We start from the raw sequence: 72,089 nt of genomic DNA on the forward strand, positions 1-72,089 counted from the left end.
AATCCTTATCTCCTAGGCCAGAAAGCAATACTCTCGCCTGTATCTAACGAGGGCTGGGATTAGATTTTGGAGCCTGGTTTATTGAAGGTGGAGACTAAGACCGTAAAGGGGAGTGCCGAGAAAGATATAACCTTTAACAATTATATCCCCAATTACGAATGGCTTATGGACCCAACTTATTTAGCCACCTGTGGCTTTAGCGTAGAGAAGGGTCGAGGTGGGTAGCCGGATGAGTGTCTTGTTGTGCATTGCTTTTATTTATGCTTTGCTAACCACCCATTCGGCCTTTTGCAGAAGAAGCAATGTCTCAGCTTACCCCAACCAATAAACCAAGCGGCTCCACCTCCGCCTACCGCCAGATGATAAATAAGAAAAATCAAATCTTCAAGAAAGAACAACTTGAGCATGTAAGTCTCATACATCCGGCTCATTTCCTTTGAATTTGGGAAACACACATTTTACCAAGTGTTTGATTTTCTTACAGGAGGGTTCAATCAAGCCCCCAGTTCTTCTTGGGTTAAATCTGAAGCCCCCCAAGCGGCCTCTTGGTGAAGAGGGGCAGACCCCACCCAAGCGGCCCTGGAAGACTGTTGCGCATAAGCCCTCCGCCAGCAACTCCGAGTCTCACCCTTCAACAGGCAGAAAATCGTCGGCTGCTATGGCTGCCCTAAAGCAGGCGGCTGACTCCAAGTCTTCAAAGGAGACGCCTGCTGTTGGGACCGACTCTCCTGGCAAGCGCCGCGACAAACAGGTCTAGGACCTGGTTGTCATCTCAAGTATCTGATACATGGTCAAATTCCATGCGGCCTCCCAATATCTTAGGAGGTTTGGACTCATTGATGCCGGATGTGTATTCACTAACACCCAAATTTATTCATTACGCAGAATCCCCCTAAGTTTTGGATCTTCGGCAAATTGCCAAAGACATGATCCGGAACGTCACCGTTGAGCAACGGGACTCCATCAAGGGGGTTGGCACCATGAACTTCGATGCCACACTGGCTCTTCTCACTGAGGTGAAAATATTTATAAGTTAGAACTTAGAACTTTTGTGATTTTATGTCTCGGCCGTCTGTTTACTAATGGCCTCATCTCTTCTGACCGGATGCAGGCTATGCTACGAGTGAATGGGCTCAAGAAGCCTTTCAACGAGAAGACCATGGAGGTAAGGGCTGCCAACCTTAGGGCCGCTTCCAATCTTGACCAGGCGCTGTATGATGTTAATAAAATTGAGTTACTAACTCAGGATATCCTGTATTCGCAGGCGGCAGCCAATTTGCAAGTCAAGAAAGATTTGGAGGCGGCCCAGAAGAAGGTGACTGAGCTTAAGGGGAGCTGAAGATAACCCAGGCGGAGCTTGGCAAGCTACAAGACATCGACAGGGACACAGACAGTCTCCGTCGACAGGTCGAGAAATTACAGAAAAAGCTTGCCAACCAAGAGGAGCAGCTCAGGTCCAAGTACCAGGCGCGTGCTAATGAAAAGAAGTGCCAGCTCATTCAGGAGAATGAGAACGGCCGTGTCACTCAAATGAAGATGGCATGGAAAGCTCTCTTTCCTAATGACGATTACTCCATTTGGGAGTATCGTTATGAGCAGGCAACTGAAGCCTTAGATCAACAGCAGCAGCAGGCGGATGAAGGGGCCTTGGGTGACGAGACTGGGGGCTAGGACAATGAACCGGCTAAGAACCATCCGACCAATGATGAAGATATGGCGGATGAGAATGAAGCGCAGTCCTCCCCCAATGCTGATTAAGCTTAAGTTTTTCTGTGGCCGGATGGCCATTCTGAATACATTTTCGGCCTGCATGCCGTGTATCTCTTGTTACTTTACCGACTATGGAGTCGGGTTACTTAATAATTTTCTTTTCCCTTTCTCTCACCGGCTCTATAGTTGGTTAACAATTTAACTTTAATTTTGGCTGACCAAGGGGTCAGTTTTTCAATGATGAGTCATCCGACCATTAGGTCGGTTTTAACACTTGTGTTTTAAATTTGAAATTTGGGCTTTGAATGGTATACCGGATGTTCTTGCCCCTAGGCGGCTGTGCGCTTGGGTTTACAAGTTAGTTGATTGACTTCGGAAATTTTGTGATACCTAAAAAGGGTATGACTGATTTCTAAGTCGATTAATCACTAAGGTGATTGCCCCAAGCCAAGCGCGCAGCTGGCCACTTGAGCAGCCAGTACTAAATGCAAACGGTCATTTGACCTTTTTGCCATAATCGGATGACTGTTCATGCTACAAATATTACAAGTTGCATGAACTAGGAGGCCAGGTTTGCATTGGTCCGCCTGCTATTCTTTTACTACAATATCAGGCGGTCCTATATTTTCCAGGCGGCCCTATGTGCCTAGCCCATTTCAAATGGGTTTCTGAGGCTTGGTTATCCTACTCAGGCCAATTTTAAAATTGGCCGTCTGTGTAGGTTGATGGCCTTACTTTAGTTATCTAATTATACTTAATGTCCGTTTGCCCCTATTTAGAGGACTTGTATAATTTCGAGAAGTAATCTAAGTTAGAGCTCCAGTTGATTGCCGGCTGATGTGTCGAACATCCGGTTTTCGTTGTCTTGGTCGTTCTTTAGATTACCCTGGTCAGACGGCTATGAGTTGACCAATCAGGTCGTTCAATTTTTGTCGTCTGTATATACTGGTAGAGCAACCGATAGAATTCCCTCTGCGACGATAACACCCGGAGGGGCGTCGTCGGACGCCATATTTCACATTGGAGCAGGGGAATTTATAAAATGTGTAACCATCCGGCCACTGGCCTCATGTCTCTTTCAAAAGACGGTTATATAGCCACTAAAACTTTTTGTGCTTAGTTTATTATCTGGCCATTGGCCTCACGTTATTTGGACGTTAGTGTTTAACTTCCAATTTTAATCTTAATTTATTAGGCGGAGGTGTACCGTCTGTATATCAAACAGGCGGCACACATGATAGGGCACATGTATACAAAGGAATAGATAACATAATTTGGAAACAGAAAGCAGCTTTTTCATTGATAGGCTTTCTATTTACAAAAATTTACAACACTTAGAAGTATTACTTTTTGAGATTGTCTACATTCCAAGTTCTGGGTAGCCGCCTACCGTCTGGTGTCTCCAGGCGGTAGGTGTCGTCTCTGACTTCCTCATAGATTCGGTAGGGGCCTTCCCAATTAGGAGTCAGCTTTCCAAGCTCATTCGCCCTACTGGTTGCCTCCATTTTGCGTAACACAAAGTCCCCAACTTTCAAAGGGCGCTTGTGTACTTTCTTGTTGTAGGCACGAGTCATTCCCAGACGGTAAATCTCATGACGCAAGGCGGCATTGCCCCTACGCTCCGGGAGTGAGTCCAATACTAGCCGCATGGCCTCCCAGTTTGCCTCTTCATCGTATAGCATGACTCGTAGAGTCGGCTCATAATGCTCGATGGGCATGAAGGCTTCAGCACCGTAAACCATGAGAAATGGGGTTTCGCCGGTTGCTCCCTTTGCAGTTGTCCGGATGGCCCATAGGACATGAATTAATTCTTCTGCCCATAAACCTCCGGCTCTTTCAATTTTCTTTTTAATGCCGTCTGAGATAAGTTTGTTGAAGGCTTTAAATTGGCCGTTTGCTTGGGGTCGGCCGACTGATGCAAAAGAATTTGAGATCCCTTGATCTCCCAACTAAATTTTGAGCTGAGGCGTCTCAAAATGAGGGCCATTATCAAACACCATAGGCATGGTACCCCAAACCGGGTGATAATGTTCTTCCATATGAAAGAAATGACATCCTTGGTCTTGATGTTTTTGAACGCCTCCGCCTCCACCCACTTGGTGAAGTAATCCACAACCACTAAGATATAGCGCTTTCCACCTGGAGCAGGCGTGTAAGGACCCAGAATGTCCATGCCCCATTTAGCAAACGGGACTGGGCTGTGGATTTTCGCCAAGTCAGTAGCCGGACGATGGATTAGCTTGCCAAATTTTTGAAACTTGTCGCATTTTTAACCATCTCCATGGTGTCTGACTCCAGATTAGGCTAGAAGTAATGCCGCCTGGCTCTGACGGCTAAGGATCTGCCGCCTACGTGAGAGGCGCAGTATCCCGCACGCAAATATTCGAGAACTTCCCTCCCTTTCTCGGGGGTAACACACTTCAGTAGAGGCTTCAAGAAACCTACCTTGAAGAGTTCTCCGTTTCTTAACTCAAAGTTTGCAGCTCGCTTCTTCATGACGGCCGCGTCTTGCGGTGAATCAGGAAGCGTGCCGTCTGTCAGATATGCCCGGATGCCTTCCATCCAGGTGGGGCTTCGGTCAAGAATTCCAATGGGTTCCTCATATATACTTATTGACCGAGGCGTATCACAGCAGGCGGAGGATGCCAGTTTGGACAACGCATCCGCCTGATTGTTCTCATATCTGAGCACTTGATTTAGGTGGAATTCTTCAAGTGTCCCAGTCTCTTCTTTGACCGCCTAAAGATACTTGATCATAGCCGGATGGGTGGCTTCATACTCACCTTGGTACTGGCTAACGACCAATTGCGAATTAGAGTAGGCGTCAATTTTGGTTGCTCCTGCCGCCTTGCACATGCGGATGCCGGCTAGCAGAACTTCATATTACGCCTTATTGTTTGAGGCCTGGAACTTGAACTGTAGTGCATACTCAAATTTGTCCCCCTCAAGGGACTCAAAAATAATTCCTACACCACAACCGTTCATAGTGGAGCTCCCGTCCACGTACACTTTCCAAACCTGATCAGTATTGTTCGGTGGAACCGTTCTTGTCATTTTGACAATGAAGTCGGCGAATGCCTGACCTTCACTGCCTTTCTTGGTTCATAAGTGATTTCTAGACTTTGAATTTCAATAGCCCATTTAAGCATCCTATCGGATGACTCCAAAGTTGACATAGGCCGCTTGAGGGGTTGATCTGTGTATATCACAATCGGATGCGCCAAGAAGTATGGTTTCAACTTCTTGACTGCCATGTAAAGGGTGAGGCCAAAATTTTCAACCATGGGGTACCGGAGCTCAGCATTTCTGAGTACATGGCTAATGAAATAGACCGGGAGCTAGATGCCGTCTCTTTCAGCAAGGAGGACGACATTAAGGGCATGGTCTGAGATGGCTAAGTACATGTATAACGTTTCTTTGGGTAGAGGGCTAACTAGCCTTGGAAAAGAGTGCAAGTGTTCTTTTAACTTTTGAAAGGCCGCCTCAGCATCATCCCCTTATTCAAATCTGGTCTTCTTCCTGAATGCTTGGAAGAAATAAAGGCATTTGTCACCTGACCGGCTGAGAAATCTTCCCAATGCTGCCAGGCAACCAGTTAGTTTCTGAACTTCCTTGACAGTGCGGGGTGACTTCATGTCAACTACCGCCTGTATCTTCTCGGGGTTAGCCTCTATCCCTCTTTGATTAATCAGGAATTCGAGAAACTTCCCAGACTCAACACCAAAGACGCATTTCTTGGGATTTAACATAACCTTATGCCGCCTGAGTGTGGTGAAGGTTTCTCGGAGATCAGCAAGGTGATCTGTCTGGAGCTTGGATTTGACTATCATATCATCAATGTACGCCTCTACGTTCCTTCCGATTTGATTAATGAAGACTGTATTAATCATTCGTTGGAAAGTAGTAGGCGTATTCTTCAAACCAAACGACATCACAGTATAGCAAAATAGCCCTTGATCAGTGACGAAGGTCGTCTTCTCTTGATCTTTTTTCCACAAGGGTATCCGATGGAAGCCAGAATAAGCATCCATGAAACTCATCAAGGCATGGCCGGCTGTAGAGTCGACAAGACTGTCGATCTTTGGGAGCGGATAACTGTCCTTTGGACATGCCTTGTTGAGATCTGTGTAATCAACACACATGCGCCAGGTTCCATTCGGCTTCTTTACAAGCACAACATTCGCCACCCAATCAGGGAAGTTACATGGCCGTATGAACCCAGCGTCTAGCAGCTTTTTAACTTCGACAGCTGCTGCCTGACTTCTTTTCTCGCCATGATTTCTTTTCTTTTGCCGAATGGGCTTCTTTTTTGGATCCACGATGAGTTTGTGGACAGTGAGATCCGGGCTGATGCCTGGCATCTCTTCCACCTTAAAGGCAAAGATGTCTTAGAATTCTTTCAGCAGGAGGTGCAAGCTTGCACCTAGCCTTTCAAAGGCACCCGTCCCCACCTTAACAGTTCGTTCTGGATGGATGTCGTCCAGAGGAATATCAACATGCTCACCATCTGGCTGGGGACGGAGATCATCTGACCATTCCCCGGTCAGTGATTGCTATTTCTTCTCTTTCTTCACCTCCACCAGTTGTTCAATTTTCCTTTTCTTTGCGGCTGCTGGAGGGGGTGAATCAGGGTCATTGACATCGTCAAGGTCTATTGGCTCCTTCGATTGACTGGCTGCAGCAGCAGTCGGCTTGACGTCTGAGAGATAACACTCCCTTGCCGTCTTCTGATCCCTGTTAAGGGAGCCAACAGAGCCATCATCCTTTATGTACTTAAGAAGCATGAGAGCTGGGATGATGACGGCCTTGCACTCGTTCAGAGTGGGTTGGCCAAGAATAATTTTGTAGGCGGTTAGCTCTTTAACCACCAGGAACCAGACGACCATGTGTCGCCTTTTCCCTTTCTCCCCCAGCCAGATGGGTATATCAATTTGTCCGACTAGGTGCACGACCCCTCCACCAAAGCCAACTAATGGATGGGAGACGTCGCGCAGATTGTCCAGCTTGTAATTAAGTCTGGACATACACTTTTAGCTGATGAGATCAGAGGAGCTACCCATGTCTATTAGGATCCGGCCAACCAGCTGGTTGGCGACCTTGCATTCAATTACGACTGGGTCGTCATGCGGTCGGCGCACTTTACCCCGGTCCTTCTCAGTGATGAGGACGTCCGGGAATGTTCCACTCGAGGACGCCTGTCCATCATCAACTGAATGGATCATCCTCTTCAGATGATCCTTGGTGCCCCGAATGGTCGGGCCACCGCTTGCGAATCCGCCTGCTATAGTGTAGACTAGATCCTTATCGGTATCAAAGCTACTAGTAGGCTGGACAATTTTTGACGACTGCCCCGGATTTGTCTTAGAAGTCGCTTTAGACTTCAAGACATAGGACTTCAGCAAGCCCTTGTCAGCCAGACGGTCCAACGTCTGCTTGAGACTATAGCAGTCGTTGGTGTCATGGCCCACTTCCTGATGGAAGTTGCAGAATTTATTCTTGTTCCGCGACTGAACGGAACTCTTCATAGGATTCGGTTTCTCAATGGTCAGCCAGTCCTTCACCTCTGTAAAGATGGTGTAACATTCTATTGAATTCATACCGTGAAATATACGGTTTGAATTCTTTCTTTTTCTTCTTGGACGGATGGTCAGGTTCCTCAACCGCCCAAACTTCTTTTCTCTTTTTGCTCCCTTCAGCTTTCTAAGCCGGCTAACTAGACCGACTCTCTTTTTGTTTGTCGGACTTCTTAGAGTCCGACTGATGGCTGGACGAGAAGAGGTCGGTGGCTTAAATAAAGCTCTCTGCCTCTATCAACGCCTCTTGAAGGGTGAAAACCCTCTTTCAGACAAGGTCGAACTTAAAGGTCGACCCGTCCTTCAATCCCTTGAAGAAGTCTGTATAGGCTACCTCGTCAAACAACCCTTGGATTTGAATTCTCACCGGGTTGAACCGCCTAACATAGGAGCAAAGTCCTTCTTTATCTCCCTACCGGATGGTGCTCAAGTCGAGACTTGTTTTCTTGGCAGGGATGTTCATTAAGAAGTTGGAGGCAAACAGGAAGGCAAGCTTCCTGAAGCTGTCAATGCATCCGGTTGGCAAGTTGCCAAACCATTGTTGGGCGATGCCCTTCAATGTAGCCGGGAAGCACCGGCACCACATAGCATCCTCCAACCCCTGCATGTGCATGAGGTTGGAGTAGGCCATGAGGTGGTCCTCCGGGTTAGTGGTATCGTCATAAGCACCCACCAACACATTCTTAACCTTGGCCGGCTGTGCGGCCTCGGTTATCTCCTTGGTGAACGCAGAAGTTTGTTCACCAAGTTTGAGCAGACGGAGTCGGTAGTCCAAAGGTTGGACATTGTATGCCGCTTGACCCCCAAAGAGGGTCAGTTGCATGAAGTGAGGAGAATACGGACCGTAGACCATGGGGGGTACGTACGGTGCATTCCCGATCATCTGAGGGCTAAAATGGACGGTATTACCGCCTGTATGGCTCTCATGCAAAGATTAAGTATTCCTCGCAGATGTATTCTTGAAGCTGGTTGGAAAGCTCGAGGTAGAGGCTGACTCAGACAGCTGTCGACTCCGATTTAGCTCGATGACATGCCGAGCGTCGGTGTAAGTCTTCTTGGTGCCATCCGGCTCAACAGCACGGATGACCTTCCTTGTGCCCGTCTGGGTCAGATGGATCTTCGACCAGTCAATGGCAGGCACAGCCTTATCCTTGGGGTGTGGAATAGGTTTCCTGTCTTTGACTGACTTCTTCCTCGCAGTTCGAGGAGACTTCTTGGCCGACTGACCCTTGCTAGAGCCAGCCGTTTTATTTTCGATCAGGTCCTTGGTCTTACCCTTGAAACTCGTCATGAATTTCATGAGCTCATCTCTGGTGACTGGAGCCTAACCTCTTGTCGACTGGAGCCTACTTGTACCGGCATGGTTTTCACCTCGTTCCAGAGTGTCTCTGGGGCGGATGCGCTTAGTGATGAGTAAGCCATCTTTGGCAATGTAAAGACCTCCGGCTGGTTAGCCTTGGGGTCAGGAGGCGGTATAGACTCTTGAACCATCCTTGAGGTACTCTCCCCACAAACAACGCCAAATGTTTTTGGTGTTTTTGTCCCTCACGAGAGTTACAGCTCGACGACTGATCCGACCGCGCCTATACCTTTAAAACAACAGAGACTCCGGGTGTTTGGAGCTCCACCTCCGACGATCAAGTTAGTACTTAAATATGAGTGGGAGAAGGTGCGGAAAATGAAATGAGATCTTCTCGGATTCCGAGATCAGAAGATTTCTCTGATGTGAGAGAATGTAGGGTAGGTGTAATAAATGATTGAATGTGTCCCCAAAATGGGGGAATATCTCCCTATTTATAGAGTCGTTGGGAATTATGCCTTTACGTAGGTCATGTGACCTAGATTTGGTGGGCTGCCCCCGTTTTGGCGGCTTTTTGGGGAATTGGGCCTTTGAAGGCCGCCATTTCCTTCTCTTGACAGTGGATTCCATGTGTCATCTTGCTAGTGGCCCGATTTAGACCAATACTGGGCGGACACGTGTCCTGCTTTCATTAGGCCACGTGGTGGTGTAATTTTACCCAAAACACTAGGTATAGAAAATCTGATTTTCTTAGTTAATTATTGGTGAATAATTGGTATTTAATTAATTAATTATTTTATATTATTTACACAATTATTTTTATTCCTTAAACTGAGCAAAAATCTTCCTAAATACTACTAAGGGAATCCGAAAATCTGAGCTATGGAAAGCTCAAGATTTTCGGCCCTCTTGTATTATTTTGGGGGAAATTATTTTGGTAAATTGTATTTTTAATTATCTCCCAAAAATCTATTATTTTCCTTAATTATATTTTTCCATCTTCTTAATATTTTATCATCATATTTTCTTACCTTTATTCCTCTTGATTATTTCCCAAGTAATCTTCCTTGCCATATTATTTTTCATGACAAATATACCTTCCATATTTTATTATACACAATCACCTTAATATCAAAACTTTCCATATTTCTTTCATTCACTTCTCCAAGTAATTCCATAAACCCTACTTGCCATAATTTTTCCCACATTCTCTTGCATGAGCTAGCCTATAAATACCCCTCCATACTTCTCACATTCTTCACACCAATTCTCTTCTTTTCTTCTCCTCTTTTTACACAAATCATCCCATTTATCTTTGAAGCCAATTTTTGGGCACTTCTGGTCAGTTTTTAGGGTATTGACATTTCACAAAAGATTGTTCCTCTCAAAAAATCCTTGAGGTTAGGCTCAAGAATCACCCAATTCAGAGTTATATCGAAGGAGTTACAGCCTCTGCTAGTTCTGCCTATTCTTTCCAACGCAAATCCAATTCTTCTATTTTCCTTGGTTTCTTCTCTTTTCTTCTTTTCTCTTATTCAATTATTATTATTATTATTATTATTATTATTATTATTATGGGGGATTTATAAAAATTATTATGAGTAGTTTAATTATATAAAATCAGATTTTAATGATGTTTATGAAAATTAATTTAAAAGGTTCATGTACATATAGTTGGGGGTTTTTAATTTAATTATTGTGATTTTTGTTAACCTTATATTGATTAAGGTTATATTTATTTGTAGGGTGTGTTCGATCAAGATTCTTGAGGTTCCTTTTGTGTGTTTTTGCTAAGCAAGGATCAAGGTACGTTAGGTGGCTAGATACCTTGAAAGTGATTGGTTTGAATGAGCATGTTTGAATGATTTTATGATGATTGAATTAAATTGAATTGAATTATGATTTATGAAATAAAAGCATGTTTAAACAAATTGGATTTGATAAATAAATTGGAGTATTGATTTTATATCATGTTTTAAATAATTAAAATTATTATTCATGTTTAAAAGGTTTGATTTTGAAAGCATGTGGAATTAAATAAAAAGGAGTTTGAATTATTATTATTAAAAGTTAGAATTATTGGATTGAAAGAGGATTTATTGAATTATTATTATTAATGCTTTACAAGCATGTTGGTAATCCCACTATGCGGATTTGGTTTATTGATAAGGCCTTGGACTTTGTATGACCGGGTCTTTCCTCAAGAATAGCCTTGTAATATAAGGAGACTAGCTTGGGGGGTGTGCACACTTGGGTGAGGAATTGGTTCTAAAGGATTGGATTTTAAAGAGGAATTGGTTTATTGAATTGACTATTGATATTAATTATTGAAATTGGTTTTGGAATTTTGAGTTGGAATTATTGGTTAAATTACTGGAAAGGATGGAATTGATTTCAAAAGTATGTTTGCTAATAAATTGATTTTAATTATCTTACACTTATCGTACTTAGCATATTTTGCTAATCCGTATTTCTTGTTTTGTTTTGGTTCGCCCTATTTACCTTAATGGTAAGCAGTGTTGACTAATTTCAGGTGGAGTCAATAATTGAGCGTATGGAGTCTCGAGAATGGTTTCGCCTAGATTAGGAAATGTTGGTTTTTATGTTTATCTCTGAGTACTCATGACAATGGTTACTATTTATAGTCTATGATTAATAAGAGAAGACTATTGAAGTTTTCCGCTGCAAAGTATTGGTTTTGTTTAGTAAGTTTGAGTAGCCTTGTGTAATCACGCGGCAGTAATACGCCTAAGTCTATCTCTACGGTATAATTATATGTATTATACTAGTATTTCCGTAGAGGGAGATTTGGGGGTGTTACATGGATAGTTCTCTCAGATTATCCGTTGCAGGGTGAAATGTTGTACTCATCTTCAATGTCGTACCAAAGTTTTCCTGGATGCTTTTCCAGAATTTCGAAAGAAACCTAGAATCCCTATTAGAAACGATATCCTTAGGAACTCCATGTAGCCTCACAACATTCTTAATGTAAGCCTTCACAAGTTGTTCCATTTTCCAGGTCTCCTTCATTGGTATAAACATTGCTGATTTGGTAAGTCTATCCACTACAACCAAGATGGTATCATTCCTATTCCTAGATTTAGGTAAGGTAGTGACAAAATCCATCGAGATACAATCCCACTTCTAAGCCGGGATCTCGAGTGATTGCATCGTTCCCTAAGGTCTCTTATGCTCTATTTTAACTTTCTGACAAGTTAGGCACTTAGCTACAAATTTTGCTACTTCTTTCTTCATCTTGGGCCACCAATACACCTTTTTCAAGTCTTTGTAAATCTTATCCCCTCCTGGATGTATTGAATATGGTGTATTATGTCCCTCTTCCATCAACTTTTTCTTTAACTCCTCACATTTATGTGGTGCCTACCACCTCCCTTTAAATCAAATACTTCCATCATCATGGATTTTGAAATAAGTCGCTTTTCCTTATTTAATCTTTTCCCTTATGCAATCTAATTTCACATCCCCTACTTGATTATCCTTAATCTCATCAAATATCTTTGGTTTGATACTCAAATTATTAAGCATCCCTTCCAACGTTCCATGTGGCACTACCTCGAGGTTTAACTTACTCATTTCTGTACATAGTTCGTCTGCCACAACCAAAGCTTTTAGTCCATGAGTTGCTTTGTGACTTAAAGCATCTGCAACTACATTTGCTTTACCCTCGTGTTATTGGATATCTAGTTCATAGTCATTGAAGAATTCTATCCACCTACGTTGTCTCATGTTTAAGATTGATTGTGTGAAAAAGTATTTCAAACTCTTATGGTCTGTGAATATTCTACATTCCATTCCATATAAATAGCGTCTCCATATCTTCAATGCAAACACTACAACAGCAAGTTCTAAATCATGAGTAGGGTAATTAACCTTATGTTTATTCAATTGTCTTGATGCATATGCAATCACTTTTCAATGTTGCATCAACACACATCCAAGCCCATTCTTCGATGCATCACCATATACATCATAAGAACCACTTCTATCAGGCAAGGTCAACACAGGTGCCGTTGTCAAACTCTTTTTCAAAGCTTGAAACGCTTCCTCACACTTATCACACCAAATGAACTTAGATCTTTCTTCTTCAACGGAGTCATAGGTTAGCTATTTTCGAGAAATCCTTCACGAATTGCCTATAATATCCTGCTAAACCAAGAAAAATTCAAAAATGCTACACATTCTAAGGATACAAATTCCTCGACACATTCTTAGGTGTAGGCCACTCTTTTACTGCTTCAATCTTTGCAGGATCTACCTCCACTCCATCCTTGGATACAAAATGTCTAAAAAATGCCACCATCTCTAACCAAAACTCTATAAACATCCAAATGTGTCTCCCCAAAACCAAACCCAGTGATGAATACCTTTCACGTCATTTGATTATCGAACAAGGTGAAAGTGTGGAAAATCTAGTGATGTGGTTGTTTTTATTAAAATATCTTTCTTTCTGTTTTCGAAAATATTTCTTTTTCTTACTCTATTTATAAAATAGCCAGTCCGATTTAGTTTGGTCCATGATAAAGGTCCAATAATAGTGTAGTTGGATTGGGCACGAAAAGAGTTTTCCAATGATATATTATAAGCCCAATTCTGATAAATAATGAGGAAGTTATGGATTAAATTAGATTTGGCCCAAAATGATTTTACATGTGGCCCGATGATCTAGAGGAGGGCTCATTAATTATTATTCCTAAAGTTATTAGGATTGATTATAATCTTCTAGAATATTTTGAAGGTTCTTTTAAATTCTAATGGAATTAGGATTGATAATTATATTTTAAAGAGTTTTATTTTGAATAAAATATGTGATTTGGCACAAATATGATTTTAATCTACTTAACGCGAAATTAGCTGCTTAATCGTATTAAGAAGATGATTACGCGTACAAAACGCGTTTTAATTTATACTTAGCGCGAGACGACAAATCTGTAGCCTGGCGCTAACATCCGTCGCCTGGCGCTAATCCTGTCGCCTGGCGCTGATGTCTGTCGCCTGGCGACAGATGCTAGTTTTATTCCGAATAGGACTTGATTTGTTTCCGGACTAGTTTTATATAAATAGGGGTCGTATTTCCCCATTTTCAACCAACAACCAACAATCACCAATCATCTATTCTCTTCTCTCTCTTTAAGCTAGAAGCTTATTCTCTCTCTATTCTTTTTCTAAACCTTCCCCTCCTACAAAATTCCACATTCACGAGTTCTAGACACACCTAGCCAAGTTCGAAGTTGTCTTCGCCTTAGACGTGAAAGGTTTATAATTTCTGAGGATTTGGTCCAAATCCTATTTCAATTATTTAATTATTGTTTGTTTATTATTTTCCTTGAAGTTACTAACGCGTGTATTTTGTTATTAGAAATAGATACGAGGCATCCAAGTAAGTAATTTAATTGTTATTCTTTATAGAAATCATGCTTTAATTATTTTGATTCCTAGTATCATGTTAGGATGTCTTTATGATTCATAGTATGATGTTTAGGGTAATTACTAACATTTCTAATATCATGTATGTTTCAAGTATCATGTTTAGGTTGCTTCCTATTCTTTCTTATATCATGTTAGTATCATGTTAGGGATAAAGCTTTGATCTTTAATGCTTAGTGACATGCTAGGATTTGTTATTAATCTTGTTAGTATCATGCCTAGGATCTTGCTAATATTATTATGCTTTGAGATTGAGAATATTATTATTATGATGATGATTGTTATTATTATGTTGCTTGATATATATTGTTTTTATTGCTTGATCGCGCCCTCTCTTGCAGGTTTAAAGGGAATTTATACTTGTAATCACGCTTAATAAGATAATTAATAATCTTATTTAGGCTAATATGATTATAATTCAAGTGATCTCCAATAATAGCTTTGTTTGTGAATTAAATTCAACCAACATAGATAAACAAGTTTAGGGTTAATCTATTGATTGCATGTTAGTCAGAAAGCGCACATGAATACAAGAAGAATAAAGTAGAGGCCTATTTAGGGCAGGTTCAATCTCTTTTAGGTTGGATTTGTACCTTCATCCCCGAACTTCCAGTTATGGTTCCAGACCTATTGGAGTTAGCAATCTCCTGGATCGTTAAGGGGTGTAACCTTCACCCTGTGAACGGTTTACAAGTTCCTAAAAACTTGTTGGCGACTCTTTTACTCTAGCTTCATTCCCTTTGGACGCCACCTTGCTTAAGTGTATGATAACAGTGGGGCTCAAGTGTGGGATGCTTGAAATATTCCCTACAGTTTTTTGGTGACTCCGCTGGGGAGGATTTCTATTTTAATTCCTAAAATTTATTTTGGCAATAATTTAGAATAAGTGGATGAGACTCGAAAAGTTCTAAGTATTTCATGTGCGTAATTTTGATTACCATTATTGGCATATGCATAAAAAGGTTCGCATTGGAAAGACCATCCGTAATGCGTTAAAAACATTGGATCTTACACGTAGGAAATTTGGGAAATATCTTTCACAACTAAAATCGAAATAACGCTGCGAAAACTGGAAAATTCAAGAACAGAAAGCTGCTGAGGCATGTAGAAACTAGCGCTGAGAAAACAGCGCCATCGCCAAGCGATGGCTCTGTCGCCTGGCGACAGTAATTGTCGTCTGGCTACAGTGCCATAGGCTGGCGACAGGCACTGTTGTCTCGCACCGAGTTCTTCCAATTCCGAGCCAGAAATCTACCTTCTTGTTTCGACCAGTTCTAGTACTGTTTACTCGGTTTTACTTCCTAATTGAGTTTTTTCCCTTTTTTCCAAAACCCATATGTGTTCTACATATGGCCATAACCCTCTGGGAATTCACACTCCATCTACCCAATCGAACGCTCCTGGCAATGAAGGGTACATCCGAGTTTGTTGAATTCACCAAACCGTGGAAGGGAGTTTAACTCGCGGGGTCCTATCCACTCGCGCCAACCCTTCCAAAGGTAAGGATTCCGCGCGGTGCATTCGGACTCATAACCATGGACCCTCTTTGACTAACGCATATCCTTGAACTTTAGAGAACTAGAGCCATGGTTAGGTTGCAAACTCATTGCATCATATTGTGACTATTTGACTACTTGTGCATTATTTGCTTGTGCATAGCCTATATGTGTTTACACTAACCGTTTGTTTGACTTGTGAATGAGTCTAAATGAAATAATTAATGACTAAAGGACTTTGCTAAATTAATTAATTAATTAATTAATATAAACGATTAAAGTCTAAATAAATTGATCGAACTTGACTTAGTACGACTTTAGGCTTGTCCCTTTGAAGTAAAAATACTGAAAATAGTCCCAAACCAATGTTCCAGCAATGGCGCGGAGGTTTGGACCGTAGCGCCACGCGCTAGTGATTAGCGCCAAGCATCAATGTTGTCGTCTGGCGCTGTTCCTTAGCGTTTGGCGACAGTCTTGTTGCTCCGGCGACAGTCCATGTTTTTGCTCGAGTCTTCACAACGAGTCTAATTAATCAATTACTTAATCAGTTTATTAATGACAGTAGTCATATTTAGTCCTTAATTGAGTTTAAGCACGTAGTCACATGGTCATGACACGAGTCAAACCTGTCATCTACACTCACTAGTCTTAGCACACGCTTTGTGTATATGTCATTATGACCATGTCTTAGGTTCATGCATGAGTCGTTATTTCCGTCATTCTCCCATATTTCTCTTTCACCCATATCATTCTTCTTTTCCTTCCATGTTCTCTTCCCATCTATTGCATGTTGAATAGAGCTTGAATAAAAAAAAATAAAAAAGAAAAAAAAAATTACCCCTAACTTCCCTTTCCGCAACACTAGATTGAGGAGAGAAGAATGTTGAACCAAGACAACACGTTTTATTAAAGTATCACTCTTTGATAGAAGAGAAAGGGTCGTAATAATGGCTAGTGAAGAAGAAGTTTTCTTAAGTAATACCGGGGAAAATTTGTCAAGTCTAGAAGAGGACGTTCATGAACTATGCAATACTGTTGTCATGCTTATGGGTGCAATAGAAGGACTAGCAAACCGGATAATGGTTATTGAACAAGGTTCTCATTGTCAAGACCGAAAGGACAAAAAGGAGGGTCACTATTTTCCTCTTCCTCTCGCCTAGGATTTAATGAAAAACTCAATACTCCTAAGCCAAGGGCAAAACGGACCATTGATGAATACACACCAATAGGAATAACTTATAGCGAAGCTTTCAACTACCTCCAAGGCCAAGGTCTTATTCACCCTATTGGTCCAATTCCAGATCCAGTACCTGAGAGACGGTCTTCCAATTGGGACCTAAAATCCTATTGCCAATATCATAGAGGCCATGGTCACACCACTGAAGAATATTTCGCCCTCAAGGATCGTATTCAAGACCTCATTGATTCAAATTTCCTTCATGTTCCTCCAATCAACAAGAAGGCCAAGATTAGTAGCAATAACAACAGTGGCTGGAAAAGAAAGAGGAACGACCATCCTTCTTCTTCCGAAAACACCTACTCTAGTAACAATGTTGGTACCTTTGACCTCAATGAGGTCTTAGCCATGGATAATCAAGGACCTAGAAAGCAACTAAGAAAGGAATTCACTCCTATTGGGATTAGCTATGATACTGCTTTCGATCGACTCCATGCCAAGGGACTCATTACTTCCATTGGACCTATTCAAGATCCCCCACCCGAGAAGAGGTTGCCTAGTTGGGATCCAAATGTACACTGCAAGTACCATCAAGGTAGGGGTCATACTACTGAGAGCTGTTAGAAGCTAAAAGAGGTCATCCAATATCTAATTGATAATAACAAGCTTCCCACACCTCTAAATGGCAAGAGGACTGGGTGATAATAAAACAAAAGACACGAGGCGAGCTTCAACGACAAGATTTCGTGACCTCTGTTTTCTATTTTCTTTTATTTTTTCTTGCCCCAATAAGTCTACCATAGGTACCTTTTTATTTTCCTTAGATTTTATTCTGTATAATTTTTACCCTACACTTTTTAAATAAAATGAGCATTTATTTTCTTGCATATGATTATCGCATTGCATTGCAAAAAAAAAAAAAAAAAAATCCACGCCGAACTAAGCACAAGGTATACTAATGATTAGAGGCGCCCCTTGTAGCCATATTATATTACCTTTCACCTTCAAATGTACAATCCTTTCTCGATAAACCACTTTGAGCCTCGTCTAACGATAGACCTTTCTTTCTTCAACCCACATCTATCTAACCTTGAAATAGGATGGTGTGCAACTTATGCAATTTTCAAAGAACAAAAGTTTGAGTAATTTCAAAAAAAATTAAAATAAGCAAAAACAATAAAAGTGTGCATAAGGGCAAGTGTTCCAATGTCTTTGATATGACTATATCTTTGATATGAACACGTCTCAGATTGCGTCTCTTATCGAGTGCTCGGTACCGTGCCTGAGAAACATGAATGCCAAGTGAGTGATAGACCGCATGATCGGGATTGCCCACACTTGTCAAAATAAAAAATGCAAAAAGCAAAAAAGAGAGAGAAAAATATAAATAATAGAGAGTTCAAAAGTGAGGAAATCTCAAGCATGCGAATATAAAGATTTCAAATGCAAGATTGCACACCTTGGGAGCTTTTCTAGGGTCTTGAGCCTTTATCACCTTTCTTCTCTAACCTTTAGCCTAACCACGTTACAACCTCAAAAGACCTCTTTGAGGTATACACACACTTGTGCGAGGTTCGGCTAGAGCTACGTTCGGCCTGATTCCACACGGATACGTAGGCAAGCTCACATCGAGGTGCGGCCGTAATAAAAATGCATTCATATTTACATTCATAATTGATCATATCAAGAGATCTCCTATGCTCATCCCTTTCCATTTAGAGCTAGACTTCGGGGCTTGATCCCTACATCATTAACTTACCCAGCCTAAGAGTCACCATCATTTGACTCTTCTCGAAATAATATTTTTCCATGCTGATAGCCTTTGCAGCCTAACTTTAGTATCGCTTTCACACACGTCACAGATACATGCCCAAACGATACTTCCCTTAGGAACCTTTTGTCACGAAATCTTAACATAACGTTGAAGCCTGCCTTGTCATATCAACATCACTCATTATCATAATTCTTATTGCATCACAAAGTATGAAGTACTTAGCCTCCGTGCCTAAGTTACCTAAATACTTTCATCCAAAATCAACAATTGAAATGGCCTAGGATGTTACACACCCTAAAATACGACATCGACACATACATTTGACTAGGCTCATTCAACATGCACCATCAAACACTTCACTTCTTCCCTTTTGCGTCTTTTTTTTTCGGGAGAAAGTCGGTACCCTCCACAAAAATGACGGAAATTTTTGTTTTTCTGCGTTTTCGAGTCGAATGCACACATAAGTCATGTACACATTGAGTCATAAGTCGACACTCTACACACACGAGTCACATCGAGTTGAGTCGACCTCGAGTCGGTCAATCACATTAAGTCAAGTTTACACCTTGAGTCATGTCAAGTCATATGTGTCAAGCGCTTTGAGTCGAGTCATGATAAGTCATATGTGTATTATGCAATGAATCAAGCAACACTAAGGCTTAGGTCAACCCTAAAAAAAGATGAGCAAAGTCCTATAGTCCAAAATATAAATGCAGGTACGAGCAACCTTTACGAAAGATTTGAAGCAAAAGGACGCAAATGGCTTAGCAAATCAACTAGAGTCGGCCTGATCGCAGTTAGATTGACAATCAGCTTGATTGATTGAGCACTCCCGGATTTTGATCAAGCACCTCGTTGGAATAGTAATTGGCCATAATCACGAATTTCCCAAGATGAAAGATCTCTACGGAAATTAACTTGGACTCGGTAAAATCTTGAAGGATAGGGTTTTCGAAAGAGTTTCAAGGCATGGGAAGCTATCACTTCCAAAGAGCAAGCGAGCAAGAACATTCCCGGATTTTTCGAAAACTGCGAATATAAACGCATGAAATTCTTCCAAGATAAAAGGAGTTTGAGCAAAACTTACATGGATCGGTAAATTAGAGATGAAGAGCTCTAATTTGCAAAGGATTTGAGCAGATTTGGTTGAAAGGAAACGACCAAGTTGAAGGTTCGGAGCGAAACCGAGTAATGAACAGCAGCAGCAGCGGAAATGGAAAAGAAAGGGTTTTTTTATTTCAAAAACCCGACTCTGTCGTCAAACGACAAGATCATCGCCCAACACTGGTCTTTATCGCCTGGCGACGGAGCAAAATCCTGGCGACAGAACGTAACAACATGCGCTGGTGCGGCGACAAGATGCGTGGCCCCCATAAATGATTATGCGGACCTTATGCAGCGATTTTGGGTTCCTTGGCACGCTAGTTAGCCCCTATAAGCAATTTGACATGATAAAGTAATCGGCTCGATTACAATCGCAGTAAGTGATTGACCTGAAAAATGATCGTCTCACTTAGCTTAAAGCGCCTAAGTATTGGCTTATTGCAAGCACCGAAGTAATGGTTCACAAAGAAGCACGTTCATCAAATCTTCGACAATTTTTTCCAAGATTGGATTGTCATCTCAAACTGGAAATGTTTCCAAGCATGGGTTGTCGTGCTCCTTCTCTATTTAGCAAGTTTTTCAAGTTCGGATTGTCATACATTCATCAAATCGTTGGCAATATTTCCGAGATTAGATTGTCATACACCCAGTTCCCTATGGAAAAATTTCCTAAAGGATTGTCGTAGGTCTCTATTCATCTTAACATTTCGGCAAAGGTTCCCCAACGTGGATTGTCATTCATTTCAGTAGTGGCAAATTTTCCCGAGACGGATTGTCAGTAGACTCTTTTTTGCAAATGTTCCAAGACGCGGATTGTCAATTGTGGCAATATTTTCCCAAAAGGATTGTCGCATAATATTGGCAAATTTCCAAGGTGGATTGCTTTCAAGAGTTATATTCCAAGACGTGGATTGTCGATCGTAGCAAGGTTCTTATGACAGATTGTTACGAAGCATTGTCAACTTTTCCCAAATTTAGATTTTGGCAAAATTTTCGAGATACGGATTGTCGCTTCATCGTGGCAACATTTCTTAGGATGGATTGTTATGTGGCATTGACAACTTTTCCTAAATCAGATTGTCTTACATCATTCAAGAGTTGTGTTGGCAACTATTCCTAAAAAAGAGAGGATTGTCATCACCCCCAAGGCATCAATACAACAAGCAAATAGCAAAGTAAAGCACTGATGATCAACAAGCGATGGTCTTCGATAACTTTCCTGGGAAGGTTATCATCATCACAACTGAAGATAGCTACAAGCAGCGGTCTTCGACGATGTCCCAATGTAGAGAGGAGATTGTCTACAGCGGCGAGGTACAGCCGTGGCGAGGTACTGCCACAACCCCTGAAGATGGCGAGGCACAGTCACCTTCAACGATGTCCCAAGGTAAAGAGGAGATTGTCTATAGCGGCGAAGCACAGCCGTGGCGAGGTACTGCCACAATCCTGAAGATGGCGAGGCACAGTCACCTTTGACGATGTTCCCGAGGCACTGTGGAAGATTGTCACAAACAAATGAAGATAGCGAGACACTGTTACCTTCAGATGGCGATCACGAGGCACTGTGGAGGTCGTCACCAACAATAATGTAGCAACAAATCGGTTTAATTCAGAGACGTGTGCTCAACGGTGCAAGATACGCGTTTCTTAACTCTTTAACTAATTAACTAACGCTAGTTTGCAGGTATCGGCGTTACAAGAATGATTTAGGATCACAGAACGTTCTGAATCATTCTCCGTCCCTATCGCTACTTTGACTTTCGTTTTCGAAACTTGCGTTTCTCCAAACTCAATCAAAGTGGGGGCTTCTGTAGACACCCAAATGTGTCTCCCCAAAAACAAATCCAGTGATGAATACCTTTCATGTCATTTGATTATCGAACGAGGTGAAAGTGTGGAAAGTCTAGTGATGTGGTTGTTTTTATTTAAGTATCTTTCTTTCTATTTTCGAAAATATTTCTTTTTCTTACTCTATTTATGAAAATAGCCAGTCCGATTTAGTTTGGTCCATGATAAAGGTCCAATAATAGTGTAGTTGGATTGGGCTCGAAAAGAGCTTTCCAATGATATATTATAAGCCCAATTCCGATAAATAATGAGGAAGTTATGGATTAAATTAGATTTGGCCCAAAATGATTTTACATGTGGCCCGATGATCTAGAGAAGGGCTCATTAATTATTATTCCTAAAGTTATTAGGATTGATTATAATCTTCTAGAATATTTTGAAGGTTCTTTTAAATTCTAATGGAATTAGGATTGATAATTATATTTTAAAGAGTTTTATTTTGAATAAAATATGTGATTTGGCACAAATATGATTTTAATCTGCTTAACGCGAAATTAGCTGCTTAATCGTATTAAGAAGATGATTACGCGTACAAAGCGCGTTTTAATTTTGACTTAGCGCGAGACGACAAATCTGTCGCCTAGCGCTAACATCCGTCGCCTGGCGCTAATCCTGTTGCCTGGCGCTGATGTCTGTCGCCTGGCGACAGATGCTAGTTTTATTCCAAATAGGACTTGATTTGTTTTCGGACTATTTTTATATAAATAGGGGTCGTATTTCCCCATTTTCAACCAACAACCAACAATCACCAATCATCTATTCTCTTCTCTCTCTTTAAGCTAGAAGCTTATTCTCTCTCTATTCTTTTTCTAAACCTTCCCCTCCTACAAAATTCCACATTCACAAGTTCTAGACACACCTAGCCATGTTCGAAGTTGTCTTCGCCTTAGACGTGAAAGGTTTATAATTTCTGAGGGTTTGGTCCCAAATCCTATTTCAATTATTTAATTATTGTTTGTTTATTATTTTCCTTGAAGTTACTAACGCGTGTATTTTTTATTAGAAATAGATACGAGGCATCCGAGTAAGTAATTTAATTGTTATTCTTTATAGAAATCATGCTTTAATTATTTTGATTCCTAGTATCATGTTAGGATGTCTTTATGATTCTTAGTATGATGTTTAGGGTAATTACTAAAATTTCTAATATCATTTATGTTTCTAGTATCATGTTTAGGTTGCTTCTTATTCTTTCTTATATCATGTTAGTATCATGTTAGGGATAAAGCTTTGATCTTTAATGCTTAGTGACATGCTAGGATTTGTTATTAATCTTGTTAGTATCATGCCTAGGATCTTGCTAATATTATTATGCTTTGAGATTGAGAATATTATTATTATGATGATGATTGTTATTATTATGTTGCTTGATATATATTGTTTTTATTGCTTGATCGCGCCCTCTCTTGCAGGTTTAAAGGGAATTTATACTTGTAATCACGCTTAATAAGATAATTAATAATCTTGTTTAGGCTAATATGATTATAATTCAAGTGATCTCCAATAATAGCTTTGTTTGTGAATTAAATTCAACCAACATAGATAAACAAGTTTAGGGTTAATCTATTGATTGCATGTTAGTCAGAAAGCGCACATGAATACAAGAAGAATAAAGTAGAGGCCTATTTAGGGCAGGTTCAATCTCTTTTAGGTTGGATTTGTACCTTCATCCCCGAACTTCCAGTTATGGTTCCAGACCTATTGGAGTTAGCGATCTCCTGGATCGTTAAGGGGTGTAACCTTCACCCTGTGAACGGTTTACAAGTTCCTAAAAACTTGTTGGCGACTCTTTTACTCTAGCTTCATTCCCTTTGGACGCCACCTTGCTTAAGTGTATGATAACAGTGGGGCTCAAGTGTGGGAGGCTTGAAATATTCCCTACAACACTTTGAGAATTTTGCATACAGCTGGTTTGTCCTTAAAGTAGCTAATACCGACCTTAGATGCTCTGCGTAGTCCTCTTTGTTTTTGGAATAAATCAAAATATTATCAATAAATACAACCACAAATTGGTCTAAGAGTGGTTGAAACAATCGATTCATCGAGTCCATAAAAATTGCAGGTGCATTTGTTAACCCAAAAGGCATTACTGTAAACTCATAGTGTCTATATCATGTCCTAAATGCAGTTTTCAGAATGTCCTCTTCCGCAATTCGCAGTTGATGATACCTTGATCTAAGATCAATCTCAGAAAATACTACCGCACCTTTCAGTTGGTCAAACAGGTCATCTATCCTAGGCAAAGGGTATTTGTTATTGATGGTTACTTTGTTCAATTCTTTATAATCAATACATAGCCTCATGCTACCATCTTTCTTCTTCACAAACAATACAGGTGCCCCCTATGTTGATGCACTTGGACGAAAATATCCTTTTTCCAACAAATCTTGCAGTTGGTTCTTCAGTTCATTCATCTCCGCAGGTGCCATCCTGTATGGTGCCATAGAGATAGGTGTTGTTCCAGGCAGTAAGTCGATGGTAAAGTCTATAGTTCTCTTGGGTGGCATCCCTGGGATATCTTCTGGAAACACATCTAAAAACTCCTTTACTACATCAATATCCTCAGGTTTAGACAGTTCCTCATATTCCAAGTTTCTCACACTACAGAAATAGATTGGGTTACCCTTCTTCATTAACTTTGCCAGTTTTAACACAGAAATGATCTTAGCAGGTCTAGGTTTACCATGTCTCCAATGAGTTACGAGCTCTCCCTGAGTCGTTTTCAAATGGATTTTCTGTGACTGACATCGTATTTCAGCATTATAGCGACATAACCAATCCATTCCTAAAATTATGTTAAGATCTCCTAATTCAAATTCAATCAGGTTGGATAAGAATTCCCTACCCTTAATCTTTATAGGCACATCTTTATAGACCCTAGTACAATGAACTACACCCCTAGTTGGAAGTTCTATAGGAATATCTATGTCATCTACAGTTTTCAGACAGTTTGATAGTTTTGGAAGTATAGCTTTAGAAGTGAAAGAGTATGTTGCACCAGAATCAAACAAAACTTCAACAGGAACTGAGTTTATAGAAAATGTACCAGTGATAACATCTTTCGCCGACTCGGCCTCTCGCGAACCCATCACATTAAGCTTTCCTGGTGTTCCACCCTTAACTTGTGTGCTACCTCCATTGGTGTTCTAATTCCCATTCTGAAAACTGCACTCCCTTGTTCACCCGATTCCCGTTGTTAATGTGACCACCTTTTTGTTGATTCCAGTTTTGTCCATTACCCCTAGGTTGATTGTTTCCCTGGTTTCCCTTTTTTCTTAGAAAAATACTCATATGCCCTGTGCCCTTGCTTATTGCACAGGTTACAAGTGACCAGGTTACTCTCACAGTCTTTCCCCGGGTGGTTGTTGGAACATCTCTTACAATAGTATACTCTTTGGTTACGATCTCCAGGTTGGTTCCTATTTTCCTAAGGAAAATTTCGCTCAACTTAGTTAAATAGCCTGAAAGTTATTACCCTATTTTCCTATTATTCAGAAAGTTATTACCCTGATGGTTGGTAAATAGCCTAATTTAATAATTTTACCAAAGATCCTAAATTTATGTGATTTTTCGGGCCTTATTTTTATAATTGAATCAAAATTGGTTGCTAATGTTTTGCAGATCGTTGGGATTGAACTATGAAGCCTGTTTCTCCTCCCTCTGTTTTCGAAGCTTTGAAGGCCGACGCTCGTAAAGCTGCCGCTTCTAAGAAATCCTATGCCAGCAGCCGCGGTAAGACGGGGGTGGCAAGCCAAAATCCCAGCAAAAACAATAGGTCTTTACATATAAAACGAAAACGAATAACTCAAGAATCTTTTTCCCCAATTCCGGAAAACCCTTTTGATATTCAGAATAGGGAGTTAAAAAACCCTTTTGCCAAGAAAGTTGAGGTGCATGTTAATGTGGATGAATTTGTTTCCAATTTGATGAAAGAACCTTCTAGTTTTGAACCTAATTCAGCGGCTTGGTGGGAGGATGGTGATAAGGTTCCCTTTCTTTTTCTTGCCAAGGCGTTTGATTTGATTAAAGGTGAATCGGGTAGGAAGATAATAACTGGAATTACTTGTAATGTGCTGAGGACTGTTATTGCAAAGACTCCTGATGATCTTTTGGAGGTTATGTATTTGTTGGCAAACAAGATTGCTCCTGCCCATCAAGGTTTGAACCTCGGAATTGGAGATGCTTTGCTTATTAAGGCTCTCGCCCAGGCGTGTGGAACTAGTCAAGAAGCTATTAAGATTTTGTATAGGTTAATGTCGTTTGATTATATGTTTGGTTTACTCTTGTAATGTAGTTGGCACTTATTGTTTCATAGACACTGTATGTATGCTGTCTTGCAGTATATGGATGTTTGGTGATGTTTTATAGATAGATATGATCTTCTATAGTGTGAATGTGTGTTAGTTTGATAATGAACTTGGTTTGCTTGAATTTATGCGTGTAAAAGATGTATGTTGAAGTTTTATGTAAAAGATTATTGGGATTGCATGAATTCTATATGTTGTTTGGATTGTAGAATTGGCGGTTCTTGGTTGCTAAAACATTTTCAAGAAGTGTTTTAGTTGTGTTTTGTCTTTACTTATCCTTCATGTACTTGTTATGTGTTGTAGGAAATAGGTGATCTTGGTTATGTTGCTAAAGCAATCCGTTCTAAGCAAAGTCTGATTTTCCAACCTCCACCATTGACAATTACCAAAGTTTTCAATACATTCCGGCACATTGCTCAGGTGGAGTGTTCAATGCTTATGTTTTAGCTACTTATAGGCTCTTTTCTTGGCATAATGGGTTTGGGTTGAGAGGGAATGTGAGTTTTTGATGGTTTTGCTATTTTTAATTTCCTCATTTTCTTACTTGCAATTCTGACTTTTGACATTGTTAACAAACCAAATGGTTAAACCAAGTCAAAGGATTTGATTAAAAGTAAATCAGAGATGTTTGTGTGCATTGATATCTGCTGCTTTTGTTTGTCATATTTATAGGAATCCGGAAACAATAGTCTATTAAGGAAAAACAATTCTATCAAATCACTTATTGAGGCTGCCAAGGATTGTGAAGCTGTCTATTTGATCCGGCTACTACAGGTTATTATTATTATTATTATAGTTATTATTTTTGTAATTGTTATTGTTGTTGTTGTTGTTGTTGTTGTTGTTGTTGCTGTTGTTGATGTTGTTATTGTTGTTATTGTTATTGTTATTCTTCTTATGATTATTATTATTTATTATTTTTAATTTTCTTTACATCATTATGTTTGCTTTGCAGGAAAAGTTGCGGATTAGTTTGGCAGAGAAAACTCTTTTTACTACACTGGGACAAGCTGTTGTGTATTCCGAAGAGCATTCAAAGCCCCCTTCTGATATTCCATCTCCAATGGAGGAGGTAAGTCAGGATGAGATCTATATCGACACTTCGTATGGTAGAAAGGCATCAAGGTTGTCCTTTGACTTTGTTGATTATTGTCATGCTACTGTGTATTCACTGTTGACCTCTGAGGCTATTGAGATAATTAGCTGCTATATAAGCTCTTTTGAGACAAATTTTACTTTTTATTGATGTATAAAAAATGTTTGATTATCTGTTGCTTACCTGTTTCTATGTTAAGAGGGGCTGAGAGTACTCCACAAATTCTAAATTATCTGGAATTGGACCTACCTTGACCCCTTTGTCTTTGTCTTTGTCTTGTAGATTTATATGTTTATATATAAGAATAAACACCACAAAGCGCGTCTTGTTAGATTTGTCTTAATGTGTAATTTTTAAATATCTAGTTTTCATATCTCTTACAAATATGAAATTGAAGAAATAAGACAATAAACAAATGGATATAAGAAGAAATAGTCTAGTCTAAACTTTTTTTTTTTTGGGTGTGATTTGATCTGATTTTAATTAGAATAAGTAATAAGTTGAAATAAGGTGAAGTGAACAAAGCGTGAAAGCTTTTCAAGAGTTGATGCATTCAAGAGTTTGAGAATTCTAATGGAGTTTCTTGAACTCTGTCACCCTTGACATGATTTTGATAAGAGATGAAGATTGCCCTACTGATTCAAAGTTTAGTTTGAAATAGTATGAGAGATTAGTTGACTTTTTAATATATCTTAGTGTTCGTCTAAAATATATAAAACGCTACCTTTTATGTACTCTTAAAATTTAACACATTTTCAATGATAATCATAATGAGTTATTGTGTGCATTAATCTAGCATTTATAACCATTACTTATTGTTGGTGCCACTTCTTTACACTATGTTTGTATAACAAAAATGAGGGGAAGGGAGGGGAAGGGAAAAAAAGGGAAGGGAAAGTGGGGTGGGGGTGAGGGGGAGGGTGAAGGTGGCATTCCATTTTCCTTCCAAATCTCTCCAAAAATGGAGGGATTTGGTTTATTAAAAGGGGAAGGAAAATGGACCCTTCCAATTCCTTACCCTTCCCTCGTATTAGATATCTAAAATTCTAAACAAAGGATGGTGCATCCCTTCCTTTTCACTTCTCTTCTTTTCTCTCCATTTCTCCCTATCCAAACATAGTGCAAGGCTTTTGTAGTTTGTAGAAAGAAATACTCAATGTTAAAGGCTTCATTATTGTCTTTACAAGTTTACATGTCATTGGAGTAAAGTTGGTAAAGTTATGTTGATTGTCTAGAATGAGAAGTTTGTGAATAGTGACTTGGATCAAACTCCTTGTCAAAGGATTATGCATTACTTTTCTTTTCCATTTAGGCTCATCATCTGTCACGGTTTCTTTGAGCTCATCTAAAAGTCAAATATGTGTAAATATAGCGTCTAGAATGTTTTAGACTTATGAGCTTGAAGTTTTGCACATATCTTGAAAAGCTATTGTCTTCTTTCCATTTATCTTCACAACATCCTTAATTTTGTATCATGCACATTATGTTAATAACCCCCACCCCCCCCCCCCCCCAAATAAAAAAGTAACCTATATTTATAGGCTGAACTATGAAAAGTACTTTTTAAGGCACTATAATTATAAGTTTCTTATTTACTAATTACATGCTGGATTTATAATTTATGGTCAAAGAGTAGAGTTACTTATTTCAATTATTTATGAAGGATGTGAAGTTTCTCCTGTTGGCCAAATAAGATTTTGATTTGAAGCTATTCCCTTTGTCTGGATTTTGGTGTCATTTTGACCTTTTGTGATCTTTGAGGACGAATTTAGTCATTCTTAACTTTTGCGATATAATTATTTAAGTTGTAAAATTGATGTCTCTTGAATCTGGTTTTGAACAGGAATTCAGGAAGTATATCTGCATGTTTAGTGTCAATGTAGAACTTGACGTTGAAAAAGTTTAACCTTCTGATTTTTCAAATAGCACATTTAATCTTGACGGAGTGATCGTAAATGAAATAATACCAAGGTATCAACTTAACATTGAGGGTTTTAGACTTATTGTGGTAATTCAATTGAGATTCTTTTGATAAGTTTCATTTAATATTTAAAACATGTAAATGGATTTCCCTTTCTCTCATTCTTTTTCACTCTTAATGAATTGTGATCTAAGTTTTAAAAAGCACGCCTAGGCTCAAGGCACAGTGAGGCTTGGCACCTTAGCTCTGAGAGGCTTTACAAAGGCACGTGCCTTTGCGCTTTTTTTCTAGGTTGTTTCTTGTGCCTTTGCACCTCATTTTGCGCCTTGTGTTGTATAGCATCAGTATATATATATATATATATATATATATATATATATATATATATATATATATATATATATATATATATATATATATATATATATATATATATATATTTGCGCCTTGTGTTGTATAGCATCAGTATATATATATATATATATATATATATTTATGCAGGTTTAATTCAATTCTAGAGGAGAGAGAAATCCTATATCTGCCAATTTGATTTGAAGAACCCTAGCTATTGATTACATGGCCCTTTCACCTTTTCTCATAATTCCAATTCTGCACTTATTTGATAGAAATTATTAATTCTTTTCTATATAAATAAAGTGCGCCTCACTTACAAAAGGCACGCGCGAAGCTTGCGCCTAGGCTCCAAGGACTTTTGTGTTGGTGCGCCTCTTGCACCCTTTAAAACTAAGCTTCTGATTTTTTCAAAGTTCATCTTTACAATTCAATTGGAATCGCATCTATTTGAAAAATGGAGCAAATTGTAACTCGTTTCCCCTTAACCTCTCTTGATCTATGAATTGCATTTAGACTACTCAATTCACATTTGTAGCAACTGGCAAACCCTGGAGCTCTTGTGTGCAGTTATAGTTTTGACTATAGATACATGATATGCATTTGTAATAGCTTTATTGCTAGATTATGCTTTATTTGACAGTGCTTGATGGTTTCTTTTTGCACAAGTTTCATAGACTTTCTTTTTGCAAACTTATTATGTTAAGTCTTAGGTGCTTTTTATCTATGCTCATAATTTCTAATTTGTCTGTACCAGGCTAGAAAGATTGTTAAACAAGTATATTCTGTAGTTCCTATGTACGACAAAATAATCCCTGCCCTTCTCAGTGATGGTGTATGGCTTCTGCCAAAGACCTGTAACCTTACACCAGGTGTTCCTATAGAGCTTATGTCAGCAAAACCAACAACCGGAGTTTCGAAAATTATGGATAAGTTTCAAGATACGACATTTACTTGCGGGTACAAGTATGATGGAGAACGTGCTCAAGTAATTTTCTTACATCTTTTTTTTTCATTTCTCTGATTATTTTATGTATAGTATGTTGTTGTCCTTTAATCGGTGAGAATGGTTGAAAAGAATGAGTCCGCTGCAGCAATTATTTGTACTTAAATTTCTGTTGAATGCAGATTCATTACATGGAAGATGGTTCTGTTGAGATATACAGCCGAGCTGCTCTATGTAATACGGGGAAATTCCCTGATATTGTTGTTGCAGTGCATAGGTACTCTTTGGCAAAGTATCTTTTTTGTTTGACACTGGTGTATGTAATAGTTTCAAGGTTATTCAATGTGCTATTTTCTATAATGCTATATGGTGAAACAATGGATTTGGTTTTCTTATTTGAACACTCAGGGGGTTAGAACTTGGAAGGGAAGGGAAGGGAGAATAGAAGAAAGTAAGGAAATAGATAAATTTAACTGTGGGAACTGGGAACTGTAATGAGCATTGTTGTACTCTTTTGTCAACTTAGCTGAAGAAGTTCAGGTTGTAAGGATTGGTACCTTATCATATTGCTGCAATCTATAGCTTGTGTTAATAGTGTTCTTACATTTTGTTTTTGGTAAGTACATTTGTACAAATTTATAGTCTTATTGCCTCTATCAGCTAAAATTGCATATTGCTGATTCTTTTAGTCTCATTTTTTCTTTTTTGTAATTCTGATGATTGCAACTATGTGGTTTTAGCAACATTTTGTGCTCAAAATCTTCTTGTGTTTTCTTTATTTCCATGATCTGTTAGGACGTGGGAACCTTGTGTAGCTTCTTAGGCTTAGTCTTCTATATTGTCTTTACTAAATGCTTTCTAATTTTACTAAGCCTTATTCTGATAACATGTAGTTCTTCTATTGTCTTGCAGACATGTCATGTATACTTTCTCCATTATAATTTCTGTATAGATGTATCAGTCTCTTTTTATGTGTATACAAATTTGGTTATCAATGTATTGATTCTATAATTTTCCCTTTATCACTCTAACCATACTTCAATTACTATACTGTGCTTTACTGTCCTGTTTCAGGTTCAAGAAGCCATCTGTAAATTCTTTTATTCTGGATTGTGAAATTGTTGGTTATGATCGTGAGAAGCAGATGATTAGTCCTTTTCAGGTAGTTGATTTTTTGGATGACTTTTATGCATTTGTTCTACTCCCTCTTTCTCTTTATTTTTGCCCCAATTTCTATTTTAGCGTGTCCCTTTATTTTGCCCCATTTCTATTTTGGGGTCTTGATTTCCACCATTTAAGTAAGATATAAACATGTTTAATTATTAAAGATCACCTACTTAATTTTAATTCATCATTAATTAAACCCTAACCCTTATTCTCTCTCCTCCCTTACAACAGTACAACCACAACTATCTTCCTCTCTCATCCTTCACAACAGCCACCACCACTTTTCTCTCTCCTCTCTCCCAACTGCCACCACCACCACCATCATCACACCGATCTCTCTCTTCTCCCTCATAATCACTTCCTTCTCTACCTTAGTTTTAAAAAGCGCGCCTAGGCGCTGTTGAGGCACACGGCGACGCGAGCCGCAGGCCAAAACCCCTCGGTCTTCCTAGGCGTAGCGCATTCCAGAAAGCGCGCCTCATACTGCCTCCACCAAGGCTTAAGATGCAGCACCTAAGTCGCCTTATGTTTAAAAGCGTGAGAAAAGATGATTCAGATTAATTTTTTTAAGTTTCAAATTGATGCTTACGCAGTCTTAAGAGTGATATTTCGAGCAAAAGCCCCTTATTTATTGAATAAAATCGCTTCAAATTGATCCAATTTTAAAACCCTAATTTTTTGAAAACCCTAATTTACGGGTTGCTTTGCAACTGAAGAATTGGTGGGTTATGTTACGGAAGACATTGCTAGAGATCAATCCCCTGCGATTTCCGGCAGCAGACCGGCAGCCGGCGGTCGGTGGCCGGCACTGGTGAAGCAACCCAGGTAAGTTTTTTTTTTCCTTCTATTCTCTCTCTTTGTACTCTGCTCCTTAATAACGTAAAGATTATTTTTCTTTTATTATTTTTTCAGTTTTTTTAATTGATAAAATAACAAAAGCCTGCTCCTCCTTCGCTCCTTCTAACTATCGATCACGTGACCAGTCTGCCACCTTCCCTTTATTCTTTGTACCAAAAAAATATAGTTTTAATTATTTTATGCTTAAATTTGAGTATTTTTAGAAAAATAATTATAAAAAGCAGTAAAATTTTTCAAAAAAGCACCAAATAAAACAAAATAATTATCATAATTTTATTTTTTTATTAAATTTTTAATGCCAAAAAAGAAGTAAAATAAAAATAAATTAAAAATTAAAAAGTTTGCGCCTTATATCCAAAAGGCTTTGCGCCAGGCTCTAAGGACCCTTTGCGCCTCGGTGCACCTCGCGTTTTTTAAAACTAAGCTCTCTACTACCAAATATCTCTCTTCCCCGGTATTCACCGCCTCGTACCACCACCAAATTATCTCTCTCCTCCATCACAATTCACAACCACCCTACTCCTAGAAGCGCCGCCCTAACCTTGTTTGTATATCCTTCCCTCATAACCAAGATCTACCACCCACCACCATAATTTCTCATATCCTCCCTTCATATTTCTCTCTCCTCCCAACGAAACCCGTCCCACTAACCATCCGCCGCCCTTGCTGTCTCCTCTCAACAAAACCTGGCTCAGTAACACCATCCACCTTTACCAATCAATTTTCTCTCTCCTCTTCTCTTTCATAACGGTTAGTTAGTGGAAGAGAAAAGTTGTGCTGGATGGGTGGCTAAAAGTAAAACAAGGGTCGTTGATGTTTTGATGGTTGGCTACCATGTTAAGTGGTGGAGTAAAATACAGAGGGAGTAATTGGCTGCCATGGTAAGCGGAGGAATTGAGGAAAGGTGGAATAAGAAAGTGGTTTTAGATTATTTAGGACAACTCTCTTCTTTCTTTAGTTAACTAAAGTAAATAGTTCTCAACCCCTCCTTTTGTTTTGCCTTACCCTTAAAAAAGTAAAATTGGGGGCATTGGGCAAAAATAAAGGGATAGAGGGAGTAGTATGGAAACCTTCTTTATCAGAAAATACATTAATTATATGGACTTAAAATAGCTTATGTATTGCGGGTGTCTTCAACCGTTGCTCGTCATTCATCCTTTACTGCTTGGGTTCTCTTAACCTTAAAGCGTTCGGATGGAACTCATCACTTTGAATTGAGTTATGCCCTAGTATATATTATTCAACAACTGTTTATTTTATTACTTAATTCCTATTGCTAAAATCTGTGCAGTAGGTTGAATAATAACCCACAAATGAATTCTTGCTCATTTAGAATTCATATCATCATTGCCATCATCATATTAAGTCCAAATTTAACTTATCTTGCCATTCCATGATTCCATTTGTTTAGAATCTTTATTGCAAATGGAATTTTTATACCCTTATTAAATATATAAGAAACACTCGTGGAGATCTTGTTTGATTCTTTTTAATGTGTATTTCATTGATATTAAATTTTAATTTTTTTAAATAATACGTTATCAAAGCTATACTTCCTCAGTTCACCTAATATTACGACGTGGGAGTGAGACACGAATTTTAAGAAAGGGGAGGGATAGAAAGAAATAAAGATTGGGACCCATGTGATGAGTAGAGAGGATAAAGAGAAAACATGTGCAAATAGGGAAATGTTGTAATCTATGTGAAACTTCTTAAATTGGTAATTGTTGCAATAGTAGGGGAACATAAGATGTATTTGATTAAATGTGTGCATTGGAAAATGTGAAAAATTGAAACCAAATTAACTTTTTGAAACAGAGTGAGTTGGTGATGCTTATGATTGTTATAATCAATCTTCTTGTCATTTGTTTTTATTTTTATACTAAATTTGTGATGTTGTTAGGTGCTTGAAACCCGAGATCGTAAACATGTCAAATTGAGTGAGATAAAGGTTGATGTTTGTGTCTTCGCTTTTGACATATTGTATTTGAATGGAAAGGCACTTCTCTCAGAGCAACTGAATGTTCGTAGAAAGGTAATATCATGGTATACGCTTCTTGTCTTCAGCTCATCATTCCCTCTTTCTCTTTACTATTGTGCTGATGCTTTGTTTACAAATTTTGATTACATTATGTTGTCATACTGCAAATTACCACCTTTATTTTCCTGAGTTGTACATTGTTATTGTAGCAACATAAACTTCTAGAGGGGGGACTACTCATGTGAGTGCTTTTAGTTTTAGTGGGGAGAGATTGAGAATTTATAAATAATTGTGTCCCGGAGAGTGGGGTAGGAGATCATAAAATATGAATAAAAAGTTGTCTTAAATATGTAATTAAAGTAAAAATGACAGAACTTTTAAAATACAGATGCAAATGGAAAGTGAGTAGAACTTTTGACAACAAAAGGTAGTACTATCTCCGTTTCACGATAGATGTAATGTTTTGACTTTGTGCACTATCCATCTATAAACTTTGACAACACTTTTACATATGTATAAAAATAAAATATTTATATGTAAAATATTGTTGGATTAATCTCAATGTATATTTTCAAATTATAATTTTTTAAAATCGTTTTATTAATTAATTTATACAAATATTAGTGGTCAAAGTAGTGTGTTTTTAAAACAAAAAGTCAAAACGTTGCATCTATTTTGAAAAGAGGTAGTATTAAGTATTTATATGGTCATCAAATTATGAAATGGTCTCTATTTAAACTCTACAAACTTCCCAACGAATTAAAATTATCTCCAATTTTGCTGGAAAAAAAAAAAGCAAAATTTGACATTTACTACCTTTAAAAATTTGTTTTATTTTACTACCAGCAAAAACCCAAAGAGAATAGATTTTGCTACCACTTAATAGCTTTTGTTGCTATTTCCGTTTATGGGACCCACTTAATTAATTTCCTTCCATTTTCTTCTTCTTCAGTCTCCACGGACCTCAGTCACAAGTCATAACAGCCCCATTCGAAACCCCCACCTCTTCCCGGTAGCCCCACACATTCTCCGGCAACCCCCACCCCTTCACAGCAGCTCCAACAGCCTCCCTCCATTTTCTTCTTCATGCTAGTCTCTCTCCATCCCTTTTTGCCTTTTTCACAACAATTGTTTCATTGCTTGAATGATGCTCTCACGTGCCTGATTTTGTGGCCTTTCTTTTCTCTATCTTTCTAGTTTTCTGGGAGTAGCAGTTTTTTGTGTCTTTTTCTGCTATTTCTATGTTTATTTTCTTATTTTATTTTTATGGGATTTGAAAAAGGCATTGATGTTTGTGATGCATCATTTTCAAGCAAAGGTGATTTTTTTTATTTCTGAATACCCACTAAAAAAATTGAAATTCACCACCATAGCTTCTGATTTAAGTTAAACCTCAAAAACCCTTTTTTTTTTTCTTCTTCTTCCAAAAAGCTTTAAAATTCAAGCTTATACTAAATCATCAAATTTCATTAGCTTATAATTTAAAGATATTCATCAAAAAGTTTACACACCTTTGATTATAGGAAAATTTAATAAGAATAATCCAACCTTTGCCTCGTCTCCCAAAATAATCTAACCTTTTGATACTCCAACCTTTGCTACCTTTTTCTCCTAGCAACCCTAGCAGGTCACCATATCCATTATAGCAAGTTGAAATACAAGCGTCACTTATTGTGGGTGTTTTTTTTTTTTTTTTCCTTTTATTAATTTTGATTTAAAACTTAATTTTTTTTAAAAAAATTCTCATAATTAAAATAAAATCAACCAAAAAAAAAAAGAAAAAAGAAACACCTCATTTCTCTTTCTTCTCCCTTACATGGCCCCTCCATTTCCACTACCTCCGTTACCAGTTTTACCACCTCACCTCCCCTCACCCCACCCCAAATAAAACTCCCACTACCCCACCCACATTGCCCCCATTAGGCACAAATCTGGCCAAAGGAATCCATGAAACCCCCTCTTCCACCCTCACCCACCCCAACTCTCATGGTCCCACCCACACCACCTTAGGACAGTGAAGATAATGAGAAAGGCAGGGCAACGGTAGGGGGGGTGGCGACGGTAATAGCAGAGTAGGGGCCATAAGAGAGATTGAGAAGAGGATGGTATGGTGGCTGAAAAGGGTGAAGACTTGAGCTGGAGAAAGGAGAATAAGAAAGGAGGATTTGTTTTTTTTTTATTTATTTATTTCATCTTTTGTTAATTTTAAAAAAATAAAAAGGAAAAGAAAAAAAATCACCGGTTGTTCAGGTTATAAGTCATTTAGGTTTGTTAAAAGATAATATCCCTAAAGGTTGGATTATTAAGGAATAATCGAAACTTTTAACTATTTTGGAAGAATGAGGCAAAGGTTGCATTATTCTTGTTAAATCTTCCTTGATAATATCGGAAGTATGAAAGAACCCTAGTAAATTTCTACGCCCAAATCTTAAATTAAAGATAAAACCCAGTTTCTATTTTTAACTCAAATCCATTGAAATTTTCATTAGTTGATAATTTAAGACTGTTTGGAGCTTCAGTTTATTGCGAAAATGGCAGATATTGGAAGGTCAGGGTCATGGAGAGAGGAACTAGCTAGCTTAGTAGATGATGGGCTTAGATGTAATAATAATGGAGATCCACGTGTAGCAGCACCAATTCCTCCTTTAGAAAATCCAAAACACTGCAATTTCTATGCTCATTTTGAAGGAGATAGAAGGAAACAAGAGGAGAATTTGAAGGATCAGATCAAAGGGTTTGCTAAAGCATGGGGTGAACTATTATTAGACCTTTCTAGAGGGTTTCGGATGGGGGCTGCTGTGAAGGGGTGGGGGTTGCCACAGAATGGATGGCTGCCAGGAAGAGATGGGGGTTTCGGATGGGGCTGCTGTGACTGAGGTCCGTGGATAGAGAAGAAGAAAATGGAAGGAAGTTCATTAAGTGTGCCCCACAAATGGAAATGGTAATAGAAGGCTAGAAGATGTTAAATGGTAGCAGAATTTATTTTTTTGGGTTTTTGTTGGTAGTAAAGTAAAACAAATTTTTATAAAGTTAGTAAAAATCAAAGTGGTGTTTTTTAAAGGTAGTAAAAGTCAAATTTAAATCTATTAAAATGTTTTTGAGATTATTTGTTTCTATTTTCAGTTGAAGAGTTACAATTTGATAACAATAATGTGTTACTTTGTTATGGTATCTTCGTGTTCTGATTCTTTTCTGACCTCTTTCGCATGCTGCAACATCTTTATGATTCATTTGAGGAAGTTTCTGGGTATTTTCAATTTGCTACAGCACTCACAACTAACGATCTTGAGGAAATAAATAAGTTTCTTGAAGCAGCTATTAATGCGAGGTAATCTCTTCTGCTATTTATGTAAAGATGTTCTGTAGACAAGAAAGATGAATTTTGGGTTGTATATGCGAAAGGATTTAAAAGAGATCTCTCTTTCCCTTTAGCAGAAGTGATTTATATACAGATATATGCTGATTTAGAGCTTTCCTTTGACCTTGGCTATGGCTCATTTTCATAGTGGGATATTTTATTTATGTTGCAGTCTGTTCACAGTTGATATTTCAGTATCAGAGTATTGTTTTTATAGCTGTTTTTGTCTCTAAGCCTACTGTGAGTTGGTCCATGGTATGATTTTATTGTTACTAATGTGCCTTTTAATTAACAAATGTAAGCCAATAGTAGTCATCAGTGCTGGGTGACTCCTAATTCAGAATTACTTTTATCTGTTCATGTTACTTTTTGGGCCTTAAGCTGTGTTTCATATGCTTAGAACTTCAAAGTGGCCATAGAAGTTAGATGCAGTTCTGGATTCTATTCATAATGTTGGGCCTACTGCAGTACATCTGCGTCTAGTTCTTTTTAGTCTAATTTCTTTTGTTCTCTTTTGCAGTTGCGAGGGGTTGATGATCAAATCTTTGGAAAAAGAGGCTACCTATGAACCAGCAAAGCGATCTAATAATTGGCTTAAATTGAAAAAGGATTATATGGACAGGTAAGAACATGATTTTTCTTGATTTTGTATCCATCCATTCTACATTCTCATTGTCCTTTCTACAAGTATTGCAGATGATAGTTGTCAATGGTTTGCAGCCTTAATATATTTCATTTAACTACATGGTGGCCCTAAAAAAAATGTCATAATTTCTAGTGGCACTAAAGATTTGTAAAATTCTATGTAGTGCCCTTATTTCATTAAATTAAGCTTGATAATAGATTTTGAGAATATGGAGGTATAAGGTGGGATTATTTCCAGAATACACAAAGGTGGGATTGTTTTAAGAAGATGAGACAAATGTGGGATTATTCTTCTTCTTCTTCTTCGCCTTGAACGCCTTAACACCATGAGTGGGGTCGGCTACATGAACCAACATGAGGACTTCCCAGGAGGTCACCCATCCTAGTACTACTCTCAATCATTATGGCTCATGCCAAGCGATGTGATTTCCCAAAAGTGGGATTATTAGTTCCAATTTTTCCAAAAATATAGTAGCTATTAGGTTGGTGGTCATTTGCTTTTTAGGGGTGTGACTTTTGAGTGTAGTCTCTTTTAAATGTTTTTTTTTTAATTATTATTATTATTATTATTATTTTGTTATTATTATTATTATAAAAATAACAAAAAAACCTATAAAGTCAATCAATTTACAAGAAATTGGTGGGGAGCCGAGATACAATCTGGGCCCCACCCCTCTAGATATAGCAAATCCGATTCTGTTGAAGATGTGAGCAGCTGCACGAGCACCAATATCCTGAGTCTTAGCCACTACAAGAAATAGGCCTATTTCCAACGGACACTTAATTCCGTCGGAAAATTCGAAATTTCCGAGGAATTTTTATTCCGTCGGATAATTCCGACGGATTGTCGTTGGAAAATTCCTACGGAATAAAAATCCGTCGGAATAGGATTTCTGACGGAATATTCGGTCGGTAATTTTGATTTCCAACGGAATTAAAATCCGTCGGAAAATATTATATATATAAAAAAAAAAATAACCCTTGCTTTTAAAACCCTAACTGACCCTTTTCCCGTTCGTTTCTCCTTCTCTATTTTCTCTTTCTTCTCTTCCTCTCTCCTCCGCCCCCTCATCTTCTGCTTTCTTTCTCATCTCTTTCTCTCTCCTCCGCCGTTTCCTTCCTCTTCTCTTCCTCTCTTCTCCGCCTTGGTTTTAAAAAGCGAGAGGCGCACCGAGGCGCAAAAGGTCCCCAGAGCCTAGGCGCGAGGCGCAAAGCGGAGGCACGCGCCTCTTGGATACGAGGCGCACCTTAAGTGCCCAAAACCTTATAATTTACTTCTAGACCAAGATATAAGCCTTAAATAATCAAAATAACATATTATAAATGCATAAATTAACAAAGGAACTACAAGATACCCTTAAAAGGCGCTAATGGCATGAAACTCTCTAACTAAAAAGCAAATCACACATTCAACATAAAAAGTAAATCAAGTAGAAAGAAAAGCAAACATAGTAGGTCTTCAAACTTGTTATATGGCATACTAAGACACTAGTAATCCATCTCCTCATCCGATGAATCATCATACACATCCTCCTCTTCTTGATAAGCCTCATCTCCACTTACATCTTCTTCCATCTCATCATCATAATTCTCATTATCATCATCATCTATCACAATTGTATGACGTGGTTTAGAAGTGGAGCCACTAGCAATTCCCTTTCCTTTATCAACTTTTGATGCTCCTCTAGTAGCATAGAAAGGTTCATTAGCTCCGGAGGCTTTACTAACTGTACTCCAAGTCAAGTCCTCCCCTTCAAATACAAAATCATTCTCCTCCTCCTCCTCTTCTTCCATTCTTCCAAGTAGCCACTCATTGCTTTCATCAATTTCATTTAAGACAATGGGATCAATGGTGTCTTTCCTCTTGTATCGCCGTTGCAATGCACGATTATACTTGACATAAACCATGTCATTTAATCGACTTTGTGCCAATAGATTCCTCTTTTTAGAATGAAGCTGTAAAAATAGAATAATATAAGCTATTTAATGTAATAAAATAAAATCATATTACATAAATCAATAAAAGTGAAGGTACAAACCTGTTGAAAAACACCCCAATTTCTTTCACAACCTGTAGCACTACAAGTGAGGCTAAGAATTTTGATGGCAAACATTTGGAGATTAGGAGTTGTTGCACCATAAGCTGACCACCAATCTGCCGGAGATTTGGTCTTCCTTCCCCTAATTGCCATTGTACGACCAAAGAGACCGGTAGCATTCTTAAATTCATCCAACTCTGCAAGTATTTTATCTTGAGTTTCCACAACCGGAACTAGCCTTTCAATACAATCATACAAACCTTTCAAAACTTCGTCACAATTTACATTTACGGAATGATCATAATGAAGTTCCGGATTTAGATAAAAACCCGCCGCATGCAAAGGATGATGAAGTTGACTATCCCACCTTTTATCAATGATCTCAAATACCTTAATGTAGTTCTTTTCTCTTAATTCAAAAGTCTTTGCTATAGTCTCTTTAGCTCTTTCCATGGCTTCATAAATGTATCCCATCGGAGGCTTTTTCTCACCATCAACAAGTCTAAGCACCTTAACAAGGGGACTAACAAGCTTAAGAGCATACACCACATTCTTCCAAAAGCTTGCTTGCAAAATATAAGTTGCAATTTTCTTTCCTCCTGCTTCCTTCTGCCACTTGGAAGCACTCCATTCTTGAGAGGTTATCATCTTTCTCAAGTTGCCCTTTTGCTTATGAAATTGAGCTAGTGTAATGAAAGATGTTGCAAACCTAGTAATTGATGGCCTATGTAAATTCCTTTGTTGTGTGAACTTCCTCATCAAGTTCACCAGAGAGGTATGATTATAAATATAGCCATTGATGAACATGCACTTCTTTAGTGCATTCAAAACTCTTGGTAGTTTGCCAATGTCTTCTAACATCAAATCAATACAATGAGCAGCACAAGGAGTCCAATAAAGATGAGGTCTCTTAGATTCAAGTTTTTTTCCTACAATTCACAAAAAAGAAAAAAAGTATTAAATAAAAACTTACAAAGCAAAACAATTAGTAAAATTTAATTGAACATATCACAAGAGTGACAAGACTATTTACTAATTCATACCGGCTTTGACATAATTGGATGCACTGTCCGTCACCACTTGAACAACATTTTCCTCTCTATCCACTTTTGCTAGGCATCATTTGACTATCCACTTTTGCTTGAGCTTTGTTTATCATAAAAGTCTTAACTTCCTCCCTCACATGTTCTGGACATTTAGGACATTTAGTGACATTTCTAAAGCCACCAACTAAGTGTTGTTTTAAACGATGTGCCCCTCCCTTAGTCACTTTACCACAAAAACTACAATGCCAATTAACTCTATTATTAGGTTCCGGTTTTCCATATTTTCTAGCCGGGTCGGGATCGGATGATCCGGTGGAAGGAAGAGACTCTTCATCCATGTTCCTATAACATAAAACAGTAACAATTTTCGTCAAAAAAAAAACAGTAACAAAATAAATATATATAAACAGAGAAAAACAAAAAAAATTAGAACCAAAAAACTAAAATAAATAAACTGGAAAGCCAAACAAAAAAAAATAGTAACAAAATAAATATATATAAACAGAGAAAAACAAAAAAAATTGGAACCAAAAAACTAAAATAAATAAACTGGAAAGCCAAAAAAAAAAAAAAAAAAAAAACAGAATATAAAATCAGAATACAGAAGTTAAAAAACAAATTTTAAAAACAAAAGAAAAAAAGAAGCAGGTATACAATTTTAAAGAGAACGAAGAAGGTATACAATTCCTAAAAAAAAAAAAAAAGAAGCAGTACAAAAAACGAAAAAAAATAAATAAAGCAAGCTAACCTGGTTTTCGGCGAGATCCACCACTGCTTGGGTCGTTTCCTGCGAGAATCGGCAGGTTTCCGGTGAGAACCAGCAAGTTCCGGCGAGATTTGGCAGGTTTCCGGCGAGAATTGGTTGAGACCCAAAGTGAATTGCCTGGTTTCTGGAAGCTAGGGTTTTACTTTTCAAATAGATTTGTTTTCTCTACCTTCTATTTCTTTAATTAAAGCCTTTTTTTTTTAATAAATTGAAGTTGCACGTGCGTTTAAAAGCCTTAGATCTACAAGGCGTCGCTTCACAGCGCCTCACGCCTCAAGGCTTAAGCGCTGAGGCGCGCGCCTCCTAGACTTCGCCACGCTTTTACACAGTGAGGCGCTTTGCAGCCCGCCTCGCTTCGCCTCGCGCCTCAAGTGCCCCTAGGCGCGCTTTTTAAAACTAAGTTCTCCGCCCCCTCTACCTTTGTCTTCTCTTCCTCTCTCCTCCGACCTTGGTCTTCTCTTCGTCTCTCCTCCGCCGGAATATATGGGTGTTGTTTTTGTTATTAGAAATTAATGGTTTTTTTGGTCAAATTCGACCATGAAAAGTCTAGATCTAGACTTTTAATGGTCGAATTTGGCCTATCTAAACCAAAATCAAGAATCCAAAGCCAATTTGGGTGAGTAAGGTATGTTTTTCGACTCTTTAATGTATTTTTTTGTTTGTTTTGTTTGTTTGTGGTGCCTTGTGGTATTCGGATGTGGTGGCTGGTTTGTTTGTTTTATTTTTTTCCTTATATTTTCTGTTTTTTTTTTCGTTGTCGGTGGGTCGCGTTTAGGGGGACCATGGTGGGTGGGTCGGGTTTAGGTGAAGGGATGTGGTGGCTGGTGGTGTAGGGATGTGGTGGGTGGGTTTAAATCTGGTTTAGGTGGGCCGTGGTGGGTGGTTAGGTTAGGGGTAGGAGGTGGGTTTAGTTTGGGTGGTGGGTCTGGTTAGGTTAGGGCTAGGAGGTGGGTTAGGTTAGGGCTAGGAGGTAGGTCGGGTTAGGTTAGGGCTAGGAGGTGTGGTTCGGCTTGTTGGGTGGGGGTGGGGGTGGGGTTGACAGGGGCGTTTTGGGTGGTTGGAGGTGGTGACACGCCGTGCCGGTGGTAGCGCGGTGTGTTTTTTTTTAATTTCATGAAAGAACTTTTTGACGGAATTCCCGTCGGAAATTTCCGACCAAATTTACTATTCCGTCGGAAATTTCCGACGGACTATTCCGGTGCCGGAAATTATCAAACGACGGAAAATTCCGTCGGAAATCCCGTCGGAAAAGTGTTTTCGACGGAATTTCCGACGGAAAAGGTGGTTTTTCCTACAAAGCCGTTTCCGACAACCACTTCCGACGGAATTCCGTCAAAAACCCCTTTTTCGACGGATTTCAGGGTGTTTTTCCGTCGGAAATGGGCCTATTTCTAGTAGAGAGCGAACACCTGAACCCGCTTCAGCAACGCGATAACATCCTTCTCTAATTCCCTCAACGAAGAAAAAGAGAAAGGAAGAAATGTATAGCCAATAGCCCTGCAACGCTCCCATAGTTGTCCCGCTTTCGCTGAGCCGCCGCCGACACTAAGGCTGTGCACCGGTCCAAAACCGGACCGGACCGAACCAGGACCGGAATGGCCCGGAACCCGGAATCGAATTTTTTTGGGGACCGGGACCGGACCGTAATCAACCGGTCCTGGTTTCGGTCCAGACCTGTTTATTCCGGTCCGGTACGGTTTTGGACCGGAATGGACTGGTTACATTATTTTTTTATTTATTTTTTTTTCATTTTAGCATTTTAAATATATAAATACATTTTTAATGTCTTGTTTTTGTTTGCGTGCTTTCCTATTTTGCACCTAGAATTTATAAATTACAAGTTTTGTACCAAATTTTTTAGAAATTTAAACATAAAATTTAAAATTTTCACCCAAAAAATTACAAACATACACTTTTCGGTCCATTCCGGTTTTTACCCGGACCGGACCGGAAACCCGGAATCCCAAATTTGTGAGGACCGAAGACCGGACCAGAATCAACCGGTCCGGGCCAATTCCGGTCCGGTACCGGTCGGTTTCCGGTCCAGGTCCATTTCTACACACCCCTAGCCGACACAACACGACCAGGTACGAAGTCAGACAACCCAATTGTGTCAAAGGTGAAGACCCTGTCAAGTCAACACATAGATCAGGGCCTATATCCCAGGAATAAAGCAACACATCTGCTGGTCAAAGTGCCCCGTCGTTTCCTCCAATCAACCCAACGTTAACCTCCTTTCTTGCTGAAATCCCAGACCGAAAACAAATATTAATAACAGTGTCACGAATAATGTTGTGCCGATGTTTAATACCCACCACCCTTGCACAAGACACTGCATGATCCCCATAAATATCCCCATCAAAAACCCATATTATTATTATTATTAAAATAATTATTATTATTATTATTATTATTATTATTATTTGTAAATTTATTTAGAAAGTAATTGTAAAATTGAAGTGCAAATTCTCCAATTTGTTGATTGGATGTTTGAAGTTCTGTTCGTTAATGATGTTCCTATTTTTTCTTGCCACGTTTGCCAATTTAGATTTTAATTTGTTAATATATCTAATTTCATGTTTGAAAAAAGTATAAAAGTTTGATATTCGTAAACTACTCATTGAGATGATCAAAATAAGACCTCACATGATTTTTTTTTTTTCTTATGTATTAGAAAATAATTTAGAAGATTCTCTTTAATTGTGAATGGTGAGCAAATTCCATATGAGAACATTTTTAAGGAATGGAGGTATAATAAAGTTGATAATAGGTGGTTATTTGTCAACCAAAAAAAAAAAAAAAAAAACCTTAGTAATAATCATCAAATAGTTGTGAAAAATAGGTAGTTCTGCACAAACTTCACTTTAGTATATTCTTTCTAATTTTAATTTATTATTTAATAATAATATATTTATTAAAATGAAACTTGTCTTTTTTGTAATTTTACTCGGCTAATGTAACAGCACAAAATTCACTTTAGTATATTCTGTCTAGTTTTTATTTATTATTTAATAATAATATATTTATTAAAATGAAACTTGTCTTTTTTGTTATTTTACTCGGCTAATGTAACAGTTAATGTTTTTAACACTTTTACTTTAATCAGCTTTAGGAACTTTCAGTTTTTCAGGACCTAGCTATCCACTTTTTTAGCTTGTTTTTCAGCCTCAAGTTAATGTTTCACACTGATCCCCCTCTCTCATATATAGTCCCCCTTTTAAAATTTCCATTCTGCAGCTTTGGGGACTCTCTGGATCTGGTGCCGATCGCAGCATTTGATGGTCAAGGGAATCGAAAAGGTTGGTACATATTAGATATATCTGCCTTGTATGTTTTCTTCCAGATTTTAGTCACATATTTCCTTTTCCCCATATTCTTTGAATTTCTGTTTTTTTGGTGTGATCTTAGCTAAATGACTCAACTAATAAGTCCTGTTTATCTAATTTATAATTTAGTATTCTGTGTTCAGTCAAAAACGCTTTAATGACTAGTACAGAATTATGCTTTTTGCATAATAATAATTTTGCAAATCTATTCTCTTTTCTGCCAAGACCTACTGACCTGGTCCATCTTATATAACTTAAATTTACAGGTGTTTATGGTTCGTTTCTCCTTGCTTGTTATGATCGTCAAAATGATGAGTTCCAGAGCATATGCAAAATCGGTAATGTGTTGATGTTCCTTGGTTGCTACTCTGGTGTATTTGTGTATTACATTTGTATTGTCTTCATTCTTCATGTTTGTCCTGGGGGCATTCAACTGTTACAGGTTCTGGATTTTCTGAGGAAGTGCTTAAAAAATGTTGTTCCAGTCTTCAATCTAAAGTGATTTCTGTTCCAAAGGTTCTAATTTCTTCCTTTTTGTTTTTGTTTTTAAACTCTCTTTGTCTTTAGGAATTTAATAGTTGGAACCTCACGTGTTAATTTTTTGACTGATTTGTTCAGCCATACTTTCGATATGGAAATACCCTAAAACCAGATGCCTGGTTTGAGCCCTCTGAGGTAAATTTCTGAAAATTCTGCAGTACCCATTATTGATTGAGCCCCCTATATAATAGTAGGATTTGCTAAGTACATATGCACTCTCAAAAACTTCAAATGTTGCTTTAGTTAGTTCTTTGAACATGAGATTTTGTACTACTATTTCCTCATTTATTAAAAGATTGGTGCAGTAAGAGACTGAAGTTTTAGAGGCCAATAAAGGAAAATTTATCTACATAAGAGGCTTATAATCAGCTAGTACGGTGATTACTAATAGAATACGAAGTGTTTGTTTTTATTTTTTTTATTTTTATGTGCCATTTAACCAAATTTTGTATATCCAATTTTTCTTAGGTTTATGGATGTGCATTATTTGAGGTTAACCAGTAACACTAATTTACAAATCACAATCATTGAAATTTGTACTTGTCAGAGATTTAATTATTACAGTATGATATAATATACGAAGTACATATTTCATTTATGCATACAAGTGATTTGCTTGTTACTACTTTCTCCATTTTTTAATACTTGCAACACACTTTTTTACGATATATAAGAAAAGCGGGGTTCACATGATTTAATATACTTTAAAATGAGGTGAGAGGTTAGGAATAATTTAGTTGGTCATGAGGTTTAAATAAGGGAAATAGTACAACATTTCTCCAAAATAACTTTTCAATTATAGTGTTGCAAGTATTGTGACATTTCCATTTTAAGGAAGTGTTGCAAGTATTGAAAAACGGAGAAAATATATTCCAATATCGTATTTAATTTTAACTATAGATTGTATCTCTTTGTCTCCCTATAAAATGAGAAATTATAGTAATAGGTTTCAATAAAAAAAAATTCCTAAAATATTATTACAATGGTTCAATTCACTTAAATTAAATTGGCTTAAATTAAATTTTCTTTTAGTATATTGCTCAATTAGTTTGCTCTTTGCAGGTTTGGGAGGTCAGAGCAGCTGATTTGACTATTAGCGTGCTCACCGTGCTGCAGTTGGCGAAGTACATCCTGCAAGGGTACGCAGTGTATTTGTTTTCCATCTTTTTGTTCGAGAAAGATGTCTAGGGTGCATTCTATTAACCACTATGAAAGCAGTAGTACAACGTAAAGTCAAACTAATACAATAAAACATGAATCTGAACTATCTTGAACTTAAGTGAATATATTACAACTTATTTTGGTTGTTACATCACTTATGTAGCCCTTGTTAACTGAACTTTTTTTCTTAAACTTCGATAGGGCCTTAGTATAATTTAATATTTGGAAATAAGGTTGGCTTCAATAGGGCCTTAGTATCTCACCCTCCACTATCTTATTTAGCCAATTTGAGTTGGTCGGTCATAAACTCTAGTTTGAGTACATGCTCTTAATAGTAATTCTACCTCTTGTGTGGTTTCTCATACTTCATGTTTGTTATTAGGGAATTTCACTGCAATTTCCTCGTTTTGTTCGTCTTAGAGTAGATAAAGCTCCAGAAGACGCAACATCATCTGATCAGGTGAATTAGCTAAACGAAGTTATTCTAGTTCAGTTTTTTATTCCTAGGATGTACATGCATGGGTTTGACATTACGAGCGGGTCCAAGTGTTTGCGCTGATATTTCTCTCTTTCAGGTGGTAGAAATGTACAGATCTCAAGCAAACAATCCAAACTACAAAAAGAAAGAGGATTGGGTAAATGAGGATTGGGAAAATGACGACTGGGATGATGAGGACTGATACTTCCCTCTTAATGTTGTGTTTGAAATTCATGTGTGCTTCCTTTGCATCTAGATTGGATAACAAACTAAGAATTCATCAATTCCCATTTGAGCTAATTAAAAGTAGATGATTCTAATTAAAAAGTAAATATAAAAGCCCTAAAAGTAAACAAAAAGTAATAAGAATATAGCAGCTAAAATCATTGAAAAATGAATCATAATCAAAAGAACACATAATCAAATAAACAACTAATACAATATTAAGATACAAAAACTTCAACACATAGTCAAATAAACCAGTTTTAAACCAAAAGTAGATGATTCTAGTTTAAAAGTAAATAAAAAGCACTATATTTGGAGGAATGTAAACTTGGCCATAAACCTATTTCCATAACCTGTAAGTCAACAAACAACAAAGTCGATAAGTGGTAATGAGACTAAAGTAGTAATTAATCTCCAAGTAACTAATTTTAGGATACAAGATGTATACACAAAATTTCTCAATTATAAACTTAATCCTAGATAAGTCATGTGAGCGACAATTGAAACGCGTTTCTTTAGATAATCTAGATATAGTTTTCTTATCATATGGATTAAAATAAATATAAGAACAAATTGGGAATCATCTCACTAGCTTTTTTAAAAGTCAATCATATGGAAAATATAAATTACAAACAGCTCTCACAAGTGTTCACTGAGGCATTTCAACAAACAGGTTATGTGCATTCCACAAAATTTTGATTGCATCTCTTAAGAGTAATAAGGATACACTACCAAATTGGTCAGTTTAACAACTCAAGTTATCTTCAAACAAAATAGTTAGAAAGGACTTTAGGGAACAGGACAACAAACACAAACTTGTAATTATATTTGATTCTATATTTTTTATGACATAATGGAGAGGTATATCAATGTAAAGTAAATAGAATAATATTAAACCCCTAAAAAATTCATAAACAAGAAATCTAATTTAGAGAAATCAAACACAATAAAAAAATAAAAAATAAAAAAAAATAAAAATAAAAAAAAAAACTCTAATTCAAATCGATAAAAATGAAGACTTCGATTGAAAAAATTAGTTAAAATTTCGAAGGAAAAATAGAAACTAATAATCCCATCTTTTACTAATCCGCTCAAAATAATCCTACCTTTGAATAATCTAGAAATAATCTCACCTTTGATATCAATCTTCTCAAAAAAGGATTTTTGACCTTCAACTTGTTTAATAGGTTAAAAAAAAAAAAGTTTACCCCTAAATCTCTCACCTCTCCACGACTCTCTCTTTACTCCACCAACACCACCATCGCCACCCTAGAACACCACCCCTCCTCCTAACCCCCTTCCATGGAAACCCACCGCCCCACCCATTACACCTATCACCAACCCACCATACATCCATCGTCACAGCCACCATATATACCACCCCGTCACTATCACCAACTCACCATAATCTCCACTCCATCACAACCAGTCAACCACCACTTCATAACAATTTCAAAGAGCTTAATAATTTCTACAAAATGACTTTCTTTCTCCCACCTATACTTTACTATCCCTTTTTTTTTTTTTTTTTTCACTTGCTTGGAATCTTTGATCTTTAGCTCTGTTATAATCACCGTTCACCATATTCAACCCCAAAAAAATTACTACTTACAAACATACATATATAAACAAATTAATGATTATTGAGACTGTAATGAGTTAATGCAAATTAATCGATTTTTTTTTTTTTTTTTTTTTTTTTTTTTTTTTTTTTTTTTTGTGAAAAAAAACATTGATATTTTCAATTTCAGTCCTTTCTTTAACTATTTGAGATAAATTAGTGTTGGGTTTCGATGAGTCCGACTCACCGCGGAAAATAAAACCTGAGTCCAAGAACAAACTCACAATTAATATAACAAAATGCATAAATAATAAGATTAGAGCATGGGCAATAACATCCTCATCCTCTAATATACTCTATCTTTTATTCTTGTTTTGACACTTCATTTTCTCTTTCACATACCCCACTTTCCACTAACTTCATCATTTTAACTATTTTTCATCCTCTATTTCCCCCACATCAATTAAGGGTCCTCTTTCTCATCCTCCTCTTCTCTCTCCTACTTTTTACAAATATCCATTATATATTTTGTCAACAAACATTTATTACATTAATTTTTTTTATTGAAATACTATACTCAATTTTAACAAATTGAAAATAAAAATAACAGTAAGACGTTAATTAGAATTAATAACATTAAGGCGTTAATTAAAAAATACATCGAAAATTCTAATATTAAATAACAAAGTTAATTCAATAAAGAAACGTTAAAATGCAAATAACACAAACTTTAAATAAAGCAATTTCTTAAACGTAAATTTTGAAATGGATCCTTGATATTTTCTTCATATATGTTTCACCAAGTCGTTCTTCAAGCGCATATGCATTTGTTTATTCCGAAGGTTTTCCCTCCTCGCCATAAAATGATTCAAATTTCGCTCTGTGAATTGCCCACGAGTAACAAGAAATGGTCCCTTAGCATTTCCAGTTGATGAACCGGTTACATTTTCCGGTTGTTCCTCAGCGAAGTCATCACTTGGGTCTCTATAGTTTTGATATGATTCTCGTTCATCTTCTACAATCATGTTGTGCATGATAATACATGCCATCACAATTTTCCATAGTATCTCAGGGGTCCACGCCAATACGGGAATACGAATTATAGCAAACCTTGCTTGTAGTACCCCAAAAGCACGTTCGACATCCTTTCTAACACTCTCTTGTCTCTTACTAAATAACTTTTGCTTAGTTTTTTGAGGAGCTGTGATAGCATCGATGAAACCCGCCCACTTGGGATATATACCGTCGGTTAGGTAATACCCTTGAGTGTAGGTATTCCCATTCACAACATAACTAATTTGTGGTGATCGACCATTTAACAAATCGTCGAAAATAGGTGAACGCTGGAGTACATTGATATCATTATTTGATCCTGGTGTTCCGAAAAAGGCATGCAAAATCCATGTATCCCAAGAAGCAACTGCTTCTAAAATTACAGTTGTAGTTCAGGATCTTCCTTGATACATGCCTTTCCATCCAACTGGATAATTTTTCCACTGCCAATGCATACAGTCGATGCTCCCAAGCATGCCCGGGAAACCACGACGCTCCCCTTCATGAAGAAGATGTTGGATATCTTCGACGGTTGGTTTTCTTAAATACTGCTCTGAGAAGCAAGCAATGACCCCTTCAACAAAATGTGTAAGACACTATCTTGCCGTACTAGCTCCCAACTTCAAATACTCGTCAACATGATCAGCTGAAGTGCCGTATGCTAGCATCCGTATTGCTGCAGTGCATTTTTGTAGGGGAGAGGCACAAAGTCTTCCAGTTGCATTTGGCCTTTGTTTAAAGAAATCATCGGCTTCGGTTAAGGTATCAACAATGCAAATAAAAACATGTTTTCGCATGCGAAATCTCCTTCGAAACTTTTCATCATCATACAATGGCGTGTTACTAAAGTAATCCGATATTAAACGGTCATGAGCTACTTCACGATCTCTTGGAAGAAATGTTCTGGTTTTCTTTGAGTCGAATCCCTTAGTAACACGTTGTTTAATGGCATATGCAACAACAACTCTTATTGCATCCTCTACCACGTGCATAGTTTTGTTCTCTTCGATGAAATATAATAACATTCAGTCATAGATTTCATCACTAGAATCAGAGGATCCACAATCAAAGTTCATTTCTTAAAGCAAAAATTTTACGGATATTGGAATATTGTGTAGAATTTTGAATTGGATGACTAAAAAACTTAATACTATTTTAGTAAAACAAGGGATATTTATAAATCTTTTGATGGTGTTATGTATGTCAATTTATCCTGAAATTATACAATATATAAAATGAGTGATAGGATAAAGAAAATCAGAATGATAGGTTAATATTTTGTGGAAATCCTTAAAAGATAAGGTAAGTGGATTGTGAGGATAACACTGTACTGTAGGATGTAAGAAAAGTAGATTGTGTTGATAAAATTTTCAATAAATTTACTGAAGATTTGACTGAAATTTATCAATGCATGTCTAAAATTATAAGACATGTCAATGCTTGTTATGACAATACAACACAAAAAAAGTATGTCCTTTTTTGTTTTTTTACATGTTACAATACAAGACAATAATATATTGAAACTAGATAATAATTAACATTACAATAAAACATGACAATCAATAACATTGCATGACAATATATTTAACAATAATAAAACATGACAATAATAAAAAAAAGACAATAATAAAGCATGACAATCATTAACAATATATGACAATACAATTAAACATGAAAATAATAAAACATGACAATCATTAACTATTAATACTAATAGTATCGTCCCTTAAATTCATCCCTTAGCTTCTTGTACGCCTTTTCATCTTCACTGTCGCGATTAGGGTTAGAGGCTAATATGCTGTAAATCCTTAACTTTGCCTCTTCTTCCTTCTGCCTTTTTTTTCATCACTTCGCTCCCTAATTAGATCATACATTCTTTCTCCTTGATCATACCTTCTCTCACTAATTTCATCTAGAGTATATGTCAAAGTGTCAAAGTCGATGGGCGAGGAGTCGGTTGGAGCAACTGTTTTCCCTTTCTTTTTTGCCTTCTTAGCTCCATCGGGTCGAATCTCTTAAAACTCACCCCTAACGTACTCAGGCTCCCCTCTCTTGGATTTTCCTTGACTACAAGTTGGTAGCACCATGGTTCCAACACCCCACTTTTGCTTCTTTCTCATATGCTTCCAACAATGCATCAACATGAATCGTTGACCATGTAACTTTTCATAACTTTCATGAGCTGCACCCTCGACATCTTCCTCAGTCGCCCCATTAGGTTTGCCACGTTGGCATTCAGAGTAGCACATTACCCATTTCCCAACAGTTCCATTGATTGTATCCCACCTTACTTGCAAAGCTTTCATCGTCCTTTGTTTGATGTCGTCCTTGGGATTTTCTAAGCGTGTCTGCTCATACAATGAAACAATGTTATTCCACAAATGGATTTTTGTTTGAGCCGTCCCATCACCAACATCTCCTCAGGCATTGATATAACCCGACACCAACGATTCATCTTCTTTAATGGTCTAGTTCTCCCTCTTTCGCGGCGTGCACCTTGCTTGTGATGACGTTGTTGCCTTCTTCGATTGCCTTTTTGGCTGGTTTGCATTTGAACCAACATTAATTTGTACCGAAAACAAATTAACAGTAAGATCTTCAATCTCTTCAAGATGTTGAGCTCCCCTAGATTCGGATGTTGGAGAAGCGTTGCTACTACCATCCCCGCCTGGAGAGCTTTTCATTTGTTGGCTAATGTGTTAGGACATTGGAAATACCAGATTTGAATTTTGTGGAAGGGAAGTTTGATTATTTTGGCTCGATTGAGTAGATAGATATTGTAAGTAAGACTGAACTTGGGAATTACTTAGAATATTCGGATCAATTTCAAAGGGGATATTATGTAGACCATATTGAGAATTTGGGTTGGTACAATAATTTGGATTGTTGTTATCCATAATTACTCCTATTATTGTAAGAATGGATAAAAAATTAAAATTTATTAATACGAAGGTAATGTTTAAATTTTGAATGATATTAAGGGAGATGAGGAAAATATGTAGGAGTGGCTTAAATTATGACAAAATTATACTCTATTTACACACAAAAATAATTGACAAAGGTTGGTAACTTTTTTTTAAAAAATTAAAAATAGCCATTAATATATAACCGTTACAAAAATTAACGTTACAATTGCATGAACACATTCAGCAAAAAAAAAAAAAAAAGCATTGCCAAGTGTCCAATTATAATTGGTGCATGTTTATGTTTTTGTTTTAAAAAAAAAAATAATCCCTTGTCTCTCCTCACGTGTAACCCACCACACAATTCCACCCATGTGATGTCATAATCCTTTGTCTCTCCTCATGTGCGCTAGCATGTCACAAAACCTAGCCAGCCATGCTAGGCTCGGCTTGGTGCGCATGCTAGCCACCTTGATTTACCAAATGCCCCTAACACTCAGTTTGCTCGGGGCATTACGATGCTAGGGGTATTTCGGTAATTTGTTGATTAATTAGTGATTTTACCGTCTTTTTTTTTATTAATTCAACTCGACTTGCGACGCTTGGTTTCGACACTCCTAGCTCGATTTTCGACGTATAAATATTTATTACTCAAGCGACTCATTAATTCCTTCGGAATTAATTCGTCGTGTCGGATTGTTAATTGCTTGGGTGTGACCCGAAGGGTTCAGTCAAGATTAAGCTGTAATATTAATTATACATTAATATTACTGATCGAAAGCGGCCTCCACCTAGGCATTCCGATTACTTGAACTTATTGAATAAATACCTTTTTAATAGCTCCAAACCCTCTATCGAAATAATACACTTTTTCGAAGAACACCATTCCTTTCAATCTCCCACTTGTCCTTCCTGAAAAGTCCGCTTTTAGTGTATAGCCTTTTTCCTATGTCACTTACTGTCTCTCCATGAACTATAAGATAAGATTATTCGTCATCCTTATTACATCCAGAAGTGTTTCTCGAAATTCGAGTTTGACTGTCAATAAACAAATGATTTCTAAAATCCATCTGAGTACGGCCATGCATTTTCACAGTCTCGCTCTTCGAGAGGTCATGTAAACAACAAAGACATGTTCCCAATTATTAGTAGGGGGACATTCTCAGTCTTGTAATGTAACCTTTCTTACTAAGAGGATCTAGCCGTTCGAGTGTTGCCGTTATAATCTCCATGTACGGTAGACGTTTGACTAACATCAAAACGGACTATTAATCAAACAAGAGAACTCATAATACTCATGGTCGAGGAAAGAGGTTCTGATAGTTATAATGAGAAGTATACTTATGACGATCTCTTAAAGTATTCTCATAGGTCGATCCAGTATAGTTCTAAACCAATACTTGTGCACATGATTTATGACAATCATGTCTTTGTAGCACAAGAAACGGTGCTATAAATCAAACTACAAACTAATCTCAAGAGGTCATGAATCGTCCATCATTTAAATGATCTCGATTAGGGATAATTTTCGATTATAATATTCAATGTTCACTTAATAGGTGTTTCTTTATCCAAGACTGGTCTTGATACCCTATTTTGATTATTCCCCGAATCGAATGGACTCAATATTTAATCCTAAACCACAATTAAATAGAAACGGAGTGATAAAATTGCATGAATTAAATTACTCCAAAGCTGAATGGTTCATCTTAGTGTCTTACATTAAAATGTTCAAAATTTAATTAAAACACTAAATAGGGAAATCAAAGCCAATCTCCAACGTGCCTGATTCCCATTGCCTTAACGTTCTTGTTGTGCTTCACTTGAGGTAGAGGTTTAGTTAGTGGATCGGCTACATTGTCATCCGTTCCAACTTTACAAATTCTGATTTCACCTTCTTATTTCCATTTTCTCATCATGTGAAATTGCCGCTTGACATGTTTGATCTTCTGATGTTCCCTTGGCCTTCTGGCCTGAGCAATAGCTCCATTGTTGTCACAATAGAGGGTTATTGGACCCTTGATAGAGGGTACAACATCAAGTTCACCAACGAACTTACGAATCCAAACTGCCTCCTTAGCCGCTTCAGCAGCTGCCAAGTATTCGGCTTCAGTTGTAGAATATGCAGTTGTGCTCTGCTTGGTACTCTTCCAACTAAACGCTCCTCCATTTAGACAGAACACATATCCAAACCGTGATTTGAAATCGTTTCTGTCTGTTTGGAAGCTTGCGTTAGTATAACCTTCAACAACTAATTCTTTTGAACCACCATATACCAGGAATTTATCCTTGTTCCTTTTTCAGGTACTTTAGGATATTCTAGGCTGCACTCTAATGCGCCTCTCCTAAGTCTGATTGGTATCGGCTCGTAGCACTCAAGGCATACAATACATCTGGCTTAGTACATATCATGGCATACATGATCGATCCAATTAGTGAAGCATACGGGATCTCATTCATCCTTTCTCGCTCATCATGTGTCTTTGGACACTGCTTCTTGCTCACGGTTATGTCATGTGACATGGGCAAGTGACCTATCTTGGCCCCTTCCATCTTGAATCGTGCCAGTACCTTATCAATATAAGTATTCTGGCTCAATCCAATCATCCTCTTAGCTCTATCCCTATAGATCTTGATGCCCAATATGTACTGAGTCTCTCCCAAGTCTTTCATTGAAAAACATTTTCCAAGCCAGGCCTTTACAGACTCTAACATCGGAATGCTACTTTCAATGAGCAATATGTCATCGACATATAAGACTAGGAAGGCGATGTCACCCCCACTGACCTTCTTGTAAACACAAGATTCATCTGGATTCTTAATAAAACCAAACTTACTTATGGCTTCATCGAATCGCAGATTCCGACTTCTGCTAGCTTTCTTTAGCCCGTAGATGGACTTTTTAAGCTTACACACCTTCTCAGCATTGTTTTGGTCGACAAAACCTTCAGGCTGTGTCATATACACAGTTTCTTCCAAAATTCCATTGAGGAAGACGGTTTTGACGTCCATCTGCCTATTTCATAGTTGTAATCTGCAGTAATCGCTAGGAGGATTCGAACGGATTTGAGCATTACGACCGGAGAAAAGGTTTCATCGTAATCAATACCATAAATTTTCCTGTAACCTTTTGCTACCAATCTAGCTTTGTAAATGAATACATTTCCTTCTTTGTTGGTTTCAATTTGAAAATCCACTTACATCCGATAGGTGTGTAACCCTCGAGTAAGTCAACTAAGTCCTAGACTTGATTTTCAAACATGGAATCCATTTCAGATCTCATGGCCTCTTTCCATTTAGCAGAGTCGGTGCTCGCCATCGCTTGCTTGTAGGTTGCTTGTTCGTCTCCATCTATTACTAGGATGTCCTGATTCTCAGTTAATATAATATCAAGATACCTATTAGGTTGAGACCTCGGCCTTTGCGACCTACGCAGGGTAACGGATTGAGCATTTGCATTGTCGGTTTGACTTTGCACATTTTGAACAGAGTCAACAGTTGGTGTTTGATAACTTTGACTATTAATCTGATTTTGTTGCTCGTCCTCTCAAACTTCACCGAGTTCGATTTTCCTCTAACTTTCCTTCTCCAAAAAGACACCATCTCGAGCAACAAACACTTTGTTCTCGGATTTATTATAGAAGTAATACCCTTTGGTTTCTTTTGGTTAGCCCACAAAGAAAACCTTGTCAGATTTGGGGTGAAGTTTGTCAGAAATTAATTTCTTGACATATGCTTCGCATCCCCATATCTTTAGAAAAGACAACCTAGGAGGTTTCTTCGTCCATAGCTCGTATGGAGTCTTTTCTACCGCTTTTGATGGAGCACGGTTCATTGTTAGTGTCGTAGTTAGAAGTGTGTGTCCCCAGAAAGAGATAGGAAGATCACTAAAACCCATTGTTGATCGTACCATGTCCAACAAGGTTCGATTTCTCCTTTCGGATACTCCGTTCCATTGTGGAGTTCCTAGAGGTGTCAATTCTGAAAGTATACCCTTTTCTTTCAGATGATCATCGAACTCTTGGATCAAGTATTCACCACCTCGATCCGTTCGAAGGGCTTTTATTTTCTTGCCAAGCTGATTTTTATTTTCACTCTGAAATTCTTTGAATTTTTCAAACCATTCAGATTTATGCGACATAAGGTAGACATAGCCATATATACTATAGTCGTCTGTGAAGGTGATAAAATATCGATGGTCGTTTCTTGTAGTGGAGCTCATTGGTCCACATACATCGGTGTGTATTAGGCCCAACAAGTCACTTACCTTTTCTCCCAATTTAGAGAATGGCTGCTTTATCATCTTGCCTAATAAACATCCTTCGTAATTTTCAAACGATTGTAAATCGAATGAGTCAAGAACACCTTCTTGTATAAGTTTCTTGATGCGTTTGATGTCAATGTGGTCAAGACGACAATGCCACAAGTACGTCTGATTTGACTCAATGGTCTTAGCTTTATTGGTGGTATTATTAACATTATAAACTTGTTTGTCATATGAAAGCACATAAAGACCATTTTCAGAATGTGCAATATCATATAAAACATTATCGAGATGAAATGAACATTCATTGTCCTTTGCTCAGAATTCAAAACCTTTGGCATCCAACGCCAAAATTGAAATAATGTTTTTGGTAATGTTGGGAACATAAAACAGTTTTCAAGTTCCAAAACTAGCCCCGAGGGCAAAGACAAACTGAGAGTTCCTACGGATATGGCTGCAATTCTGGCTTCATTGCCGACCTGGAGTTCAACATCTCCTTTCTCTAGCTTTCTAGTGTTCCTTAGTCCCTGAGAATTGGAACAAAGGTGTGAGCCACACCCGGTATCTAATACCCATGATGTTGAGCTAGTGAAGCTCAAGTCTATAACAAATATACCTGATCTAGAAGCAACGGTTCCGTTCTTCTTATCTTCCTTGAATTTGGAGCAATCTCTCTTCCAATGTCCCTGCTTCTTGCAATAGAAGCATTCGGAATCAAATTTAGAAGATGCTACCTTCTTCTCCTTGTTATCCTTGGTAGCCTTTAACTTAGGCGAAAAGGTCTTCTTTTTACCCTTCCCCTTAAAGCCTTCTTCTTCTTGCCTGAGAGTTTGAACGGCTTGCCCTTTTTGATCATGAGCGTATCATGCTTCCCCTCATCCTTGAGTGTTTTCTCGGTTTGCTTCAACATACCATGAAGCTCGGTGAGGGTTTTCACCATGTTGTGCATGTTATAGTTCATGTTGAACTGATCATAGCCTTTGTGCAACGAGTGGAGAATGATGTCAATTGCCATCTCGGTTGAATACCCCGCGTCAAGCCTTCCCATGTTCTCAAATAATCCTATCATTTTGAGTACATGTGGGCTGACTGGCTCTCCTTTCTTGAGCTTGCTCTCAAGGATCTGCCTGTGGATTTCAAACCTTTCAGTTCGGGCCTGCTCTTGGAACATGTTCTGCAGCTCAGAAATGATCTCAAAAGTTGTCTCCTTCTCAAAGAAAGTCTTTTGAAGCTCGGGAGACATTGTGGCCAACATGATGCATTTGACATCCCGATCTGCAATTTGCCATCGGTTTAGGGTAGCTTGTGTCACCTCCTCCTTGGGAGTCTCAGGCATTTCCTCATCAAGGATATATTCCTTTTGCTCTTGCATGAGAACTATACGCAAGTTCCTTTGCCAATCAAGAAAATTTGGCCCACTCAACTTCTTTTTGTCGAGAATTGAGCACAATGAGAATTGGTTGTTTGAGTTATTTGAAGACATGATTCTACAATTAAAAGAATTTGAAATGAAAAACCATTCATAATATTTAAATAAGATTGAAATCATGCATATTAATCAAACTTATTTAAACGTCTTATTCACACATTAAATTATCCCCATTTGGTGAGAATAAGTCGATTCCAAGATCCAAAGAATCAATGAGTAGTTAAGCATGCTTTGGCTTGTCTTAACACTCAATATTCTAAGGTAAGCAGCTCTTTGCTAATGTCTTCATGCCATTCTTAGTTAGATAAATCGTCGCATCTAATGCTATCTCAACAACTTATCCACTATGCCACGACTTGTTAGGACTCCATCACTTATATCGTTAAGTATAACCAAAACCAACGTGCATACCCGGTATGCCTTACGTATCCTAGGGATAAATAGTGATGTCTCGCTTTGGCGTAGCTCATTACTAATCTCAATAGGTCGGTAAGTGTTGTTTTGGAATGACAAATTTTTACTCAATATTTTAGGGACCTAGGGTTTCTATGTTGGTTGATTTAAGTGAACTTAATTAATCATCGCAACATTCGAAATCCTAAACATGCATTTAACATATATAATTCATAAATATATATCAAAAACATAAATAAATGATGCATTTGGCAACTAGCATGACCCCTTGAGTCTTCAACTTTTCAAGGGTCGTCATTTGCAACTTCATGGCTTCGTCTTCCAAGAACCTCCGTCTTCAAGACATGACCAAAATAATGCAAATACTAGTATTTACGATTAGGACTAATCTAAATATTAAGGTACAAAAATACTCAACGGTTCGCAGACCGTATTTAGATTTACAAAAATACATGACGGAACGCAGTCCGTATTTTCTATCCTAATCGGGCCCCACTAGTTGCCTTTTTTATAAAACCTGCGGGAGAATATACATTCCATTCATCCATTCACTATTTGTGAATGGCCCATGCATTTTACAACGATAAACAAGTAACAATGCACAAACAAGCGTAAACTAGTAACTAATTTAGGTGGTTAATCCGATTAACGCGCCTAATTAAAACTAGTCAAAGTTGTTTAACCGATTATGTAATTTAGCGCAATTAAAATTGAAGCTCCCACTAAATTCCGCATCCATCTTAATTAATCCCATTAATTAAGTCGGTAAACCCAAAATTTTGCCAAACTAAATTTTTGCAATTGCCGCTCAAAATCGAGGCCTAGCCTCTAAAATTTTTATTAAAATTAATAATCATAATTAAAATAATTAAAATAAATAAAACGGCCAAAACCGCAAAATTAAACATAGCCTTAAAACCAGGGCTTATGTGCTTGGTGTGGGGTTGTGCACGTCGTGCCGCAAGCAAGCAGCACCCCCACACGCACAGCCCCCAATTGCTGCACCAAGCAGGCACGCACACATAGCTCGCACCAAGGCAACTACATGCGTGCACAGCCGCAGCACGTTGCTGCCTGGCTTGTGCTACTATGGTGCTGCTGCTATGGGCGCACTAGCCACGCTGCTTGTGTGTGGCGCGCACCAGTCCTTGGCAGCCACATGTGGGCTGCTTAGCAGCCCGACTGGCCGAGGGTGGTGTGGACTTGGTTTGCGTGCTACACTCTCGGGATTAAATTCGAATATTTGCGTAGCTTAATTAATTAATTCCAAATTAATTTTAGAATTAATTTAATGAGAAAAATGAAAATTATAACAAGTCCAACTTAAATAAATTCATCCAAGAACACAAAACCAAAAAGGAAAACATTGATTTTACCAACTCTCCCACATTTATGGGAGAGAGGATTTCACTCATGAGTTTCTCTATAAATACCCAACTTGGGGTATGGGAAAACTCACTTGAGTAAAAGTTAGAAAAGGCATCTCCATTGAGAAAACCTTTAAACTCATAATTACTTAAGTATTTTGGTCGGACTTGGCTAACCTTCAAGTAATAGACCTAGTCGAGGTTGTGTTGCGGGTGGATACCATAGGAGGTTTTCGCCCATTGCGAGACTTAAGCTTTCTCAAGTAAGAGCTCGAGGTACGAGCGAAGCACGCTTCAAAGGTATTTTCGTCTTTCCTAAATCCTTGTTAATTATGTCTTTTGATTATATTAATTGTGATTTTGATCTTGGCTCGGGTTTTATTTTCCGCGATGAGTCGGACTCATCAAAACCCAAAAACATGTCCCCACCTTAGACGACACGGACGTCTGGCCTCCTGACCAAAGTTACGGGGATACAGCCTTTGGATGTTATGAGGCAGCCATACAGGCAAGCCTGAGGTTCCGTTTGGATCCTGTAGTAGAAAAGATCCTGAACGGGTATCGCTTGGGTGTGTGGCAACTAGCCCCCAACTCGTGGGTGAACATACTGGGGTATGTTGCCGGATGTAGGATGTTAGGGGTCGAACCTGTCTTTGAGGCGTTCGCCTCTATGAATTATCTAAGCAGAGCCCCCAAATCAGCCGGCCCTGGCTGATATACCTTGACAAGTAACAAGGGGTTCATGATGAATCCTAGGAAGGAGTCTAAATGGAATTATTGGAGAAATAAGTTCTACATTGTATCTTCTCCAAACCCCAGCCGGAATAAAAGGTTTAATTCTTGGAACCAAAATCCTTATCTCCTTGGCCAAAAGGCAATCTTCCCGCCTATGCCTGATGAGGGCTGGGATCAAATTCTAACGCCTGACCTCTTCAAAGTGACTGTTAAGACTGTAGAAGGAGGGACTGAGAGGGAGATAGTGCCCAACAGTTATATCCCTAGGTTCGAATGGCTTAGGGACCCCTTCTTCTTGGCCGCCTGTGGTCTAAGCTTAGAGAAAGGGAAAGTTGGGCAGCCGGATAAGTGTTTTGTAGAGTACATTTATAAAATTTCTTGTTTGTTTTGTTAATCACACAGTCGGTCTGTTTGCAGAAGAAGCTATGTCTCAGCTTGACCCCAACAAAAAGCCCAGCAACTCAGCCACCGCCTACCGTCAGATAATTCGGCAGAAGAGCCAAATCTTCAAAAAAGATCAGCTGGAACATGTAAGTGCTCATACATCCATCAAATTTGACTTAGACTTATTAATCACACACATTTTTGCTAAGTGTTGTATTTTTACAGGAAGGATCCCTTAAGCCGCCGGTGCTGCCGACTTTGGCCAGAGGCCCCCCAAGCGGCCTTCTCCTGGAAAGGGCAGACGCCCCAAAAGCAAAGGAAGACGATTTCTCAAAAACCTTCTGCGAGTAAATCAGACTCCCACCCTCCAACCGGAGGTAAGTCGCTGGCTGCCTTGGCTGCGCTGAAGCAAGCGGAGGAATCCAAGTCCTTAAAGGACAGGCCTCCTATTGGTGTTGCCGACTCTCCAAGCGGACTTTCTAGCAGGCGGAAAGACAAGAGCGCCTAGGACCTGGTTGTGATTCAAAGTATCACTGCCTTTGACCCCTTACCTTACCCTTCCAGGGTTAAGACTTATAGCCAGTCGGTCTATTGGCCGGATCTATGCCAACCTCTCACCAAATGTTGCATGTTCAGATGCTCCTCAGACGTCGGATATGCGACAAATAGCAAAGGACATGCTCAAGGCCATTAATTTGGTTGGTGATATTTGTGCATGTGTTTGATATTGAGGAGTGATCCACCTTAACTATCAAGCTAGATTGCATAGTAGTTTTCTTTGATACGACATATTGATTTGGAAGCTATTATTATCGATTGATCTTGTTTTGCGATTTTCCTTTGAATGTCATTCGTAGAGACAACTAGCAAATTGTATGCGTAGATCTTGTGTTCGTTCTTTATTGCCTTTCGATCAGGAAATTGAAAGGACAATTACAAAGTTGAGAGTTGCTAGACGTTCTCCAAGGCAAGAAGAAGAGAAAGTCATCATGGGAGATAACCAAAGAGTGGCATTAAAGGAGTTGGGAATTCCGAGAGCCTATAGGTATGAGAGTGGGATTGCTCTACCTACGACACTGGCAAACGATTTTGAGATTAGACCGGCCATGATTACATTGATAGAGAGTTATCAATTTAGTGGTGCAAAGCATGAGAGTCCCCTCAACCATCTTAAGGAATTTGAGAAGTATTGCAACACTATCAAAGTGAGTAGGGTTTCTCAAGAGTTTATTCGCCTTAAGCTTTTCCCTTTTCCTCTCATTGGACGTGTATTGGAATGGTTAGACAAGGAGGTGAAACCAAACTCCTTAAGGACATGGGATGAGGTGACAAAAGAGTTTTTATCTCGGTTCTATTCTCAAAAGAAGACGGCTGAAGCAAGAGCTCTCATTCAAAGCTTCAAGCAAAAACCCAATGAAAGTCTTTATGAGGCATGGGAGAGGTACAAGGAATACCAAAGAGAGTGCCCACACCATGGAATTTCTACCTATCAAATAATCCAAATCTTCTATCGCGGTCTAAGCCCTCGAGGAAAATCTTGCCTTGATGCGGGAGCCGGAGGACCAATAATGAACAAGACGGAGGAGGAAGTGGTGGACATCATTGAAGATGTAGTGAGGCATTATATGGATTGGCAAGATAATGAGCGTGAAACAACAAGCAAAAATGGTACTTCGGTGCACTCGATTGATCACATCAATGCCATCAACAACTTGTCCTCACAAATCTCGAAATTAGGGAAGTAAATGACCTCCATCAAAGCCAAACTTGAGAGTGCTTCATCTCAAGCACCGATTCTTCCCTTCCAAAATCCGTACTCAAATCCCCTTCCCTCTTCTAGCAACATGTCTAGTGGCTACATGTTTTGTGATTTGTGTGATTCATATGATCATGATGCTTCAAATTGTCCTGATGCTTCTTTTGATGGATGTGATGACTATGTTGGTAATGGGAATGAACATGTGAATTATGTGTCTAGTAATAATGTTAGACCTAGATTTGATAATCAAATAAATAACAGAATAGGAACTATCATAATGGGAATTTTGATAATTATAACCACAATGGGGGTTATGGAAACCAAGGTTTCCGAGGCAATTATAACTACCAAGGTTATTGTGGTCAAAACCAAGGCCAAGGATATGGGAACCATAATCAAAATTATGGTAATCATAACCAAAATTTCCAAAATCAAGGTCGGGGCAATTGGAGTAATTAAAATGGGGGGAATTTTCAAAATAACAATCAAAGGAGTCCCCCACCCGGTTTCACTCCAAAGGCTCAAGAACAAAATGATAGCTCTTACGCCCAACTATCTTTTTCTAGAGGTAGGTTGGAGGATGTCATTGAAAATCAAATTAAGGTGTTGAACACTTACATGTCATCTAGTGATAAGAAGTTTGATGACATGATGGCTCATACTAAAATGTTGGAGAATCAAATTTCTCAATTGGCAAATGTTTTGAAAGAGCATGCTAGCCCTTCTTCTCTACCATCTCAAGGTCTAGATCCTAAGTGACCAATTAATGGCATAGTGACAAGGAGTGGTAGGATTCTTGAGAATGTAGTGCCTAAGAAGAGTGAGGCTAAGGAGAGTCCTAAGGAAGTTTTGGTTGAGGAAGGAAAAAACTCTTTTAGTAAGGATGTAAGTGAGAAAACAACTGAAAAAGAAAAAGAGAAAGTAAGGGAATTTGTCAAACCCAAGCTCCCTTATCCCAAAAGTTCCATAGGCACAAATTAGATGAATAATTTGGCAAATTCATAGAGTTGCTTAGGCAACTTCATCTTACCTTTCCGTTTACCGATGTCATTGACCAAATGTCGAATTATGAAAAATTCCTTATGGACATCTTAAGTGGAAAAAAAACTTGTGATGTGGTGGAAAAGGTTAGCTTAACCGAGAATTGTAGTGCAATCATTATGAATAAGATGTCGCCCAAGTTGAAAGACCCCGGAAACTTTTCTATCCCTTGTGCTATCTATAAGATGCAAATTGATAATGCTTTGTGTGATTGAGGAGCTAGTGTTAGCCTTATGCCATATTCGGTTTATCAAAGACTTGGGTTAGGGGAACTTTTGCCTACCAATATTACCTTGTAACTAGCCGATAGATCAATTAAGTTTCCAAAAGGTAAGGTAGAGGATGTTCCTTTGAGGGTAGGAAAGTTTGTAATTCCGGTTGATTTTGTTGTTCTTGAAATGGATGAGGATGCCAATATTCCTATCATACTTGGTAGACCTTTCCTTGCTACCTCGGGTGCCATGATTGATGTTAAAAGCGCTAAAATTTCTCTTAAAGTTGGAGAAGAAGTCATTGAATTTGATTTGAATGAAAGCATGAAATATCCTTCTTCTTCACTTGAAAATTGCATGAGAGTCGAAATCTTGGATAATATTGTGAATTCTATGCATGAGCACATGCTCAGTTCTAATGATCCACTTGAGTGTGTTTTGTTGAATAAGGAAAAGATAGGTGACCATGGCAAGGAAATGGCATTTTTTGAGAGAGTCATTGATGAGAGCATGGAAAAGAGTGATGATCATATTTGCATGGGAATTTCAAGTCAAGATACATTACAAGAGGCCTAAACCAAGGAAGGTTAAAGTGTCCCAATGGTAGAGCTCAAACCTCTACCATTACACCTTAGGTACGAATTCTTGGGCCCCAATTCTACTTATCCCGTTATTGTTACCTCCTCCTTGAGTGAGAGTCAAGCTCAAAAGTTATGTGGTGTTTTGAGAAGGTACCAAGGTGCTTTGGGTTATATAATTGTTGACCTTAAAGGTATAAGCCCGACTTTTATGTTCACACCATATCACTCTTGAGGAGGGCGCCTCACCTAGCATTTAAAGGCAACGGAAGCTACACCCTCAAATGGGGGAGGTAGTTAAGAAGGAAATCACTAAGCTATTGGATGCGTGAATCATATTCTCCATCTCTAGCTCTATATGGGTTCATTTCCCCGGTCCACGTTTCCCAAAGAAAGGAGGCATGACTGTTGTAGAGAATGAGAAAGGTGAGCTCATTCCTACAAGGACGGTCACCGGATGGCGAATGGGTATAGACTATCGACGTCTAAACACATCCACCAAAAAGGGTCATTTTCCCCTTCCCTTCATTGATCAAATGCTTGAAAGACTAAAAAGGCACAAGTATTATTGTTTTCTTGATGGATATTCCAGGTTTTTCCAAATTCCTATTCACCCGGATGACCAAGAGAAAACAACTTTTACTTGTCCATATGGAACTTTTGCCTATAGGAGAATGTCATTTGGGCTTTGCAACTCCCCCTCCACTTTCCAATGATGTATGATGAGAATATTTGGAGATATGTTGGAAGAAAAAATGGAGGTGTTCATGGATGATTTTTCGGTAGGTGGTGTTTCATTTAAAGCTTTCCTTGAGAATCTTGAGAAATGTTTGACTCTATGTGAGAAGGTGAATTTGGTGTTGAATTGGGAGAAATATCATTTCATGGTTGAAAAGGGCATTGTCCTTGGTCACAATTATCTCACACAAAGGCATAAAGGTGGACAAGGCGAAGATTGAAGTGATTGAAAAGATTCCACCTCCGGTTAATGTGAAAGGAGTGAGATGTTTCTTATGGCATGCCGGGTTCTATAGAAGATTCATCAAGGATTTCTCTCTTATTGAAAAACCTCTCAATGATCTTCTTCAAAAAGATGTCGTATTTGTATTTGATGATAGATGCTTGGAAGCTTTTAACAAGTTGAAAAATGATCTCTACTCCCATTGTCTAAGCCCCAAGATGGGATTTACCTTTCGAGTTGATGTGCGATGCTAGTGACACGACCATTGGGGGAGTGCTAGGTCAAAGGGTGGATAAGAAGCTCCATGTCATCCACCACATGTCAAAAACCTTTAATGGAGCTCAAAGGAAATACACAACAACGAAAAAGGAACTTTTGGCAATTGTGCATGCTTTTGAAAAGTTTCATTGTTACTTGTTGGGTTCTAAGACCATTGTCTTTACGGATCATGTGGCTCTCAAATACCTTTTTGCCAAAAAGGAATCCAAGCCTAGGTTGATCCGTAGGGTGCTTGAACTTCAACCTTTTGATATAGAGATTAGAGACAAAAAAAGAGCGGAAAATGTTGTGGCGGACCATCTTTCTCGCCTTGAAGATTCCCAAATCCATGATGATGGTTCTCCGATTGAGGATAGAATGCTTGATGACTTCTTGTATTCCATTGATGTGAAGGGGCTCCCATGGTTTGCCGATTTGGTCAATTTCCTTGTATGTGGGGAGTTTCCACCTTCATTCTCCAAGAATCAAAGAAAGAAGCTTAAGAGAGAAGCTAGGCACTATTTGTGGTATGATTCTATCTTGTAAAAACGAGGGGTTGATGGATTGCTAAGGCTTTGTGTTCCAAATGAGGAGGTGCCAAAAGTTTTGAAAATGTGCCACTCGGATCCTAGTGGTGGTCATATGGGTGTTTCTAAAACCGCTACTAAGATTCTTTAAAGTGGTTTATGGTGGCCTCATCTCTTCAAGGATACATGGGGATTTTTCAAGTCATGTGATAAATGTCAACGAACCGGGAACATCTCAAAGCGAAATCAGATGCCTCAATAACCTATCCTTGAGTTGGAAGTATTTAATGTGTGGGGAATTGATTTCATGGGACTATTTCCTTCTTCTTTTGGGAACCAATAAATTCTTGTGGCGGTAGATTATGTGTCAAAATGGGTTGAGGCCATTGCCTCCCCCACAAATGACCACAAGGTGGTGATGAAATTGTTCAAAAAGATCATTTTTCCAAGATTCGGTGTTCCCAATTCAAGGCGGTAATAAGTGACAATGGCTCACATTTTGTGCACAATGCCTTTCAAAAGATGTTGAAAATGCATGGAATTCATCAACGTTTTGGCCTTCCTTATCATCCTCAAACTAGTGGACAAGTTGAGGTGTCTAATCGTCAAATCAAGTTAATTCTTGAGAAGCCAGTTGCTAGAAATAGGATAGGTTGGGCGGACAAGCTTGATGATGCCTTGTGGGCATATCGAGCAGCTTTTAAGACTCTTATCGGCACCACTCCAATTCGTCTTGTCTATGGAAAATCATGCCATCTTCCGGTGCAACTTGAGCACCGTGCTCTTTGGGCGATCAGGAAAATCAATTTTGATTTAGCAAGTGCGGGAGAGCAAAGGTGCTTAGATCTTGACGAGTTAGAGGAGCTTAGGCTTGATGCATATGATTGTGCTAGCACTTACAAGGGCCGTTATAAGGAAGCTCATGACAAGCTTATCAAGAAAAATGAGTTTTGTGTTGGTGACAAGGTCCTCCTCTACAATTCCAAGATGAAATTATTTCCCGGAAAACTTATGTCTAGATGGAGTGGTCCTTTCTTGGTGCAAGGTGTTTTTACTAATGGTGTTGTGGAAATTTTTTCGTTGGATTTATCATCTTCTTTCAAAGTCAATGGTCATTGGCTCAAGAATAATTTTGATGGTGTTTTTGTCGGCCTTATTCACAAGATGACTCTTTATGATCCACCTTGAGAAAGGGTGGAGAACGTCAAGCTAATGGCGTTAAACAAGCACTTCTCGGGAGGCAACCCGACTTTCTAACCTTCTTTCCATTTTTCTTTTGATTTTATCTTTCTTCTTGATGTTTATAGACTAATCAATTTTCTTTGTTTGTTGTGATTTTAGGTAGTTTTAATATGATGGAAGTGAGTTTGCCAACAAACTTGGTATTAAATTTTGAAATGAGGTGTTTTTGTGCTTATTGGAAGTTTTGAGTAAAAATTGAGTCTTGGTGGGTGCAATATGGTGGGTTCATGAAATATGGATGTTGAACCCAATGTCAAGGGGTTTAGATACTACTTATGTTCGTGTTTATCATCATCATAGGTGTTGTGTGCACCGGTGTGCGCACGAAAAGGCTCGGAAGCATGAGCAACCTCAAGTTGTGCGGCCGCGCGCGAGGCCTGCGCGGGCTCCCAGGAGGCTGGCGCGGGGTGCAACTTAGGGGCACGGGCGCGCTGGCTTGCTTCGTGCTCTCTTATATGCACCTCCTCTCTTTTCACACTCATTCTTCATCCATTTTGTTTCATTTTCCATTGTAGTACTGAAGCAATTTCCCTATTTTTTCCACTATATTTCATCAAAAGATCATCATTGTACATTTTCTCTTGTTGATAATCACTCTAAATCCCCAATTTTATGCTTTTTAATTGATTTTCTCTGTCCAAAAGTTGGGAATTTGAGTATTATTGATTGGGTTTTTGAAACTTGCAAGTTTGGGATTGATAGCTAGTAGTTGTGCTTTTTGCTCCATTTCATTTAAATTTACCACTCATTCAAGGTATGAATTCTCTATTTCACTTGATTTTCATGATAAATTTCTTACCTTGTATCTTGTTGAATTTGAATGTCATGGTGTATGCTCTAATGGTGTCTTTACTTTGCCTATCTTATGACCCCAAATTTTGTATAAATGATGATTATTGATGTATATATGAACTTATGTTGCCATGGTTTTGCTTGATTAAATTACAATTTTGTTACCACCATTGTTTCTCACTCTTTATTCTTAATGGTTTATGAATCCTTGCTTATATTGTAGATTGAATGTGCTTCCATACTAGTTATGTGTCAATTTACTCATTCTATTTTCAATGTTAGTTTGATAAGTGACTTTTATGTCACTTTTAGGGTATTTTTATGCTATTTTTTCGGTTTAGTTTCTAAATAATTTCCCTAATTTTACAGTTTATTTCTCTCTTTTCTTATTTTCCTTATTTGATCTTTATTTTGTGTATTTTAGTAGTTTTTAATAGTTTTTAGTTTATTTTCGTAATTTATTTTATAATTCTTAATTTATAATGATGTTAGTCTAGGTTCTTGTTAATATTTTTCTTCTCGTTTTCCTCCTTTTATTTTCTTTTATTTCCTTATTTGTTTTCTTTATTTTATTTAATTTCATTTGATTTTATTATATCTTGTAGTTTTAATATTTTATTTTACTTTAATTTTATCCTTAATTTATTTTAGTTTAACCTTTTATTTTACTTCGTTTTATTTTATTATTTATCCTACCCTTGTGTTTGTTCTTGGTTGTAGGTGTGTTCGGGTCGATGCTCAATTTTCAAGTTGAAATCAATTTCGGATTCTCGATTTTGAGTCATATGTAAAGCATCAAGTAGTTGCCACCTAAACCTTCACCACACCACACCCTAACCTCCACCACACCAAATTCTCAACCTATCACCCCCGCTTTCCTCAACAGAACCAACAACTAACAGCCTATTTCCCCCTGCTCACACCACCGTCAAATAACAGCAGCAAAACCAACTCCCAGCCACCGTAATCACCCAGACCACCTCCAATTAACCACCTCTTCCAACACCCAATCAGCCACGCACCAACCCCCCTGCTTCGCAACAAACAAATCGCAGCAACAAAGCACCAATTCAGCCCCAATTTCGACACCCTTTAGAGTGGGCGCTCTGCTATATCGAATCGGCCGCTCCTCTTTTATTCACTTTCTCCAATTTGAGGCAGAATGCAAGAGCGGACGCTCCGATTGGGTTGTGCGGCCGCTCCTTATTTCCATTTAAAAATCACGTGACTTACTCGTGAATGCTTAAGAAATCCTCAATCAATGGCTGTGATTTGAGGTCGGCTGGAGGTGAGCTTTGAGCCGTTTGATGGTGTTAATTGAAGTTGATGATGATGATGATCGAAGATCAGAGCAGCCATGAGAAAGGGGAATTGGGGGGGGGGGGGGTCTGATTTGTTTTATTTCGTGGGTTTTGGGTTTTGTTTTTCATTTTTTTTTATTTCTTTTTCCTTTTTAATTTCTTTATTTTATTTTATTTTATTTTATTTTAGTTTTGTTATTTAATTAATTTGATTAGTTTTATTTTTCTTTTTATTTTCTTTTATTTTAGCTTGTAATATAAATACCCTTTGGGGTTTAATACTCTTGGAATATTTATTCACCCTAGTTTAGTTTAGTCTCATTTTTTTATTTTCTCTCTCTTAGGGGTGAGATTAGGAGCCTCTCTCTCTAGTTTAGGAGTAGTTTTAGAGAGAGAAAGTTTGGATTTTTCATGGAGTTTTGAGAGGTTGAAGAAGCTATTGGTGGATTTTCTTCTCATATATTCAATGAGTCGTCCTTACTTTCTCTCATCTTTATTGCTTTACTTTATTTCTTGTTTTTGTTTATTTGTTTATTGATTAGAGTTGTTAATTAGTTTAATAGTTTAATTTTAGCTTTAATTCTAGTTTTACCTTGCTTTTCATGTTCTTCTTTATCATGTTAGTTTAGATTTTATTCTAGGGAATTGGATGAAGATTATGTTGATGACTTGAATGATTTATTGTGATTTGTATGCAATTGATCCTTGATTATTGTGTATGGATGATGCTTATATGGATTAGAATCTTTCTAGCTAATTGATTTTATGTTCTTAATTGTGCTTTCAATAAATTGTGCGAAAGTGAGTTGTTTGAGAGTCTAAATTCCTCCATACCTATGCTAGGTTAGTTGCACGAGAGTGAATTAGCTTAGTAGGATAATTAGCATACTTAATTGCGCGAGAGTGAGTTGAGTGTGTTGATTGTTTCTAATTGAGGTCATTTTCAGCTAATTGCAATGTTGTTGTTGAATGCATTAATGTAATTGGATTCCACTTTCCCTAGTGTAGGGAATATTTCAAGCATCCCACACTTGAGCCCCACTGTGATCATTCACTTAAGCATGGTGGCGTCCAAAGGGAAGGAAGCTAGAGTAAAAGAGCCGCCAACAAGTTTTAAGAACTTGTAAACCGTTCACAGGGTGAAGGTTACACCCCTTAACGATCCAGGAGATCGTTAACTCCAATAGGTCTGGAACCATGACTAGAAGTTCGGGGATGAAGGTACAAATCCAACCTAAAAGAGATTGAACCTGCCCTAATAGGCCTCTACTTTATTCTTCTCATATTCATGTGCGCTTTCTGACTAACATACAATAAATAGATTAACCCTAAACCAGTTTATCTATGTTGGTTGAATATTAATGGACAAACAAAACTATTATTGGTGATCACTTGAATTATAATCATATTAGCCTAAACAAGATTATTAATTATCTTATTAAACGTGATTACAAGTGCAAATTCCCTTTAATCATGCAAGAGAGGCGTGATCAAGCAATAACAACAGTATAATATATAACAAGCAACATAATATTATAACAACAGTCATCATCATCTCAATCATAATCTTAATAAAGCTTAATAATAATAGCAAGATCCTAGGCAAGATACTTACAAGATTAATAACAAACCCTAGCATATCACTAACCAATAAAGTACAAAGCTTTATC

The 72,089-nt window shown here is 38.1% G+C and overlaps 3 protein-coding genes and 2 pseudogenes across 3 annotated transcripts; 1 reads left to right on the forward strand and 4 right to left on the reverse strand.

Annotated features, from left to right (window-relative positions):
• Positions 1-23,769: 23,769 nt before the first annotated feature.
• Positions 23,770-24,516, reverse strand: LOC145571160 (uncharacterized). Its single transcript, XM_081630237.1, has one exon. The coding sequence runs from the start codon at positions 24,514-24,516 to the stop codon at positions 23,770-23,772; it is 747 nt and encodes a 248-aa protein (XP_081486363.1).
• A 549-nt stretch (positions 24,517-25,065) lies between these two features.
• LOC145571161 (DNA ligase 1-like) lies at positions 25,066-47,662 on the forward strand (annotated as a pseudogene).
• On the reverse strand, positions 39,522-41,018 carry LOC145572378 (uncharacterized). Its single transcript, XM_081631353.1, has 2 exons — positions 40,097-41,018; positions 39,522-40,013 (listed from the first exon to the last, which is right to left on the reverse strand). Exons 1-2 carry the CDS (start codon positions 40,955-40,957, stop codon positions 39,546-39,548), a joined length of 1,329 nt encoding a protein of 442 aa, XP_081487479.1. The 5' UTR covers positions 40,958-41,018; the 3' UTR covers positions 39,522-39,545.
• Positions 47,663-49,984: 2,322 nt separating the features above from the next.
• LOC145571162 (uncharacterized) lies at positions 49,985-52,558 on the reverse strand. Its single transcript, XM_081630238.1, has 3 exons — positions 52,279-52,558; positions 50,863-51,255; positions 49,985-50,625 (listed from the first exon to the last, which is right to left on the reverse strand). Exons 1-3 carry the CDS (start codon positions 52,556-52,558, stop codon positions 49,985-49,987), a joined length of 1,314 nt encoding a protein of 437 aa, XP_081486364.1.
• A 10,572-nt stretch (positions 52,559-63,130) lies between these two features.
• On the reverse strand, positions 63,131-63,228 carry LOC145573412 (small nucleolar RNA R71; annotated as a pseudogene).
• Between the last annotated feature and the right edge of the window lie 8,861 nt (positions 63,229-72,089).

This window comes from Chenopodium album, chromosome 12 (genome assembly GCF_948465745.1).
Source record: "Chenopodium album chromosome 12, dcCheAlbu1.1, whole genome shotgun sequence".
In the NCBI taxonomy this organism is placed as follows: Eukaryota; Viridiplantae; Streptophyta; class Magnoliopsida; order Caryophyllales; family Amaranthaceae; genus Chenopodium; species Chenopodium album.

Coding starts and splice junctions, on each gene's coding strand:
- LOC145572378 (XM_081631353.1), bottom strand. CDS start 40,957: ATGTTAGAAGACATTGGCAAACTACCAAGAGTTTTGAATGCACTAAAG. Junction 40,014..40,096: donor ATTGGGGTGTTTTTCAACAG/GTTTGTACCTTC, acceptor CTATTTTTACAG/CTTCATTCTAAAAAGAGGAA.
- LOC145571162 (XM_081630238.1), bottom strand. CDS start 52,558: ATGAAAGCTTTGCAAGTAAGGTGGGATACAATCAATGGAACTGTTGGG. Junction 51,256..52,278: donor GGAGCCTGAGTACGTTAGGG/GTGAGTTTTAAG, acceptor ATTTCATCGAAG/AGAACAAAACTATGCACGTG. Junction 50,626..50,862: donor GTATTTGAAGTTGGGAGCTA/GTACGGCAAGAT, acceptor CTGTAATTTTAG/AAGCAGTTGCTTCTTGGGAT.
- LOC145571160 (XM_081630237.1), bottom strand. CDS start 24,516: ATGGGTTCGCGAGAGGCCGAGTCGGCGAAAGATGTTATCACTGGTACA.